The 72,089-nt window shown below is 43.1% G+C and overlaps 1 protein-coding gene across 1 annotated transcript; it reads left to right on the top strand.

Annotated features, from left to right (window-relative positions):
* Window positions 1-47,862: 47,862 nt before the first annotated feature.
* LOC306910826 (CMP-N-acetylneuraminate-beta-galactosamide-alpha-2,3-sialyltransferase 1-like) lies at window positions 47,863-65,776 on the top strand (the record flags this gene model as incomplete). Its single annotated transcript, XM_079485677.1, has 6 exons — window positions 47,863-48,105; window positions 48,300-48,490; window positions 55,186-55,365; window positions 55,565-55,610; window positions 55,697-55,816; window positions 65,612-65,776. The coding sequence occupies 6 exons, from the start codon at window positions 47,863-47,865 to the stop codon at window positions 65,774-65,776; spliced, it is 945 nt and encodes a 314-aa protein (XP_079341803.1).
* Window positions 65,777-72,089: the final 6,313 nt, after the last annotated feature.

The following is a 72,089-nucleotide window of genomic DNA, read 5'->3' as shown; positions in this document are numbered from 1 at the left end:
GAGTTGCTAGCAGTCCATCTGGCACTGAGGAGGCTCCAGCCCCTAGTGCAGGACAAACACGTGCTAGTCCGGTCCGACAGCACGACTGCTGTGGCATACATCAATCACCAGGGCGGCATACGCTCACGGCAGTTGTCGCAACTCGCTCGACGCCTCCTCCTCTAGAGTCAGCAGGTGACGAAGTCCCTGCGGGCCACGTTTCTCCCGGGCTACCTGAACCAGACAGCCGATGCGCTCACGGTTTGGCACCCCAACCCAGGCCTCTGGAAACTCCATGCCTGGCCCCTGGACGGGACGAGGAGACCCTAAGGGGCTTGTCGGTAGCGGTCCGGGAGACTGTTCTGCAGGCTAGAGCCCCTGCCACTAGGCGGTTGTACGCCTATAAGTGGCGCCTCTTTTCGTCCTGGTGTTCTCCCCGGGAGGAGAACCCACGGAATTGCCCGATCGGGTCGGTCCTGGCCTTTTTACAGCAGAGACTTGAGAGTAATATCTCCCCTTCCACACTGAGAGTGTATGTTGCGGCCATTGCCGCACATCACAATCTCGTGGAGGGTAAGTCTCTCGGTCAGCACGACCTGGTCACCAGGTTCCTCAAGGGCGCGAGAAGGGTGAATCCACCTCGACCGCGCTCTGTACCCTCTTGGGACCTTAACGTGGTCCTACAGGGCCTTGGTACGGCCCCGTTTGAGCCCCTCGGAGTTGCCAGTCTCCTTCATCTGTCGATGAAAGCTGCACTCCTGACGGCGCTCGCCTCTATCAAGAGGGTGGGGGACCTACAGGCATTTTCCGTGTCCCAAGGGTGCCTAGAGTTCGGGCCCGGCGATTCTCACGTTGTCTTGAGACCCCGGCCCGGCTACGTGCCCAAGGTTCCCACCACTCCCTTCCGGGACCAGGTGGTGAACCTGCAGGCGCTCCCCGCAGGGGAGGAAGACCCAACCTCTAATGTGTTGTGTCCAGTACGCGCGCTGCGCCTCTATCTGGACCGCACACGGAGCCTAAGAAGCTCCGAGCATCTCTTTGTCTGTTACGGAGGACAGCACCCGGGGGGGGCTGTCTCCAAACAGAGATTGGCGCACTGGATTGTGGATGCCATCACGGTGGCATACCAGTCCCAAGATCGCCCGTGCCCGCTTGCAGTGAGGGCCCACTCCACTCGGAGTGTGGCCTCCTCGTGGGCACTGGCACAAGGCGCCTCTCTGGCAGACATCTGCAGTGCTGCGGGTTGGGCTACGCCCAGTACCTTCGTAAGGTTTTACAATCTTCGCGTGGAACCAGTAGCAGCCCATGTCCTCAACGCCCCCGGCGTGTAGGACGGACTCCTGTTCTGGGCGTACGCCTGCGAAATCGCCTTTTCCCCTGTCCAGGTGAGACTAGTGCGTTATTTAGCCTCCCTACTTTCCCCTCTCGGGCGAAGTATAGGCATTCCATCCATCACTAAGCATTGCACTTGGTAACAGACTGAGCGGAGCCGTCTGTTAGAACCAGGTCCATTATAGGTAGAGTCTTCCCTGCTCAGGCAGACCCCTGTATTAGGACTAGTGCCCCATACGTAGTGACTCCCCTCTGGGTCGTCCCGTGTGTTGAATTCCTCACTCAGGATTTCCCGATTGGTGAATCTGTGACCTCCCCGCCGGTGGTATCCCACCTGGATTGTCCCCCTATTCGGGCTAACACCTTTCCGCATGATGTTCTCCCCGCCGGGGAGACCATGTTAGTATCTCCACATGTAACCTCCCCTCCAGGTAGGATGTGGCCTCCGTAACACACTCTTCTGAGAGGAGAGCAGTGTTTCCCCAGTGTTCGGCTCCGGACAGCTCCTCGCTACTAGAGGCGTACGCCACTGTCCGTGAGGCCGGCAGTAGAGGCTTCTCAGTATGACCAATACTATGTGGCTGGAAGATTACGTCTCGCGGTAGCACTCTTGTGACTCGCTAGCCCAGTCAGGGTCGCTCCGCTAGAGGTTGTGATGTCGGTGTAAGCGCTGTGGCGTTTAAGATTGATCCCCAGTCAGTCTCTCACAACGTCGAGAGACCGACTGAAGGGGAACGTCTCGGTTACGTCTGTAACCTCGGTTCCCTGATGGAGGGAACGAGACGTTGTAACTTCATGCCACAACGCTGCACCGAATCACTGCAGTGAACGTTCCAGGTTCCTCAGTACAAAGGGTAAGTGAATGACCGCCGCCATCTTCCTTTATACCCGTATGCACGGGGCGGAGACTGGCGTGCGCGTGCCATTCGCCAAGCCCATTGGCGTTTTATAATTAATTATCTCGGAGAAGGTAGGTTCTCAAGATCAAACCCCAGTCAGTCTCTCACAACGTCTCTCACTCACTATATGAAGATACATTTATGGACACATGAATGAAACAGTTAAGTTTTAAGTTCCTTTTAAAAGCTTTTCCTGAGGCTCAGTGGTTCGAGCTACAAAAAACTGATCAAGTTTCTAGTCTGAATGCACCGTAAGTCACTTTGGATGTAAATGCATAAATGTAAATAATAGATAATATGATAAGGAAAGATTTATTGTTATACGTTAACATTTATTTTCTAGAAAAGTTGTTGGTATGTTGTTTAAATTGTGTGTGAAGCCATGAGCGATACATTTCTGTCTGCTGTATGCATGTGACTTAAAGCTGCTCTCTGATTGGGCCCAGCTTTCTGTGTTCAGACACCCCCACTGGCATGTTGATCTGATGATGATGTGATGGTTATGTAGCCTTTGAACTTCTCAGACAGCAGAGCTCATTGCACACACACACACACACACACACACACACACACACACACACGCGAATTAGCAAAGGGTAAAAATGTAGACATTCACACAGATAGTAGATATGCATTTGGTGTAACTCATGATTTTTGCACACTGTGGAAACACATAAACTTTTTAAAAGCTGATGGGTAAAAACATTCTTAATCACACATAGGTTGCTGATATGCTATCTGCCATTCTTCTCCCATCAGCCATTGTTGTGACTGTGACACACACACTTTTTTATCAGAAACAATTTCTACAGGAAGCCGACGAGCTGACCTTGCAGCAAAGCAAGCAACATCAGAGCCACAGACAGATTTTCTCCAGAAATCACTAACAAAACTCTTTCTCTTACAGAGATACAAACATTTTGCAGAACCAGCTGAGCGTGCACTCTGGAAGGAGTGCTCATGTAAATACACAGACAATACACAAGGGGGGGGGGGGGGCAAATGGCCTCACCTGTTTGCCAAAACATCTTTTCCCTGCTTTTGCATTTTTACGGAGCCCGTAACCTGTCGCACAAAATTTTTCATATATATCGTGGCCACGAATTAAGAATTCGTTCCCACGAATTAAGAATTCGTTCCCACGAATAATTGATTTGTGTGAACGTTTTGCTTATTCGTTACCTCGATTTAGGTAAATCGCGTGCACGTTTTATTAATTCGTTCCCTCGATTAACGTAAATCGTGCCCACGTTTTATTAATTCGTTCCCTCGATTTACGTTAATCGTGCCCACGTTTTATTCATTTGTTCCCACAATTTAATGAAACAATCGGTATTTTACTAATTTGGACGTTGCTACTGTTATGGACAGAGAAACGTTAATTGATATATATTTTGAGCTGGGATTGAGTTATAAAGATATTCTCCGAAGCCTTGCATTGCAAGGAATCGTTTTATCAGAGAGGCACCTGCATCGCAAATTGAGGGCAAGGGGGCTATACCGGCGTCGATATGATGATTTGGATGCTGGTATTGATTTTATTGTTCATCAACTAGAAGGTTCAGGAAGAGATCATGGGTATCGTTGGATGTATTCGAAGTGTTTTCAGCAAGGAAATAGAATCAGAAAAGAAGATGTAAGGATCATTATTTCTTTGCTTGATCCCGTTAATTCCGAGGCTCGCCAGAGCCGACGCTTGAGAAGGCGACAGTATTTTGCTCAAGGACCTAACTTCATATGGCACATAGACTCATACAACAAACTGAAGCCCTATGGAATTTGTAGTAATGGCTGCATAGATGGGTTTGGGGGTTTGGCTAAAGGCTGCTTTTACCAACAGCGACCCACGAGTTATGGGGGCTACTTTGTTGAAACACTCGAGCGCTTAGGAGGGTGTCCCAGGCTCGTTTGAACTGACATGGGCACTGAGAATGTGATGGTGAGAGATATTCAGCGGTATTTACGTAGCAACGACGATGATGAGAGAGCAGCAGAACTCAGTTACATTACAGGAACAAGTACTGCAAACCAGCGAATTGAAAGTTGGTGGGGAGTGATGAGGAAGGAGGGAATTGAACACTGGATCAGACTTTACGGAGAACTCAAGGACGAAGGACTTTTCACGGGTGATGTTTTGGACAAAGCTTTATCACAGTTCTCAATCATGTCAACCATTCAGGTAATAGGCTTTTTGTCTTTGAACGAACTTAAATACTATCACTTTCAAATACTATCATACTATAAAAGGCACATGCAAAAAATAATTATTGTATGGTCAAACGTCTAACAAACACTCAGCGCCTATTTTGACTCGATTTCTATGAATTGTCATTATTGATCTCGTTATGTTGTGGCTATCGTCTATTGATTGACATTGTGCATTCGTGGCCCAATTTGGCAGTAGCCTATACATTCTGATTTACAATAACAAAGCAGCAAAACACAAAAATGTATGTCACTGCCAATCCTTTTTGCCAGGATGGTATATTATGTCAAACTCGTATCAAAAACTATGCAATAAGTCATGTATCAAGTACATTCTTTGTGACCGCTGTAAACAGTAAACATTTTTAATTAGTTATTCGTATTAAACATCACTGGTCCCTACCCTGGTTAAACGTTATTTAATCAGTGTGTAAAATATGTACAATATTCAGACAAATTATGTGTTAATGACTTTTATAGGAGGAGTTAAATGAGTTACAAGACGTTTGGAATGCTCACCGCATAAGGCCGTCGAAAAACACCAATGTGCCTTGCGGAATTCCTGATGTCATGTTCATGGCACCTCACCTGTGGGGTGTGGAGGACCTCATTGTTCCACTGACAGAAGACCTTACTACTTGCAAAGAAAACTGCAAGTTCTTTAGTTCTGTCCCATGTGACGAGGACGTATTTGATTTGTGCACCATCCTAATGGAGGAATCAGGTTTGCAGTTTCCCACTACAAGGACACAAGCACTTGACCTATATTTACATCTTAGAGATACTGTGCGTCTAAATGTAAGTAGACAAGCAAATTAAATTGCCTATACAACACATTGAGTGCATTTTGCTTGAGTAATGATTAAAAGACAATTTAGTATAATAATGTGCATTATTGAGTAAATCGTGATTTGAAATGTGTATATTTCTAGCCTGTAATCAGGAATTTTTCTTTATTTTATATTCATAAATTACATATCTTACTTTTTGTGTTATATCAATAAATGTTTTTGTTACATATTCTTAACATAAATGTACACATTACTGAACTGTTAGGGGTGCAATGGTGAAATATCAGTCAGTTAATTGTGTTTAATTGCATAGTTGTAATTAAATATACTTTAAATAAAGACACATGATCTGGATTTACCAGAATATATCAAATCAAAGCCTAAAATGTTTGTTTCCACACAAAAAAATTACTAAATCAGAACACAACTTTATTTTAACATTTTAGTGTGTTATAAAATGTAACACTTCCTTCAAATAAAACTTCCATAAAAAATCAGAAAAAAAGAAACATGCACATTTCCTACACTTTACATTATGTACAGAAAAGTAAAATTTCTTGTATAAAGTTCTTTAAACAGAAACAAAAAATATATAAAGCAACTGTATTTATGCTATAATTATGTTAAAGACTGAACAAAATTCACTTTTTTACTCAAAATGCCCATGAAGATGAACAAATTTCCATTTAACTCGATCAATGTGATGTCAAAATCTCAACTGATTAATAAACTGACCAACGTAAAACACTCTAAAACAGTAACAACCCTGGCAACACTGCTGTTTACCTAGAACTTTTGTGTGCCAAATTTCTTCTTGATTGCTTTACATTGGGTCACTGTGCACTTAAATTTTGGGGTTTAAATAATATCCATGACCCACATGGAGCTTGAGAGGATCTTATTGAATTCACTGCGGAGATCTGGATAACTGTGATAGCCTACTGGCAACTTCAAAATGCATCCGCATGTGTGTGTTTGTGGTCTGCGAAGAAAATCAGTGGTTTCAATGAACTCGATTGTAATTGGATTCTCCATTAAATCTGATCCAGTACAGAAGCGAAGGAAAAGCTGAAGAGTGTTCAGATCAATTTCACCAATTTACCTTTTTATATAGCGTGCAACTGCTGTCTGGGATGCCGTCATGCCACCTGGGAAGTGTAACAGCTCCTTCACTCTTTTTGCAGTTGGTTTCTTCTGTGAAATTGCTTGATGCAGATCATCTGGTGCTAGCACACTTGCTACATGCACCATAATGGGACGCCAGCACTCAATCACATACATTGAGGCCTGTCTTGTGTCCTATTTGTGCTAGCAGAGGGACCAGAGTGTCCTTGGTGGGGACCTGTTTACACTCATGTGTATCAAGAACATCAAAAAGTTCTTCAGAGTCAACAGCGTCAAAGTCTTTCAAAGCATTCGTAAGGACAGCTCTTTCTTGTACAGACACAAGCAAAAATGAATCCTTTAAGCTACTGGTTGTATAGCCATACAGTACTTCTTCAAGGAAAGGTGTTGCCAGTTTCACTGGTAAATAGCTAGCTTGCTTCCATCCTACAACAAACACTCTAGCTACTGCTTGCCACTCTACACACTGATAATCATGTCTAATAAAGGGCACTTTCACATCTACCCCCATAGTGCAGCTGTCATCAAAATCACTCCAAATTTCAGTCAGGCTGTCTCGAAATAAACCAATTGCTTCACCTTCTTCAAGGTCTCCATTGGGTAAACGCATCTTAATGTGAACTTCAGAATTAATAATATCTGGATTCTTAAAAGCACCGATTAGATCCGTGAGACAGGGCCTCTCCTTACAATCAGTGTCACAACAGCACGTTGTGGTTCCTGACCTATTTGAGCTGGAATATCATTAGACACCAAATTGATTTCTGTCGTAGAGGCAGACTGCATTTCATTTCTGACTGGAGAAGATGGAATATCTTCCATTGTTTCCGGATTTGGATCATCAAGTGCTGGATCTTCGATGCCACTGTCACTTACAAAAATCACAGTTTCAGAAGCAAGAATTGCTTCTTCAACTATTTGATGTTCATAACCATCCCATGGCAATGTGTCATCCATTTGCACAACTTCTCTTTGGGAAGATCCACGAGTAATATCAGAGTCGATCACTGACTGCAAATCTTTGAATCCTTGCTTTTCACTGTCAGTGAGATCTATAATAGCAGTAATATCTTCTTCCTCTTCTGATGACTGCTCTTCTGGTTTCATTCTGGTACACAGATACAGTCTCAGCATTTTTACTTTGCTTTCAGTATACAACTGCTCTATTGTTTTAGACATTTCAACATCCATCTGAGAGCACTCAATATGAGTTGTATAGAGTGAAAGTTTGTTTTGTTTCTTTGAATAACCATTTGGGAAAAAAAGACTTTCAGCTTCATTTTTCAAATCTTTTACAGTTTTGATTTTGTCAACACAGAGATGTCTTGTTCCTCCACCATTTGCTGCCTTCACTTGTTTGTACCGCTGCTCTTTCTCATCAAAATCCATCCATCCTAGCTCAATGCGTCTCTGTTTCTTTTTAGCACTTGAGTTTCCTACCCACGAAGCACTCTTCTTTGCAGGAATACTGTTATCCCCAGAAGACAGTCTATGTCGCAATCTTGAAAGTATTGAACCTTTCCTGGACGACTGTGCCTGATGTGATGTACTAGTTTGTCTGCAGAAAGCCACGGTAGAGATTCTATCTCCAGCTCTGGGTATGTACTTTGGCAGGTCACTGTCCGTCATCATGAGGATCACAGCTTCGTCAATCTAAAGAAAAAAATTATTAGGTAACAAAATTATAATCCTTGATATTGTTAGGGTCAGTATACTCCTTTGCTATAATGCACTGTTCCTGATAGCATTTACTTTAAACCTTTATCACTGTAAGGCCCTCGGGGATGGCGGCCAGCGGGGGGGGGGAAGAACTGGGCTGGACTGAGACCCTGGGCTCTGGCCGATTCATGGCATACCTGATAAGGTCGGTGAAGCCCAGCGGTCTCAGCATTTGCATCTCCCACCCCGCTAGAAGTTGGTTGAGGCCGCCATTGAACAGGACCATTTGTTCCTGCTTACTGTGGACCATCTCCCCTGCCACCTCAAAGAAGCGGTCCGCAAACTCTAATACGTCAGAGTGCCCCTGACGTAAACACAGGAGGCGACGAGCCTGGGTCGCTCGCCTTGCCTCCAATCTGCCTGCTGGGTTCTGTTTTGGCTCGTTCATTCTGTCATGAATTGTGAGGGGAAGAACCCAAGTGCAGGCAGACAAGGGGATGAAGGGGTTAACAAACGTTTATTTAACAATAAACACAAAACAAAAACCCACGAGGGAGTAAACAAGACTAGATAAATAACAATGACAACAGCACACGGACTAACTAGACTGAATAAAATAGACAAGACGAGACGAGACGAGACGAGACGAGACGAGACAAGACAAACTCACCAAAACACGACGCAACAAGAGCTACAGACAGGATTCACGGATAAGCAATAGAACGATACAGACAAGGCACGCATACAAGGTACAAAATATAATGAACGAGCACAGGACAATGAACACGAGGATGTTTTAAAGGGAGACAGACAAAGGATAATTAACAAGGGCAGGTGCGGGTACTGAAACACTCAGGGAAGGTTAACGAGACAAAAGGGCGGGAAACACTGACGAGACACGAGAAAGCACATGGCAAGTCAGAATCAAAACAAAGCCATGTCTTTCTCACACAAAACCTAAGGCTATGCCATGACTCCGCTGCAAGACCAAGAATAAACATGACATGATAGCGGAATCAAGACAACCTATTTGTATTTTAAAGTGGCACATTTTTACCTCCATTTCTTTATGATAAAATATGACGAAGGAATGAAAAGATGGCAGATTTATTTATCATTTTTAGCTGGCTGGCAGGAGTTGTCAGCAATTAGTATAGTGACTGATTTACCAGTTTGGAAATGATATATTATTCCGCATGTGGACATTAAATTCTGTTTCTGTAACCAAATTTTAAAAAGTGTACTTTGAATGAATCAAGTTGTTACACGTTTTTATTTATAGTGATAAAGCTCATACAGTGCCTCTCTTTTCATTTTTACTTTAATGAACTACATTTGTTTACATGGAAATAGGGTGTATTCTTATGCTTGATGAACGTTTTGTGCAGATCTGTCACTCAAAATAATGGTAGGTGCCTGTGTATAGGCAGCTACACACAAGCATTCACGTGCCTTCCAATATTGCTCGAGTATATTAGCACTGTTTCTAGTCACACCAAGGTGACTAACATGACGTTGTCCAGTCATGACTTCTTGTTGCACGGGATAATAAATATTAAGTAACATATAGCCCAAATCCCCATAATCATTCATCACAATAGGTTAAGCCAAAGAATATTGTTCTGATGTGCAACAAGATATTGTACACTGTAAAAACAAACAAGTTAATTCAACTTGAAATAATATGTAACCTGTCTGCCTTAAAATATTGAGTTCAGTATGCTAAAACTTTAGTTGTTGACACATATTAAAAGTTCTTTGAATTAAGAATCAATAGTTGGGGTTAAAATGGTTAAGTGTTATCAACTTCATATTTTTTTGACCAACAATTGTGGCAACTGGACCAACAAGAAAAGAAAGTTGCGCAAACCTAAATTGGAGTAAAAAGAACATAGAATTTGTAAGACCAACAAATGCTTAGTTGTTAAAACTAAGTATCTGGTTGAATACACTTATAATTATTAGTTGTGCAAACTAGATAAAAGAAACAGCTTGTTGAATTAACTTATCTTTTTAAGGCAGCCAGGTTACTTTTTCCAAAATTAGTTTATCTTACTTGGAATGTTAAGTTAATTCAACAGGTTGAACAGTACTGCATAAAAATGACTTCCGGACTGATGAACATTAAAACAATGTTCTGCGTGTTCAAAATTGGAGAGAGGCCAGTTAAGAAAAAGTTGAAATGTATTGATCAGAAGATTCAAAAATACAACAGCTGGGTACAGCAGCTGCTGGGTGGGTTGTCTCAGACATAACGTCTCACACAGAGGACCAACCGACGCCCAGAAAAACATCTCCACAGCTTTTATAATATTTCACGACGGGTCTGTTCTCCAGTTGGGGTCAGGACTCATCCAATCAGCTTTCTCTTCTTTGTTTTTGTCTCAACCAACCAGGTCACACTGCTTTGCTCTCGAATCATCTGCAACGCATTATATAGAGGCCACCACATTCCACCACATTCCATGGGGCTCCGTGTGTAATCTTTACACACATACATACCATTTCCTGTGGAAAAATACACTCAAAATCACACTCAATGTCCTGGACTCTTGGTTATCCCAACTCACAGACTGGTTATATTTTCAACATATTATATGGTTAGTTATCAATAATAAAATCATAAAGCATATTAAATGTAAAATCACGTTTAAACCATAATGAAAATCACAATAAAAGTCCTACAGGACATGGAATAACAAGCAGAATGTTATTTTATTTCATTTAAATTTCCTTTATAAGGTATATTTTAACATTGACATTTCATATTAGCATGCTATGCAAACTAGTGCATACATAAAGAAATATAAAAGCTTACTGCCTTTAATTGCTGCTAAATTTGAACAAATACATTAAACAAAAACATGTCTCTCGTTACAGAAGTTAAGTGTTCGAACAATGAAGACAGTATAAATATTACTATAAATCTAACTAACCAACCAAAGCTAGAAAGTGCAAGAAAAACACTAACTGACATTACACTTGAAGCAGCCTGTTGCGCAGTCCATGAACCTTTGCAGAACAACTACCACTGCCAATGCCCATGAAAACTTTTTGTATCACCTCAAATGTATACTTAAGTGTCTTGGGATAGTCTATGTCTAGACAGTAAAGAAGACCCATGAGTGTAGCAAAGGCATTTGCAACATCTTCCAGGTCATGTTGGATGATCTGCTCCTCCAGAACCACGGCAACATTCACCATTTCCTTTGCCAGCAACGCTTGGCTGCCTCCCTCAGTAATAATGAGAATGCCAACGTCAACTCCTTTTGTTGCATCTTTTTCTGAAATGGCATCATAAGAACAAATGAACAGAAATATTTGTATTTAAAGATGTATAATACCAAATTGAATCTGCTACCCTATTGGAAGAGAAGGGACAAATGCAAAACTGAGGATTTCCTGTGCATTTTAAATTAATCCACAATTTGAAATTCATTTCAAACTGCCCAATCTAAGTTAAAAAAAGAGGTCTCCCATCGCAGAGTTTTGCTGTGAGCAGCAGGTAAAAACGGCACATTCAATTAAATGTATGGCAGCCAACATGCGAATAATACAGTTTCCAAAGAAACATTGTTATCCACGGTTTTGATAAATAAACATGAACACATTTCGTCTGTATAAGCACATGGTAACCCTCTTAATAAGCACATGGTTACCCAGACAGAGGCAGTACCCTATGTGAAATAAGGTCAGTGGTGACAAGCACTTCAAAATATATTTTTTAATCGAAAGAAAGCACTGTATGAGGGAGAGTAATCATTGAAATAATTTTAATAGTTTAGTGAACTTTCCCTATAGATATTCCTAAGCCACATAAAAACCAACATGCAACTGTACATAAGTAAAGTATGGCTTTGGCTCTTTTAGACCATTAAGATAAATAATTTCTCATCTGGGCAAAACTAAACTAGTAATACAATTTAAAAAATATTGACAAGCACTCAGAATATTCATGCATGTAAGACTTGGATTTATATTTGAAAAATGAATAACCATATAACCTGTTTTTTCATAAACACCGCTGGCCACCTGTCTTTGATTTCGGACACAGGAGGCTCACCATTAACAATCTCTTTCCTCCGCAAGGCAAATGTGCTTTCCATCAGAGAATCTATCATTTTCTTATCCTTTTTCATTTTCTTCATCTCTTGCATCAGAATTATTCTCTCACTTTCAAGGCAGTCTGGAGACTTCCCTTCAGGAAAATCTGGCAAAAAGTTGAGCTCTGACCTTTTTGCTTTCTTCATTGTCTTGTTCTGTAATCTCAGGGCACCCAGCAATACGGTACTTTTGACGGAGGTTACCCATCTTAAAAGCAAAGCTGAACTTCCAGCAGAACCACCCTTGTGAGGAGCCTGGCTCTCTGAAAGGCGTGCTTTCCAACAAGGGCTTTGGCAACATCCTCAATCTGTTTTGATGTCGGATATGCATTGATTTTATACATAGCACATCCAACTTTGTCAAGTATGTCTCTCTTCATAGCAGCATTAACAGCAAGTAGGGACCCATCTGTTTTAAAAGCCTCATTACCTTTTTTGAGCTTAAGTTCAATGTCATAAGAGAAGGTAGGTATGACAAAAGGGTCAGGCCAGTGCCTAGAGCAAGAGGTTGATGTAGGACATGAAGAGGATGCTGAGGTCCCAATTGTTTCAGTACAACTATCATCACACGAAAATGCAGAAGGGAGCACACTGGATTGTTCCTTTACTATCACCTTCAGCCGTGGTCTCTCTGTTGGTAGCACAGACATTTTCGTCAAGTTGCAAAGCTCATTGTTGAACTCTGGATCTTGAAACTGGATAATGATATCACCCTCGAGATCAAGCTTGACCTTTAGTGTAGTCTTCAATTCATCCACTGTCTCTGGAAGATATTCAACCTGGACTCTAGGAATGTCAACATCCGCAAGAATGACGTGAAGCAGCATGCTGGAAGCTTAGCAGATTAGGAGAACCACTGGGCTCAAATTCTGTTTAAAGAAAATAAGAGATTGCGGAGAATTATTCATTCATTCATTCATTTTCTACCGCTTATCCGGGGCCGGGTCGCGGGGGCAGCAGTCTAAGCAGAGATGCCCAGACATCCCTCACCCTAGACACTTCCTCCAGCTCTTCCGGGGGGACACCGAGGCGTTCCCAGGCCAGCCGGGAGACATAGTCCCACCAGCGTGTCCTAGGTCGTCCCCGGGGTCTCCTCCCGGTAGGACGGGCCCGGAGCACCTTCCGGGGAAGGCGTCCAGTAGGCATCCGTAACAGATGCCCAAGCCACCTCAGCTGACCCCTCTCGATGTGGAGGAGCAGCGGCTCTACTCCGAGCTCCTCCCGGGTGGCCGAGCTTCTCACCCTATCTCTAAGGGATCGCCCAGCCACCCTGCGGAGGAAGCTCATTTCAGCCGCCTGTATCCGGGATCTTGTCCTTTCGGTCATGACCCATACATTTACATTTACATTTAGTCATTTAGCAGACGCTTTTATCCAAAGCGACTTACAGAAGAGGAAACATTGGAAGCAATTATAACAACATAGGCAACGAAAATACATAAGTGCATCAAACTAGTCCATTAAAGCCTAGCACAGTATAAAAGCTAAGAATAGTGAGGTTAGTAATGTTTTTTTTTTTTTTTTTTTTTTTTTTTTTTTTTTAAGAAGGAAAGGGAAGAGAATTAGGAAAAACTCAATCAGCAATGTGTAGACAGAAGAGATGCGTTTTTAGGTGTTTTTTAAAGATGGCAACCGAGTCTGCTGATCTTGTAGCAGCTGGTAGATCATTCCACCAATGTGGAACAGATCCAGTTAAGGTACGGGAGAGTGACTTTTTTTCCTTTATTGGGATGGTACCACTAGTCGTTGTTCCTTTGCAGACCGCAGTGATCTGGCAGGAACATAGATCTGCATTAGCGAGTGGAGATACGATGGTGCAGATCCGGTGTTGGTCTTGTAGGCCAGGAGCAAAGCCTTGAACTTTATGCGGGCGGCAACAGGGAGCCAGTGTAACCTGATGAAGAGAAAGCTCATGACCATCGGTGAGAGTAGGAACGTAGATTGACCGGTAAATTGAGAGCTTCGCCTTGTGGCTCAGCTCTTTCTTCACCACGACGGACCGGTACATCGACCGCATTACTGCAGAAGCTGCACCGATCCGTCTGTCAATCTCCCGTTCCATCCTTCCCTCACTCGTGAACAAGACCCCGAGATACTTAAACTCCTCCACTTGAGGAAGGAACTCTCCACCAACCTGAAGTGGGCAAGCCACCCTTTTCCGACTGAGGACCATGGCCTCGGATTTGGAGGTACTGATTTTCATTCCAGCCGCTTCACACTCTGCTGTAAACCGTCCCAGTGCATGCTGAAGGTCCTGGTTTGAAGGGGCCAACACGACAACATCATCCGCAAATAGCAGAGACGAGATCATGTGGTCCCCAAGCCTGACACCCTCCGGCCCCTGGCTGCGCCTAGAAATTCTGTCCATAAAAATTACGAACAGAACCGGCGACAAAGGGCAGCCCTGCCGGAGTCCGACATGCACTGGGAACAAGTCCGACTTACTGCCGGCAATGCGAACCAAGCTCCTGCTCCGGCCGTACAGGGACCTGACAGCCCTTAGTAAAGGACCACAGACCCCATACTCCCGAAGCACCCTCCACAGGATGCCACGAGGGACACAGTCGAATGCCTTCTCCAAATCCACAAAACACATGTGGATTGGTTGAGCAAACTCCCATGAACCCTCCAGCACCCTGTAGAGGGTGTAGAGCTGGTCCAGTGTTCCACGGCCTGGACGGAAACCACACTGTTCCTCCTGAATCCGAGGTTCTACTATCGGCCGTATTCTCCTCTCCAGTACCCTGGCATAGACTTTCCCAGGAAGGCTGAGAAGTGTGATCCCCCTGTAGTTGGAACACACCCTCCGGTCCCCCTTCTTAAAAAGAGGGACCACCACCCCGGTCTGCCATCCCAGAGGCACTTTCCCCAACCGCCACGCGATGCTGCAGAGGCGTGTCAGCCAAGACAGCCCCACACCATCCAGAGACTTGAGGTACTCAGGGCGAATCTCATCCACCCCTGGTGCCTTGCCACTGAGGAGTTTCTTGACTACCTCAGTGACTTCGGCTTGGGTGATGGACGAGTCCACCTCTGAGCCCTCAACCTCTGCTTCCTCAACGGAGGACGTGGCGGTGGGATTGAGGAGATCCTCGAAGTACTCCTTCCACCGTCCGACGACATCCCCAGTTGAGGTCAACAGCCTCCCACCTCCACTGTAAACAGCGTTGGTAGGGCACTGTTTCCCTCTCCTGAGGCGCCGGACGGTTTGCCAGAATCTCTTCGAGGCCAGTCGATAGTCCTTCTCCATGGCCTCACCAAACTCCTCCCAGGCCCGAGTTTTTGCCTCCACAACCACCCGGGCAGCAGTCCGCTTGGCCTGCCGGTACCTGTCAGCTGCCTCAGGAGTCCCACAAGCCAACCAGGCCCAATAAGACTCCTTCTTCAGCTTGACGGTTTCCCTTACTTCCGGTGTCCACCACCGGGTTCGGGGATTCCCGCCTCGACAGGCACCGGAGACCTTACGGCCAAAGCTCCGAGTGGCCGCTTCGACAATGGTGGCGGAGAACATGGTCCACTCGGACTCAATGTCTCCAGCCTCCCTCGGGATCTGGTTGAAGCTCTGTCGGAGGTGGGAGTTGAAGATCTCTCTGACAGGAGACTCGGCCAGGCGTTCCCAGCAGACCCTTACAGTACGTTTGGGTCTGCCGAGTCTGTCCAGCTTCCTCTCCTGCCATCGGATCCAACTCACCACCAGGTGGTGATCAGTTGACAGCTCCGCCCCTCTCTTAACCCGAGTGTCCAAAACATATGGTCGCAGGTCAGATGAAACGACCACAAAGTCGATCATCGACCTGCGGCCTAGGGTGTCCTGGTGCCACGTGCACTGATGGACAACCTTATGTTTGAACATGGTGTTCGTTATAGACAAATTGTGGCTAGCACAGAAGTCGGCTCAGATCAGGGGGGCCGTTCCTCCCAATCACGCCCCTCCAGGTGTCACTGTCGTTGCCGACATGGGCGTTGAAGTCCCCCAGTAGGACGACGGAGTCCCCAGTCGGAGTACTTTCCAGCACCCCTCCCAGAGACTCCAAGAAGGTCGGGTACTCTGCACTGCCATTCGGCCCGTAGGCACAAACAACAGTGAGAGACCTAACCCCAACCCGTAGGCACAGGGAAACGACCCTCTCGTTCACCGGAGTAAACTCCAACACATGGCGGAAGAGCTGGGGGGCTATAAGCAGACCCACATCAGCCCGCCGCCTCTCCCCATGGGCAACTCCAGAGTGATGAAGTGTCCATCCTCTCTCGAGGAGTGTGGTTCCAGAGCCCAAGCCATGCGTAGAGGTGATCCCGACTATCTCTAGTCGGAACCTATCAACCTCACGCACCATCTCAGGCTCCTTCCCCGCCAGCGAGGTGACGTTCCACGTCCCTAGAGCTAGCTTCCGTGTCCAGGGATCGGGCTGTCGAGGCACTCTCCTCCGACTTCCGCCCGATCCACTACGCACCGACCCCTATGGTCCCTCCCGCACGTGGTGAGCCCACGGGAAGGTGGCCCCACGTCGCTTCTTCGGGCTGAGCCCGGCCGGACCCCGTGGGGAAAGGCCCGGCCACCAGACGCTCGCATACGAGCACCGACCCCGGGCCTGGCTCCAGGGTGGTGCCCCGGTTGCGCCATACCGGGCGACGTCACGGTCCTTGTAATTTTAAACATCATAAAGGGCTTTTGAACCACTCTTAGTCTGACCCGTCGCCTAGGACCTGTTTGCCTTGGGAGACCCTACCAGGGGCATATAGCCCCCGACAACATAGCTCCTAGGGTCACTCGGGTACTCATACCCCTCCACCACGTTAAGGTGGCGGTTCAAGGAGGGGCGGAGAATTAGTCAATAAAAATAAAAATGGAAAAATACATGGTATTATTGCAATTTGTACAGAGGTACAATGATGAAAATGAACTGAAATAAATACTATGTAGCATTGTCAACAAAAAACTATTGAGTCTTTGATTGCTATTCACACAATATCATAATCTGTAAGATCATGGTCACTTTCACAGGGTTATTTACATTATTATAATGTGCAAAGTATCAACACAATATAAGTCATCACAGTTAATAATATAAATAGTTAAAATAAGGAATTTATTATGGCATTTGGTAACAATAACCTCCAAAAAATATGGCATCATTTAATTAACACCAGTTATCCTTTTATTTAAAAAGCAAAATATAATTAAATAAAATCTGAAATGTAGAAATACCTTTTTGCCCTAACTATGCAAGATTTTACTATAAAATACCTTAATGAAGTAAAAACACCTTGGGTGACACCATCAGTTTTCCTTGCACCATGTAAGAAGCCAGTGGGTGGAAGGAATTCAGTTGTTCAGGGTCAGCAATTTGAAGTCCTGTAGAGGATTTTCTTGTCAATACATAACATCTGAAGTGCTCCAAGTACCACGCTGAAAAACATTCAATAATGAATGATGCCGTGTTCCCCACGATCAGTATTTTGAGGATTTTGCCAAAATCAGGCAGTCCGCTTGTGCTCCCAAAAGAAACAAACATCCCCTCAGAGTTTTTGGTTCCATGCAGAATCACACTGGTAGCAAGAGAAACACTCTTAACATCCGTGTACTTAGGTCTGATTGCCTTTTTTACAAAGTCATCCAAAACGTCCAGAGAAACCAGTGACACTCTTTCAACCTCCACTGGTGGCTTAAAAAGGCAGGGCATGTCAAGAAAGTAAGCTAACATAAGCTGGTGTCTTTTAGCTAATGTTAGCAAAATGTTTTTAAAATCGTTCATGTCACGCACAACTTTTTAAAAAAAGCTGTGTTTTGCTTCGAATCGAATTGTCCAACAGTCCAGCAATGGTCCAAAGCAACTGATGAGGTAGGGATAATGTTCTATGTAATGGTGTTTGGGCCTGAGTTTACAGTCAGGAAAGGCCTCCTGTAGCAATTGCCTATGCACCGCAATGTTTTCTTTCAAATAGCTGTCATGAACTGCTCCGAGACTTAGGGTGAGATCCAGATGCAGCTTTATTAGAAGGGTAATCCAAAGGCGTAATCCAGATAACGGGCAAGGGTCATACACAGGTAGGCAGTTCAAACAAACAAAACAGGCAGGGACCAGAGGCAAAAGCGTAAACGGGAAGCAAGGCAAGAAATACAAAAACCAGAAAACCATAAACCAGGAACACGCTCAGAAATGCAGTATAAAACAAACAAGACTTCGCAGTGAGTGAATAAGTGCACATGGTATATATAGAGTGAATGTGAATGATATGCAGGTGTGTGTGAAATCAGTGCTGATGAGTCCGGGTAGTGAGTTATGGGAAATGTAGTCTGTGAGTGAATGATAACTTTGATGTGGAGTGCCCTCTGGTGGTTTTCAAGGGCACTCCAGCTGGTGACCGTTACATAGCCCCCCCTTTAAGGAGCGGATTCCAGACGCTCCTAACACTGTCCAGGAGGGAGGAGGAGCGGAGGCGGACCCGGGGGCGGGATGGAGGGCCAGGACCGTGGAGCGGAAGAGAACCCGGAGACTGAGGCTGAGCAGGCGACCAGGGCGGAGCAGGCGGCCAGGGCGGAGCAGGCTGAGCAGGCGGCCAGGGCGGAGCAGGCTGAGCAGGCGGCCAGGGCGGAGCAGGCTGTGCAGGCGGCCAGGGCGGAGCAGGCTGTGCAGGCGGCCAGGCCGGAGCAGACTGTGCAGGAGGAGACCGTCCCTTCAAGGAGACCAGGCCGACTTATCGGTTCAGGGGTATAACGCGGGTCCGACGGTTCAGGAACCGGCACAGGCGTGGATTCGGCCATCTTGTCCCAAGACACAGGCGTGGAGGAGGCCGTCTTGTCCGAAGACACAGGCGTGGAGGAGGCCGTCCTGTCCGAAGACCCAGGCGTGGAGGCGGCCGTCTTGTCCGAAGACACAGGCGTGGAGAAGGCCATCTTGGGATGAGGCTCAGATATGGCAGACGTGACGTGAACAGTCTCTGGCTCCGGCTGGGCTTTCCTGAACAACATAAATCTGAAGAATCTCTCCAAAGTCAGGGAGTCCACTTGTAGAACAACCATAAGCAACTATCATCCCATTTCTGAAATGTAAACCTTTGCTTGACACACACTTGGAAAGGTGAACTTCAGTTGTACCAGGGAATTTCTTTTCAATAGTCTGAGCTACTTCTGGTTTCAAAACATCCAGAGGGACTGTTGAGACGTTTTTAACCTCGAGGGATGTTTTTTCAAAACTGGATGATCAAGTAATATGAAATCATGAGCTGATGCTTAGTGGCAAGCGAGAGGGGCACATTTTTAAAGCAATTGGTGTGTCGCACAACCTACTTAAAAAAACTGTATTTGGCCTCAAAACACATTGTCCAGAGGCACACAAGAGGCCCAAACATCCTTATGAGTTGAGGATAGTGCTCCAAATAATGATGTTTTGGGAGCAGTTGCACACCAGGGAAGAGTTCCAGGTACTTTAGTCTGTGCTTAGAAATTTTGCCCTCAAGATAGGCAATGGACTCATCTGTGTGTGTTGGAGCAACCACAAGCTCTACAATGTCTTTTAAGTCCAACAGTATTTGCCATGCCATTTCACCCTCAGGCACCAGGTGCCCAATTATGAATGGGAGTAGTCTTATTAGAGCCCAATTTTCATGGGCGTTTCCACCTATTGTTGCCCTAGTTGAAAAGGTGTGTGGGATCACATGTGGCCTAATTGTCTTGTCTGCCCACTTGTAAGGGAAGTGCAGGATGGATTTGTTGAAGGTTTGAAGACTGAAATACTTCTTGGATATAAGCAATACCAAACACCGTGCAATCACCACTGGAAATATGCCCTCAAACAGATCATGCATAATATCTGGAGGATAGCCTGTCTGAACGCTGAAGTGGGCAAGCGTTTTGGTGATAACACAATGTCTTTTCACCCCAAAACAGCTTGTACCATTCTCCTGAGCTGAAGTCACATGAGAGTCATTAAGTTCTTTTGTCCTAAGGGTGAATGCACCTGATTTTACCTCTTTTGTTTGGATGTCTGTTTTTGTTCCAATGCAAAATCGGCAGATATACCCACTCATTAAAACCTGCAATACTGTGAGCCCCAAAGTTATCTGCCGTAACAACCTGAATCGTACCTTTAACAAATCTGCCAAGTAATGGAATGAAAACTCTGTCTTGCTTCAGAGTTTTCATGTCTTGAAGAAGAGGATGTAAGATACGGTCATAACCATACTTACTTACATCATCAGTTTTACACAACAATGCCAAGTAAATTGATGATAGTGAAGAATATGAGCCTGGAGGCAAATTACCCAGAGTCCAGTAGATTCCACAAAGCTTGTGTTTCCTGCGAGAAGTACCCAGAGGATTGCAAACTTCAAAATCATCTATGTATAAACGTAACAATATCCTCATCTCATCCCCTGACAGCAAAGTGTTTTGATGGAAGTGTGAATCATCCTGAGGAGATTTGTAAGTGTGGTGGTCACCACTCGCCATATTACTCTGCTGTGCTCTGTGGTTTTCATCTACCCTGTCCACAACATCTTTCTTAAAGAGTTGATGCAAAGACTTCAGTACAGGAACATACTGAAAACTTCTGTTCCCCTTCAGTCGGTCTCTCGACGTTGTGAGAGACTGACTGGGGTTTGATCTTGAGAACCTACCTTCTCCGAGATAATTAATTAATAAAACGCCAATGGGCTTGGCGAATGGCACGCGCACGCCAGTCTCCGCCCCGTGCATACGGGTATAAAGGAAGATGGCGGCGGTCATTCACTCATCCTTTGTTCTTCGGAACCTGTGTGTTTGCTGATGCTACACGCGATATTCGACTTCGAGAAAAACCTGCTGGATTTATGACGCGGAGCAGCGGACTTCTCCTTTCGGTGGACTTCCCCTGGGCGTTTCGGCAGAAGGCTACAGACCTTAAGAGGTAAGTCCCTCCGGCTACGAGCATGTTTCGTAGCTGTATCCTTGGGTGCGACAGACTCATCCCGGAGTCTGACGGCCATGATTCCTGTGTCACTTGCTTGGGGCTCAAGCATGCTGAGGCAGGTTTTCACTGATGCAATGTCCCGTGTGTGCGGACATAGCAATCAGGGTGTTGCGGTCACGGTTGGCTACGTTCTTTCGAGCGCTGCCACCACCCCGTCTGTTTCCCAGGCGTGTTCAGCTGCCGTTTCGGCGAGGTTGACCGCTTTGGCGAGCGGCGGGGGTGATTTAGGGACGCGATAGATGTCGCTCCGTCAGCTTCACGCTCGCGGACCATCCATAACCCTTTCAAGCTCACCTGGTTCGTCCCCTACGAGCGGCAGACGGCCGTCTCATAGTGGTAAGACTTCGCACACGGATGATGACGCTATCTCTGTCGCTGCGTCGGACAGCTGCCTGCTGGCATCGGATGCGGAAGAGAGCTCCGGAGGAGACTCAGGCTAAGATGTCGGCCATGCTTTCCCGGGCAGCCGCGTGCATCGGGTTGCAGGGTGTAACAACATCCTCGCCGGAACGCTCGCGGCTAGATGCGCGGTTTCGGGGGCGTGGTCAAAAGCCACGCCCCGCTCCGTAACCATTTTTCCCGGAGGTGCATGACGAGCTCGCCAAGTCCTGGAATGCGCTCCTTTTGGCGCGTTTCAGGCCGGAGGGCTCTGTGGCTGTGACTTCCCTGGTTGGTGGGGCGGCTAGAGTCTATGTTGACGTTCCCCGCGTGGAGCGTGCAGTCGCGGGCCACTTGTGCCCGCAGACAGCTGCCACTTGGGGGGGCTCGACCTAGACTCCCGTCCAGAGCACGTAAGCTCTTCGACACTCGTCGAAGACTTGCAGTGCTGCTGGACGAACCGCCTCCGCTCTCCACGCCATGGCGGTCCTCCGGGTTTTTCAGGTAAGTCCTGAAGGATTTGGACGGCGGGAAGTTCGACCCAACTCGTATGAGAGCTACGTACTGCCACAGACCGCGCGCTACGAGCGACGAAGGCCACGGCACGTGCACTGGGTCGGTCGATGTCCACAATGGTGGTCCAAGAGAGGCATCTGTGGCTTAGTCTTGCGCAGGTGAGCGGCGCCCAGAACGTCGGTTCTGGATGCGCCCATCTCGCAAGCAGGGCTGCTTGGTGATACCGTGGAGGACGGCAGTTCTCCGCGGTCTGGCAGACTGAGGCGATCGAACAGATCCTGCCACGCGCCAACGTGCCCGCCAACAGGTCGGCATGGTCTCGGGCACAGTCTGGTTCCCAGCAGCCCTGCCCTCCCGCGGCGGCCCTCCGGTTAAGGAACCTCCCAGAGGACGACCCACCAGAGGTGGACCCCCGCGGAAGAGGGCATCTGTTCCCCGTCAGCAGCCCGCCAAGAGGTTCTTTAAGCGGCCCTGACGGGACGAACCAGGGGGAGATTTTACTGGGCCCGAATCCCGGCCTTTCCAATGCCGGATCGGAAAAGGACGCTGCCTGCCGCGTTCCATCGAGTCTGGGCCCTTTTCAGGGTCCGGCGCCCACATACTCTCAAAGAGACAAATCTCCCCTGGGTTTTCCTCCACAACACTCTCGTCCAGACGGTGTATGGGATGGATCGGGCCGCCGACCGCAATCTCCTCCGGACATTGCGTTGGGCCGCCTGAAGCAGGTAAACATACAGAGCCGTCAACCTCCCTGGGGGTCCCCCCTGTGCGAGGTGACCGTACTGTCAGCCACCGAACCAGCCTCCCCCGGCACGGTGAGGCAGATTGTCCTTCTGGTCCCGTTGTCACGGTTCTTGGGCGCTTGGTAGCGCACCAGCCCGTCACACTGGATAGAGAGGACGGTCCGTCTCGGTTACTCGATCCAATTCGCCAGGCGCCCCCCCCAAGTTTCGTGGCATTCTGTACACCTCGGGGCGAGGAGAGAATGCTTCCGTACTTCGGCAGGAGGTCGCCGCCCTTCTGGCGAAGGGTGCGGTCGAACCCGTCCCTATAACCGAGATGTCGTACGAGTTTTACATACTTCATCGTGCCCAAAAAAAGGGCGGGGGGCTGCGGCCCATTTTTGGATCTGCGGCACCTGAACAAGCACCTGCACAAGCTGCCGTTCAGAGTGCTGACGCAGAGGCGCATCCTGGTCTCGGTACGTCACCAGGATTGGTTCGTGGCGATCGACCTGAAGGACGGGTACTTTCACGTCTCTATTCTCCCCCGACACCGGCCGTTTCTACGGTTCGCGTTCGAGGGAAGGGCGTATCAGTACAGGGTCCTGCCATTCGGTCTGGCCCTGTCTCCACGTGTTTTTTCAAACAAGTGGAGGCTGCCTTAGCTCCTGTCAGGGAGCAAGGCGTGCGAGTGCTAAACTATCTTGACGACTGGCTTATCTTGGCACACTCGCGAGATGTGTTGTGCACGCACAGGGACCTTGTGCTTCGGCACCTAGACCGTCTAGGCCTCCGGGTCAACCAGGAGAAGAGCAAGCTCTCCCCCGCGCAGAGCACCTCTTACCTCGGTATGGAACTAGACTCTGTCCGTATGTCAGCACGTCTCACCAACGAGCGTGCACAGTCAGTGCTGCGTTGTCTGAGGTTGATCAGTCAGAATCCCTCGACGCCGCTGAAGAATTTTCAGAGGCTCCTGGGGCACATGCCGTCCTCGACGGGGGTAAACCCTCTCGGGTTGATGCACATGCGGCCGCTTCAGCACTGGCTACAGAGTCGGGTTCCCTGGACGGCGTGGCACGCCGGCACCAGGCGGATTACGGTAACGCCTCAGTGCCTTCGCACTGTCTTACCCTGGTCAGACTTGACCTTTTCTCCGAGCGGGGGTCCGGATGCGACAGGTTTCGAGGCGTGTCGTGGGAACGACAGACGCCTCCCTGCAAGGGTGGGGTGCGGTGTGCAAGTGGGCACGCAGTATCGGGTCGGTGGACAGGTCCCCGACTGCGTTGGCATATCAACTGCCTAGAGTTGTTGGCAGTCCTTCTGGCACTGAGGAGGCTCCAGCCCCTCGTGCAGGACAAACACGTGCTAGTCCGGTTGGACAGCACGACTGCCGTAGCGTACATCAATCGCAAGGCGGCATACGCTCACCGCAGTTATCACAACTCGCCCGACGCCTCCTCCTTGGGAGTCAGCAGGTGAATCCCTGCGGGCCACGTTTCTTCTGGGCAACCTGAACCAGACAGCCGATGCGCTCTCTCGACAGTGTACTCCCCACGGAGAGTGGCGACTCCATCCCCGTGCAGCCCGGCTCATGTGGGAAGCGGTTCGGCAGGCACAGGTGGACCTGTTGCCTCCCCGGACTCCACCCATTACCCGCTATGGTATTCCCAGACCGAGGGTCCCCTCGGCACGGATGCCCTAGCACACAGCTGGCCGCGGGACAAACGGAAGTACGCCTTCCCCCCAGTGAGCCTCCTTGCACAGGTCCTGTGCAAGGTCAGAGAAAGGGGCATCAGGTTCTGGTGAGTGGTGCCATACTGGCCCAACCAGACCTGGCTCTCGGATCTGGTAGATCTGACGACAGCCCCCCCTGGCCCATTCCCCTGACGAAGGACCTTCCGTTGCAGGGGAAGGGCACGTTGTGGCACCCCAACGCAGGCCTCTGGAACCTCCATGCCTGGCCCCTGGACGGGACGAGGGCTTGCCCGTTAGCGGTCCGGGAGACTGTCTTACAGGCTAGAGCCCCGCCTCTAGGCGGTCATACGCTTATAAGTGGCGCCAATTGTCCTGGTGTTCTCCCCGGGAGGAGAACCCGCGGAGTTGCCTGACCGGATCAGTGCTGACCCGCAGGTAAGTATCCCCGTCAGCACAACCTGGTCACCAGGTTCCTCAGGAGCGCGAGAGGGGTGTGTCCACCCTGGCCGCGCTCCGTACCCTCTTGGGACCCTAATGTGGTCCTACAGGGCCTTGGTACGGCCCTGGTGAGCCCCTAAGAATTTCCAATCTTCCTCAGTCGGATGAAAGATGCACTCTTTGTGGCGCTCACCTCCATCAAGAGGGTGGGGGACCTACAGGCATTCTCTGTGTCCCAAAGGTGCCTGGAACTCGGGATCGGTAATTCTCACGTGGTCCTGAGATCCTATCCCGACGACGTGCCCAAGCTTCCCACTACTCCCTTCCGGGACCAGGTGGTGAACCTGCAGGCGCTCCCCTCCGGAGAGGAAGACCCAACCTTTCTATGTGTTGTGTCCAGTACGCGCGCTGCGCCTCGGTCTGGACCGCACACAGAGCCTCAGAAGCTCTGAGCAGCTCTTTGTCTGTTCTGGGAGACGGCACCCGGGGGGGGCTGTCTCCAAACAGAAGTGGCGCACTGGGTACCAATCCCAGGATCGCCGTGCCCGCTGGCAGTGAGAGCCCACTCCACTCGTGGGCACTGGCACAGGGCGCCTCTCTGGCAGACATTTGTAGAACTGCGGGTTGGGCTACGCCCAGTACCTTCACGAGATTTTACCACGTGGAACCAGTTGCAGCACATCCCTTAAACGCTGCCAACGTTTGGGGTGGGCTCCTGGTTTGGGCGTACGCCTGCGAAAGCGCCTTCTCCCCTCACCAGGTGAGACTAGTGCGCTATTGTAGCCTACCTACTTTCCCCTCTCGGGCGAAGTATAGGCATTCCATCCATCACTAAGCATTGCACTTGGTAACAGACTGGGCGGAGCCGTCTGTTAGAACCAGGTCCGTTACAGGTAGAGTCATCCCTGCTCAGGCAGACCCCTGTATTAGGACTAGTGCCCCATACGTAGTGACTCCCCTTTGGGTCGTCCCGTGTGTTGAATTCCTCACTCAGGATTTCCCGATTGGTGAATCTGTGACCTCCCCGCCGGTGGTAATCCCACCTGGATTGTCCCCCTATTCGGGCTAACACCGTTCCGCATGTTGTTCTCCCCGCCGGGGAGACCATGTCATGTCTCCACATGTACCTCCCCTCCGGGTAGGATGTGGCCTCCGTAGCACACTCTTCTAAGAGGAGAGCAATGTTTCCCCAGTGTTCGGCTCCGGACAGCTCCTCGCTACTAGAGGCGTACGCCACTGTCCGTGAGGCCGTCAGTAGAGGCTTCTCGGTATGACCAATACTATATGACTGGAAGATTACGTCTCGCGGTAGCACTCTGGGACTCGCTAGCCCAGTCAGGGTCGCTCCGCTAGAGGTCGTGATATCGGTGCAAGCGCTGTGGCGTTTAAGATTGATCCCCAGTCAGTCTCTCACAACGTCGAGAGACCGACTGAAGGGGAACGTCTCGGTTACGTCTGTAACCTCGGTTCCCTGATGGAGGGAACGAGACGTTGTGACTTCATGCCACAACGCTGCACCGAATCACTGCAGTGAACGGGAGTGCCCTCTCAGGTTCCTCAGTACAAAGGGTGAGTGAATGACCGCCGCCATCTTCCTTTATACCCGTATGCACGGGGCGGAGACTGGCGTGCGCGTGCCATTCGCCAAGCCCATTGGCGTTTTATTAATTAATTATCTCGGAGAAGGTAGGTTCTCAAGATCAAACCCCAGTCAGTCTCTCACAACGTCTCGTTCCCTCCATCAGGGAACCGAGGTTACAGACGTAACCGAGACGTTTTCTTTGGCATCAAGAACATATTCAATGGGTTCTACAACGTTAAAGCTTTCTAGATAATACTTGTTGCGGCGATAAATTGAGCTTAGGGGACCCCCATTCTCTATGGCTTTGAGCAATGGATTAGAAGTGCAGAGAACAGTTGTTACTTCTTTTACCACAGACATATCAGTTGTGGGACTATGTTTCTGAAATACCCCTTCAAGAATGTCAATGGAGAGGGGTAATGTTGCTGAACTTAAGTAGTGCAGTTCCTCTAACAACTCATCAATTTTTTTGCCAGGGACATGTGCAAAGTGCTCTAACTTGAGCAACGCTGCTGCAAAATTATTCTCAATTACTCGGGCAAGTTATTGGTTACACCTACATCACTATTTGAACATGCAGTGTTTGCTTCAACTGCAGAGTCATCTTGATTGCCTGCATCTTCCTCAGGACTATAAGAGGATTGTTGTGAAACTCGAGTGTTTCTAACTACGTCTGGCTTGAAATCTTTCAATGCATGTCCACTGTGTTTCCTGTTCTTGTGAGAGTGAAATGTTCCGTATACATTTGTTTGAAAATTAAAACCCTCAAACATACAAGGAACAGTTTCATTACTCTTCAAAGGAGTGCCTGTGTGAAAAATAATCATTCTCTGTAGGAAGATCACTACAAGTGCACAAATGACAACTATATGTTGATAATTCCTGTAGCTCCTGGGTCTTTTGTTTAGTATGGACTCTACTTAAATGAATGTGCAAAGCATTCCATGTCTTAAAAGTACATGGGTAGTTTATGTGTGGGCATGGATAACGTTGCAAATGCCGGTGCTGAAGTCTGAAATGTTTTAGTAGGTCATATCTACCAGACAGAGATAGACTACACGCCTTACACTTCCACATCCCTCCCACATCCCAAAAAAAAAAAAAAGATTTTTAGATTTAAAAATCTAAACAAACTGGGCAAATACAGGTGTGGACCCTAGCATCATAAGCATGTCAACATTGGAATCAGTCAGTAAGACAAATTCACTGTTTTAGGAAAAAAATATTCAGGTCTGGCAAAACTTACAAATAACCATTGAAATCAGAAACTTGATGATGGCCGATAACCCTAACCCTAACCCCTTCACCAGTATTGGTTGGATGGCAGACAAGTGACGTTCTGAAAGAGATCCAATAAATTTACAACCATTTAAATATGAAATGTACAACCATTCAAATATGTATGTATCTGTAGTGTACATGAATACGTAGCTTATAAAAAGACATTTTATTTCAACATTTTCCTGTAGATTTTTATTCATGTCAGTATAGCATTATAGTTTGGTAAAAGCTGTTCATTTATCACACACAGACGCGACGTCATGATTCCGCTAGGTTTTGTGTGAGAAAGAGATGGCTTTGTTTTGATTCTGACTTGCCATGTGCTTTCTCGTATCTCGTCAGTGTTTCCCGCCCTTTTGTCTCGTTAACCTTCCCTGAGTGTTTCAGTACCTGCACCTGCCCCTTGTTAATTATCAAATTAGTGTTTGTTCCCCTATAAGACATCCTCGTGTTCATTGTCCTATGCTCGTTCATTGTATGCTGTACATGTTTCCTGCCATGTTCCCTGGTAAAGTTCATGCTCTTGTACCCTGTTTGTATAGTTCTTAGTGTTATTCCTAGTTGTTTCTTTTTGCCCCCCCTTGTGGGAAGTCTTTGTTTTCAGTTTTGGATTTTAGTTTGGTCTGTGTTTTCCCCATCGTGTTTTTGTTCTTGTGTTATTATTAAAGTCTTGTGTTAACCCCTTCATCCCAGTGTCTGCCTGCACTTGGGTTCTTCCCCACACAGTTCATGACAGAATGAACGAGCCAAAGCAGAACCCAGCAGGCAGATTGGAAGCAAGGCGAGCGACCCAGGCTCATCGCCTCCTGTTTTTATGTCTATTGTGGAATTTTCTTATTCCTTAATCAAGGTTAGTCAATTTTGACAAACGCAACACACAGAGACATCAGGTACTTTGCAAAGTATTTTATTGTCGTTTAATCTGCATCATAAGCAATGAGCATGGTTCAGAGCAAAGGCGCTCTTTCCTCCTACACCCAGAGTTTATATATTAAAACGTGAAACCCCCTCCCTTTGCCCCCTAGCAAGAATCCCGAGCTGGTTTACGAGAAGTGATGGCCGTTATTCCAAACAGAACATCTTGGCCTCTGCTCGAGGGCAAAGGCAGAGTGGTATGACGCATATAGAGAAAAACATGATAACATAGAAAAGATAACATAGATAAAAACTTCATAAACATATAGATAGACACATCAAGAAGCTAGACTAGAAAATTTCCATTACATTCCCCCCTTTTACCATTACCTTTAACCAAAATCTTTATACTTTGACCTGTAAGATGAGCAACGCCCTTTCTCTTACAGGTTCCATTCTTCTATCTAAACAGTTCTTAAAATCCCACTAGAATTGGTAACACCACCTGCTTCAGCCCCACTCCCCAACTTTAGCAATTCCACCACTTCAACAGGCTGTTTAGTCATATCATCCGGCTTCCTGAATGTAGAAACAACAACTGACCCTGAGCATTTTACACACACAACGCTTTTCTCTGCGGTGATCACATCTAAAACTAACCTACCCTGCAATCCTAATTCTCTACTTCCAAACGGTTCAATTCTGTACTTTACTCTCATTTGTGAAATTGCTCCCGTTCCCTCATAATTAAAATTTTCTGAGTTAGAGCTAGTCTTAAACTTTCTCCTTTGCCTTTTTATTTGGCCGTCCCAGGGGACATAATGGCCCACATTTTCAAATTTTGTTGCCTTATCCAGAACATCAACTGAGGTACACGTACCTCTACACAAATACATATTTGTTCCCCAGTACCTAGCAGAATTAGGGTAACACTGTCACTCCCCATACCATTTTATTAAACTTGGAATATAGTGTTGCACAGAAACAAATGCTTTTCCCTTCTTCCCCTCTAATTTCCAATGGCTCGATGCGTCCTGACTCGAACAGTTGATTCCCCTTTGCGAGCTCCAACAGCGCCGCTCCTCCTGTCGCTTGAGTCAGCATGACTACTGCGAAGAGCCATTTGGATTCCATGGTGATGGGCCTATGGTTGGGGTTGCCACTCCTTGGACACCTTTTTGCAGTGGGAGGCGTGTATCCACGTAGCTCTCTCCGCTACTTTCACCGCGGTGTGTGTGATCAACAACACCTGGTAGGGTCCTCTCCAATGTCGGCTTTTCCACGACTTTCTCCTGAAATCCTTAACCACCACGAAGTCTCCCGGCTGGAGACTGTGTAATGGTTTGTCCGCTCCGTCTGCTACTGCCCCTTTGACCTGCACAGAAATTTGCGAGAGCAGAACACACATTTGTTTACAGTACGTTAGCAAACTGTTTTCGGCATGGGTGGTGACTCCGGCCATTGCCTCAGGGTTCCACCCCACTCTCCCTGGCCTTCCATATAGGATTTCAAAAGGAGACATATTACATCGTGTTCTTACTCGCATCCTCATATACATGAGTGCAATAGGCAAGGCCTGAACCCAGTCTAGGCCTGTTTCTTCCCCTATTTTTCTCAATTTTGCTTTAAACGTACCGTTTTCGCGCTCGACGGCGCCCCCTGATTGTGGATGATAGGAACAGTGTTGGGTAATGTTTATTTTTAGGAGTTTCCCTACAGAGGCCAATGCCTCATTCACGAAGTGTCTCCCGTTATCGCTCGAGATTTTCTGTGGAATTCCCCATCTTGGCAAAATTTCTCTTAGCAGGAGTTTTACCACCCCACTGCTGTCTGCCTGTTTGGTGGGCATTGCCTGCACCCATTTGGAGAACATGTCCACCAACACTATGCAGTGTTTTTGTCCCCTACACGGGCTGAGCTCAATGTAGTCAATCATAACATGTGTGAATGGCCCTTCAGGAGTGGGGTGTGCAGCCCTTGGCATAGTTATGGCTCTGCCTGTGTTGCTGGTTATGCAGATTGTGCATGTGCTGCAATGTTTCTCTGCTGCTGCTGTAAACCCTTTTGTGTACCATATTTTTTGTACTGCTTGTAACATTCCCCCTTTGGACGCGTGGTCGAGACCATGCATCAAAATTGCAAAAGCAGGAAAAAAATGTTTTGGCAAGCAAGGGAGGCCAGTCGGCCCCCACCACACGTTGTCTTTATAGTTACATGAGCATTTTTTCCAAAGTGCTCGCTCAGCTGGTTCCGCAAATGTTTGCATCTCTGCAAGAGAAAGAATTTTGTTAGTGATTTCTGGAGAAAATCTGTCTGTGGCTCTGATGTTTCTTGCTTTGCTGCAAGGTCAGCTTGTCGGCTTCCTGTAGAAATTGTTTCTGATAAAAAGTGTGTGTGTCACCGTCACACACAACAATGGCTGATGGGAGAAGAATGGCAGATAGCATATCAGCAACCTGTGTGTGATTAAGAATGTTTTTACCATCAGCTTTTAAAAAGTTTCTGTGTTTCCAGAGTGTGCCAAAATCATGAGTTACACCAACTGCATATCTACTATCTGTGTGAATGTCTACATTTTTACCCTCTGCCAATTCGCATGCGCGTGTGAGTGCAATGAGCTTTGCTGTTTGAGCAGAGAAATGGTCAGGCAGGCGGTCTGACTGTACTGTTTCAAAATCAGACACAACAGCAAACCCCACGTGATTCTTTCCCGCCTCATCTTTTCGTGCACTGCCATCTACATAGAAAGTCAAGTCTGCATTTAGCAGAGGTTCGTCTCTGAGATCAACACGTGGCGAGCAGACTTGCTCTAAAGTGGCAACACAGTTGTGTGGGTCACCATTGTCAGGAAGTGGCAGCAACGTGGCCGGGTTTAGTGTGTTACATCTCTTTACCGTGATGTTTGGCAATTCCAACAACGTCAGATTATATCTCAGCCACCTCGCTGTAGATAAATGTGACACTCGTTGTTCTAACAGAATCATGGCCACTGCATGGGGAACAAACACAGTAAGGGGAGAATAACCAACAAACTCCCTAGAGGCCAGCACTGCTTTCTCTGCCGCTGCTACTGCGCGCAGGCATGGTGGGAGACCTTGTGCCACACTATCTAATCTGGATGAAAGATAAGCAACGGGGCGCAGCTGGTCTCCGTGTTTTTGGAGCAGCACAGAGAGCATTGTGCCGTCTTTTTCGTCTACCATTTGTGTGAATGGTTTGTCTGGGTTTGGGATACCTAGCCCAGGCGCAGATTGCAGAGCTCGCTTGAGATCACCAAAAGCCTCAACCACTGCATCAGTCCATTCAATCTGCGCATTTGCAGTCATGGGCTTCCCGTGAATCAATACCGTGAGATGTTTTTCCATCTCTGTGTACCTCAAAATGAAATTCCTACAGTAAGAGGTCATCCCTAAAAATGTCATTAGTTGCTTCTTTGTTTTTGGGCGTGCGATGTCTGAAATTGCAGACACGCGCTTTGCGGACAGCTGTCTGCCACGGTCAGTAATTTCGTGACCCAAAAAACGAACAAATTGTTTTGCCAGCTGGACTTTGGAGATATTCACTTTGTGTCCTTCGTGTGCCAAATGAGTGAGCAGTCGTACAGTGTGTTCTTCACATTGCGCTTTGGTGGGTGCACATAAAAGAATGTCATCCACATACTGAAGCAATGCCACCCCCTTCGGGAGATGGAATGGCTCCAGTGATTGTCGCAGTGCCTCTTTGTAAATGGTCGGTGATTCGCAGTACCCTTGGCATAAACGTGTGAATGTATATGGCTTGCCATCAAATGAAAAGGCGAACCAGTATTGTGAGTCTGGGTGTACTGGCACACTGAAAAACGCGTTTGACAAATCAATCACCGTATACCATTTCGTCTCAGGCGGAATTTGGCTGAGAATGGTATACGGGTTGGGTACGTTTGGTGCTCGTGGCTGTACTGCGGCATTAACTGCTTGCAAATCTTGTACGAACCGCCATTCAACGGGTGCTCCCTTTTCTCTGATCTTTTTAACTGGAAACAAAGGTGTGCGCACAGGTGAATTTGGGCATGGCACAACTATGCCTTTTTTGAGAAACTCGTTGAATATTGGCCTTATGCCATTGAGGGCTTCTGGTTTTAGGGGGTATTGCTGCTTGCATGGGCGGAAATTACTCTTGGGCGTTATCACAACAGGCTCACAGTTCTTTATTAAACCAACATCATATTTCCCTGTTGCCCACAGCTGTATGGGCACCTTTCCCAGAATTTCTGGTATGTCAACATGCATCATCAAACTATCCGTGTGTGAAAACACTTCAAGTCCCCTTGTTGCTGACAGACAGGCATGATTCTCAACACGATATGCATGCAATGAGTTTGAATATTGCACGTCATCCTTTGTAACCCAATCTGTGGCATGCACACATTTGGTAGCAAACACACCCACATCTGACCACAGCGCTGCATTTGGCTTGGTGAGCGAGATGTGGGGCTCTATATTATCTACATCATAGAGAGAACACTGATGTGTGGTGAGCTTTACGATCGCCGCACACCATTGGCCTGTCCACACGATGTGTGTGTGGCGGATACATTCGGGTCGTGTTGGTATCATGCTCCATCTGTCATCATACTCTTGGTCGGGTCCCTCAGACACGTGTGTTGTACAATGCAAATGACCTTGTTCCATAAACTTGCCTCCGAACACTAAAGCCACTGCTTCTCTGAGTAATGCGTCAGATTGTATCTGCCACTCATACACATACAGGGGTTCGGGGCGAACATCTTTTTGGGTCATAAACATTGTCCAACATTTCACTTCAATGTCCGAGGGATCACAGTTTAGTGACATCTTAGTTTTACACATTATGTCTCTGCCCAGCAAATTAATCGGGCAGCAATCAGACATTAGAAACCTATGGTGAAATTTGACACCCCCCAACTCGCATTGCACCCTTTCAGACATAAATTCTTTTACAGTAGAGCCACTAGCATTTAAGGAGTACACGGCTAGTGTTGATTCTGGCAAATTTAAACATTTCTTGTGAATCACAGTATTTGTTGTCCCTGAATCTATCAAAAATTCAAGCGGTTTGTTGCACACGAGCATTGTGCATTTTGGCAAAGTTCGGAAAGCGGTTTCATTCATCATAGAATGTGAGCTAAGCAGATCTTCGTTGCATACAGTAGGAAAAAGCATTTCTTCATTGCATATGCTAGGGAAATCATACTCACCGCCCTCGGAATGATGCCTCACCTCCTCACTTCAATCCCCCTTTTGTTTTGACCTCAGTGGTCTCAGAGGCTCAGGACAATCATTGCGCCAGTGCCCCAATCTTTTGCAGTTAAAACATTTTTCTGGATCATAATCAACAGAGGGTTTAAAACCTCCTTTTCCTCTTCCACGTCCACGCAATTGTCCTCCTCTTCTCCAGTTTCCTCTTCCTCCATGCTCTACTCCGATATTCATTAGAGCCATGTGGAGTTCTTTATCTTGTGTGTTTTTCTTCTGAAACTGTTTCTTGTCTGTTTGTCTTTCCGCATGCACCGCGTGACGGACGATCTCGCTCATTCTCGCTCGATGCATGATTTTTCCACTTCTCGTCTCAGCTCTCCCCTTAGGTTTCGCAGAAAAGTGGATCTGAGATGTCCTTCGAACGGACCAATGTCCGGTCCGTCTGAATCAGGTTGAAGTCCAGAATGTTCTTTAAATACTTCCTCTAGTCTAGCCAAGAAAAAAAGCCACTCTTTCATCAGTCTTTTGCACACAAGCAGCGATCTTATCCAGATTCAGAGCTTTGGGAAAAGTAGATTTTAGTCCTTCTAAGAATTCTTCCAGAATCCTCCTGTACTCAGCATTGCTTGCGTGCGACCAATCGACATGTTCCCTTCTCTTATCCTCCACAGGACATTTACCCTGTAGCTTTCTTAAGTCAGATGGTTTTAGTTTGACTTTCAACAGTCTCTCTAATTCTCTCGTTGAGGGGGAGAATTCCTTGCAAAATGTCAAAAGTTCGTCAGCCATCAAAAGTCCCCCTTTCTCTGCTGAACTGAGATGTTCCGCTGCCTCTTTCATTTCGGCTTTGGTCCAGGGTCTAAAAACCAGTTCGGGTCCCTCTGGACCTGCCACCTTCGACCATAGGGAACTGCTGGCCATCTTCATCGAAAGATTCTTTGCGATAAAGGTCGTTAGACGTATTCTGCCATGCGGTTGAAGTATCCGTCTGTGTCTGTCTTTTTACCGCTCCTCTTGTCACGGGAACTCTGGCGACCGGAGGGGCTGGATGGTCTTTATCCTGCTTTGGGGTTACCACGGGCTGTGGCATGTGCGGCACTGGTGCTGGTGGGGGCACTGGAGCTGCCTCGATCGGGTTCAGATGTCGGTGAGGAGGGACACAATCATCCTCCGGTTGGTGTTTGTAACAAGTCATAGATGGGGGTAAAGGAGACAGAGGGGTTAAATCAATATACTCAGGCAAAAAAGGGTACAATGGAGCATGCGGCGGTGGGGGTGTATGACACGGTGTATGACACGGAAGTTCTTCCAAAGCCTTTTCTTTAAAAACATGGTCACGTCTATTTGCTTCCTTTTCCCATAATTCTAAACATTTTCACGCTTCGTCATATTTTTCCCTTTCTTTTGTAGACATTTTAAATATGTTTTTTTTCCCCATGTGTTCTCTTATTTTCTCCAATTTTGTGGTACTAAATGTACCGTTTTCAGGAAAGTTTGCTTTTTCTTTCAGATAGGGTACACCTTGTAAACTTCCCGTTCCCCACCTTTTCCTCATTTCTCTGTATGTTGGTTTATCCATATTCATATGGGATCTTCCTTGTCCCATTTTTCACGATTCAGAGTAGTACCCCTCTACAGACTGTTTAGAAATGTTCTTTCTATTTCAGAGTAGTCCCTGCTCTACAGACTTTTTAGAATTCTATTTTATTTCAGAGTAATCCCTGCTCTACAGACTGTTTAGAAATCTATTAATTCAGAGTAGTCCCTGCTCTACAGATTTTTTTTTTAAATTTACTATTTCAGAGTAGTCCCTGCTCTACAGACTTCTGAGAAATCTACTATTTCAGAGTAGTCCCTGCTCTACAGACTTTTTAGAAATCTATCTGACTCACTACTTTTCCTTTTTGTGCCTTGCTCAGAGTTCTTTTGGGATCACGTCAGCTTGGGGTCCGGAGTAGAGTTCTCTCGTCCCTGTATGGGGTTAGAGCTGGATTTGCTATGTCCAGGATGATCAGTCAACTCTAGTCCGTTCTCCGTCAGCCTTGTGATCCCAGCCTCGTCGCCAAATTGTTGTGGAATTTTCTTATTCCTTAATCAAGGTGAGTCAATTTTGACAAACGCAACACACAGAGACATCAGGTACTTTGCAAAGTATTTTATTGTTGTTTAATCTGCATCATAAGCAATGAGCATGGTGCAGAGCAAAGGCGCTCTTTCCTCCTACACCCAGAGTTTATATATTAAAACGTGAAACCCCCTCCCTTTGCCCCCTAGCAAGAATCCCGAGCTGGTTTACGAGAAGTGATGCCTGTTCCTCAGCCGGCCTTCCAGCCGGCGTCAGGTCCTGTTCCTCAGCCGGCCTTCCAGCCGGCGTCTCCCAGAACCTCTGGGACTCCGCGCTCTCGATTGCCGCCCCCCAGGGTGTCCCCTAAGTCCCCTGGGACTCCGCGCTCTCGAGCGCCGCCCCCCAGGGTGTCCCCTAAGTCCCCTGGGACTCCGCACTTATGAGCGCCAGGGACAAAGACTGCTCCCCCTTGTCCCAACCCTTTAGGACTTCCCCCCTTTGACTCATTTGTTCCCCCAATGAACTTTGTTGTTCCTCCTCCCCCCCTCCCTTGTTTGTTATTTTTATTATGTCACCCCAACCCTGTTGTTATGTATTCTTGTCTGCCCCTAATCTTGTTTAGTATGTTTTGCCTTGTCTTGTGGTGTTCATCCTGGAGGTGTTCATTTAAGGGGGGGCTTATGTCATGATTCCGCTATCATGTCATGTTTATTCTTGGTCTTGCAGCGGAGTCATGGCATAGCCTTAGGTTTTGTGTGAGAAAGACATGGCTTTGTTTTGATTCTGACTTGCCATGTGCTTTCTTGTGTCTCGTCAGTGTTTCCCGCCCTTTTGTCTCGTTAACCTTCCCTGAGTGTTTCAGTACCTGCACCTGCCCCCTTGTTAATTATCCTGTGTTTGTTCCCCTATAAGACATCCTCGTGTTCATTGTCCTATGCTCGTTCATTGTATGCTGTACATGTTTCCTGCCATGTTCCCTGGTAAAGTTCATGTTCTTGTACCCTGTTTGTATAGTTCTTAGTCTTATTCATAGTTGTTTCTTTTTGCCCCCCCCCTTGCAGGAAGTCTTTGTTTTCAATTTTGGATTTTAGTTTGGTCAGTGTTTTCCCCATCGTGGGTGTTTTTGTTCTTGTGTTAACCCCTTCATCCCCGTGTCTGCCTGCACTTGGGTTCTTCCCCACACAGTTCATGACACGCGATTCATGAAACAGTATTTTTGCGGTTTGCATACACTATTCCATATCGCGATTAGAACAAGGCACTTAATATAAAATAACTTACTATTCGGCTGCTCCTCGAAATCAATTTAAAAAAGACCTTCGGAGGTACATTTCCCAGGATAAATCTTCACAGCCTCGCAAAACGACGTAAAGTACTGTAATCTGATTAAACTTGCTGTGTTTATCGAGTTGATGTGGGGGCTTTGACACGTTAAAATGGATCGCCTCAGATCAGTGTTTGAATAGCTAGCGCGCGCTCACCATGGGCGTGGTCACATTAAAAGAAAATCATCTATAATGAGCTGAAATGCGAATCTCTCTTTCCAAAAAGATTACATGGAAAAAAGAATGTTTTCATGAATCATTTAATTTAAAGAACACACTTAAATAATGTAATAAGGTTCAATGAAAGGAAGGCAGGAAGGAGACGGGAACCGGCGAGCATAAAATAACTTTTAATTGATAAAATCAAACGTAAATACACAACATAAAATCGAGGCCTGGTCCTCTCTCAATAAGGGTCCGGTCGTTCGTCCTTTTATATGCTCAACAATCTCCTCCGTGATACGAGACCAGTGCGCGTACAACTGACGCTCGTTAACACGTTAATTACTCGTTAACTCGTTAATTTTGCTGCTATGTGAAGAAAATCGAGCAAATAGTGGGTTTTAAACCATATGGGTTTAAGCCATCACTGCCATAAAGAAATGTGTTTGACATTTACAAGCATTATGGCAGGTAAAACGTGGCACAAATGGTAGAGAAACACATTGATTAACGTTAACTGTGAACCAACTATCACGTTAGCTAACATGAATATGCCAGCACGACATAAACGGCCTGAAATATTGCTGAAAAGGATGGACATTCTGCTGATGACATTATACACATCGTTTTGTTTGCATTTAGATGGATGAAAACAGATTTGATCTTACCTTTTCCCAATTAACTCCAGGCACGATAGCCAAGTTCTTCACGTGCAATCTCGTTATTTTCCCGGGCACGCGGTTTGTTGTCATCTCGCGTGATTTCCTGTGATCTGTCTAGTCCATCTTCGGTTCAAGATCAGTCCGACTTTATTAAATCACGTTAGCTCAACATGGCTGAATTTAACAAATGTTAATTTGTTAAATTTCATGCTTATACTACATGATTTTATCACGTTCATCTTTGGAACATGAAATTATTTTGTTAAAATTACACGTTACCCTTTTTTTAATGTAACAACTAGCTAAGTTCATTTTTGATGAAAAATTTTGATTATGAAAAATTTATCAATACTCAATATCACACTTATCAATAATCTTGCAATTTTTTTTTTATTTACTCTCCCATTCAAGTGCCATCAGCAAAGCATGCTGGGAAATAGACATCACCACCGTTTCAGTTAAACTTATGAAATGATTTATTTTAATTTAAACAAACTTAAGACTCAAAACAATGAAACATTTCAGTTTACTTAAAATATACCGGTTCTGTGAACTTGAAAGAAAAAGAAAGTGCTAAATATTCATAAAAGTTAATTTGACTGAACTAATTAGTTTAATTTAAGTTTGTCCTACTCAAACCAATTGATTTTGTTAAGCGTTTGGGTTTACAGTAAGTTTCCACAGTGGTGCATCATGGTTAGCTGGAGGCTGTAAGCAATACAGTTCTCCCCATCCATGTCAGTGCACAAAATAAAATTTAAGCAAGTGTAATACATTTTTTATAAAGATTAAATCATAATTTTGGTAGTGTTTTTACTATGAAGAGACTAACCATGCACTCTTGAAAGATAATTTTGACTGAATTTAAGAAGACTTTGACTTATTTGAAGGAGTCTTATCAAGACCAACTTGCTCCAAATTTACTTGTTTTCAGGATGAGATGTCTTTAGTGAAACTCTTCTTAAATTAAGTCAAATGATTTTACGAGAAATAGTTGGTAGGTCTGAAAACAATACCAACTACTTTTTTGATCTTGATATAATTTTAATGTCACTTGGTTACATTTTTATTACATAAGCAGTTTTTGCAGTGTCTCAAAGAAATTTAGGAATTAATCTAGTTTTTTGCCTGCAAACATTACAGGTTGTAATCCATGCAATGTCATAATCATAAAACAATACTTTACATAATCATATATGCTATCTTACTTCTCTGTCATGACGTCCTAAAATTATGTCAGGGACTTCAACACCAGTGGTGCAAAGGTACTGCTTGTTCTGTTTATGTCTTCTGCCTTTTCCCTGAAACAAAAGATAATTTCAAGACAGTATAGCTTTATCCTATTATTACCATTATTATTTATTATTAATATTAGTACTGCTATACTAGGGCCTTCTTCTTTTTATCATTATTAGTATTATTGTAGAAGTAGTAGGCAGACTACTACCATAATTATAAGAACAAGAAAAACATATTAACAATTTAAAATAATGATACAATTTATAATTACCTTCCTGTGTCTGTATTCTGTTGTTCTTGGTATTTTCTTATTAGTGACCAATAAGTAGAACTTGTACTTTGATTGTACAGGTGGCATATTTGAATAACTATTGTTGAGCACTGCAACAGATCAAGATTCAAAAATCAAGACTAAGCAGTAGATGGCTACGTATGGACCCAGGAATTGGACCTACCCACCAGTCGGTTCCCACATCCAATCAGTGTGTGCAGCATCATCGACATCCAATCACTATGTAGAAGTTTGGGCGGCAATTAGCTACCATAGCCAATTAGTAACGGTTAATGTTTGAAATCCATCACTGATACTCAGGCGGTAAAAGGGTAAAGTTAGCACAATGTATGGATTGTTTTATTTCGTAGACGATTATAGAGGCTGCATATATAAATGCTGGTGTTACAGTCAACTGGAAGTCAGACATCTAGTCCAAGGAAGGCTGGATAGAGGTGATTTTGCCAGCTAAACGCAGGCGAGATCCGAAACCGGTTGCAGCCAAACTGATGTCCATGGCGGGTAAGTTCTAAAACATTTGAAACACTGTTTGTAACATTAACTAACCGACTACCTGTCATGTAATTTAACGTTACTGATGATGAAGTGCTTGAAACATATGGCGCTTTTTCATTACATGGTACATGCTCGACTCGCCTGCTAACAAGTACTTTTTTTAGTACCACCTCGGCTAGGTTCCAAGCTAGCTGAGCCGATACTAAAAGGTGACATGAAAGTGGCGGGTGGCCTGATGTACTAAAACATCAGGCCACTTACATAGGCTACAGCGAAAGCTCTTCGTGGAGCCACCGCAGAACTGTAAAAAATCTCAGCGGCCAGGGACAGTGTTTGTTGAAATGGATGAGGACAGTTTGAAGGCTCTGAAAGGTGGGTGGGTGTATGTGTATGCTAGTGATGCCAGGGTTATCTCTGCCACCACCTGAACCCTCCCATACACCTGCAGACATTGAGGTCATGAAGTCAACTTTATGAATTCAAGACATCCATCCCACTGCTAATTTGAAGAACATGCATGTTACGTGTTATGTCTTAAAATACAGACCTGACTTCCCTCATTACAAATTTGATATTTTTGCCGTCATTGACTACTGTTAATACTCCTTGTTTGAATTTCACTGATTAAGCAATATGGCAAATCAATACAAATATATTTCCACACAAAATTGGTGTGTATCTGGTTATTAGCTTTACTGCTTACTTGAGCAGTTGTGGTTAACCCAACTTCAATTCGAATTCAATGACCATATTCATCTCAAAGTAAAAGATGTTTGAACGCTACGAGGGTGCTTTGAAATCTTTGGTCAGTTTCATAGTCACCATTCATAGTTGGTCATGGAAGTTCAATTCTTTTTGTCTGGGAAAGTCATGCAATTTTAAATTTGACTTAACTTGGGAACCCTGTGCTTCTCTATACTTCACGAGCTAAACTGAACATTCACCCTAATCCTCACACTCATTAATGGAATTACTGCTCTGTGCCTTTATGTGAGTGGAACATCATGTCAGACATGCATGCTAGCTGTGAAAAGTATGAGTAAGGATCCTCATCCAATCAGAAACAAATCAGATAAAGTTAAGTTAAACCAGATGTAGCTGTTGTAAAATGACAATATGATACTTATTCTTTGTGTCATAATGTGATACTGACCCCTTTTATACTATATCCTTTTTTTAGAGCTGCCGTGACTGGTGTCTTCACTCAAAACAGTCCTAAACAAAATGGAAGATTCACCATTGTCTTCCATGATTTCCAGCCAAAGCGAATCACCTCGCACTGGTAGTCACACTGGCAGTGAAGAAGACATGCTATGACTGAAGGACCTTAAACCAATCCTTGTTATGTCTTTGTTATGATTGGGTGCAAAAAGCATATACAAAAAAAATCTTAAAAGATTGTGGAGGTACTGTGTGTTAAAACACTTGAAGCTAAGACATGTGCCAACCTGCCCTATAGAGAACTGTTTGTAATCCTCCAGGAGTTCTTCAAGATCACACTAAACATGACAAGACTGACAGACAGGAGGACAGACACCATAAACACAGAACAGAACACACTAGGGGCAGGGCTAACATGACTAAAAAGGGATTGGGGTTGGACAATAAAATAAACATCAATCGGAAGGGGGGAGGTGGAATGGGTGGGACAAACTTGGGAACATGATAACTGGGTGGGGACTTAGGAGGGACAGGACCCTGCTTCCTAGAGCTGGGCGGAGGGGTGGGGTAGGAAGGCCTGGGCATGGTAGGGATACCTCTCTTGGAGTGGGAGGAACTAGAAGGGGTAGGACATGACAGGAAGACCAGCTGAGAGGCCGGCTGGACAGGACTGGGTGCCGGACTTGTGACCACCGGACTTGAGGGGACCAGCGGACTTGAGGGGAGCACCGGACTTGACGCCTGGGCAGGGCTGGATACCGGCTGCTGGGCAGGACAGGATGGTGCCACTCTCCTCTGCTTCTTCCTCTTTGACCGGCTCACAGGACGTGTGGCCGGTTGCAGAGTAGCGGTGGGGGACCCCACTATCTCCGTGCTGGAAGAGTCGGACGGGGAGTCCCACGACTCCCGCCGTCCACGCCTACCACGGAGGCTAGCTGGTGGTGGAGCAGAGGGTGAGGGCGCGGTGGTTGTCAACACCCCGAACTTCAGGGCAAGACCCTCAGGGATGGGGCCCAACGGAGATGCAAAACACGGATGTGTCGAGACCCTGGGCTCCGGTCGGCTCATGACAAACCTGAGCACACCCTCGAAGTCCAGCGGTCTCAGCCTCCTCGTCTCCGCTGAGGATAGGGGAACCCTGAGGCCGTGGATGAATGCTGCGGTCACCTCCTCCTCTCCGAGGACCACCTCTCCTGCAGCTTCCAGAAACCTATCAAGGTAGTCCGCCAGGTCGGAGTTATCCTGGCGAATGCTGCAGAGGGGACGAGGCTGGCGGGACCTTGCAGCAAACACTGCTGCCTGCTGGGTTCTTCTTGGTCGGTTCATTCTGTTAGGGTGTGTGGACAGAACCCAAGCGCAGGCAGACTTGATATAAATCACAAAACTTTATTAAAACAAAAGACCCTCGATGGGGAAAACATTAACTAAAACAAGACAGTAAACAAAAGCCTCCCTCAAGGGGACAAAACAAACCAAGTCCTTAGAATAATAAACCAATAATCCACAAACTTTGAACAGGAACAGGAGCACGGGTAATCAATAATCCACAAACTTTGAACAGGAACACGGGTAATCCAGACAGACTAGGGTAAATGTGCAAAAGTGTGCAAAATGCAAAATGAACCGACAAGAGACAGAGGGAAACTGGGGCTTGATAAGGGGAAACACTAACAAGGACTGATGACACAGGGAGAGTGGCGGCAGGTGACATGGATGAAACACTAAGGGAAAGCTAACAGGAGGATTGCACGAGGCAGGTGAGGGGACTGAAACACTAAGGGAAAGATGGATCAGGGCTGGAGACAAGACTTACACTAATGGACCGCTAACCGGGGAAACAAGGGGGCGGGACTAAAGGACGCGACACTGGAGAGAGAGCATGGCTTCTTAAACCAAAACAATGCTCTTTCTCCACACAAAACACATGGGACTGACATGATCCTGCCACAAGACACGAAAACCAAGACAATGAGAGGCAGGATCATGACAAATGTCATAGTTATGAATCCAAATCCATTGTCATGATTGATTCACAAATCCATTATCATCAATGACTGTATTTCAATGTTACAAATTGTCTATCCTGTTTTAATTAATGCCCATGTCTCTTTCCTGTTTTTACCGATGCAGTGAGGGAGCGATTCCCCAACACCGAGGTGGCAGAGATCCGGGGCCTTCTACGGAGGAAGTGCAACAATGAGAGCTATAAGGCCTTTAATTCAAGTCAGAGCTAGATATGCATGTTGTTCGCCATGCATTGTTCGATCTGTTCCCGGCATTTCAAAGAAAGTCGACTGTTCAAGGTTCCTCCTTTTGCCAATATCAGATTTTGTGTCAATAATTAAGATCATTTTCTGAAATGCAATTTGTAATGTGTTGATTTAATGCACTTGAACTGAATTGTAATACAATACACTTGTAGTGTAATAGCAACATTCATGCTTAAGTATAACAAAATGGGGATAAAAGTACAGATTAAATATACTTAAAACTATTTGTTTCTACCTTGCGCTATAATAACATTGCACTGGAAGTACGTGTCTATGATGTTAAGGTTGTAATTGAACTTTACTTAAAAAACATTATTATTGTCATAGTGGGACACTTTAAAAGCACTAAATATAGTTAGGAAGTGCATTTGTAGATCACTTGAAATATTACAGAGGCATACTAAATTAACATAGTTTATAGTAATTATACGTATGATAGCAGTATGCACAAAATGTACTTAAACACAACGATAATTTGTGCTGCAATGCCTTTTTAAGTGTATTTCCATTAGAATGGCGATACAATGCAACTTTAAGTGTGCTTAATTGCTCATGAATCTTGATTTTCATTAGTGTCTTTTAGTGCACTTGAAGTTTAAAAAAAGTAGTTCCCTTTTAGTATACTATTTACACTAAAAGTGTAGTCAAATAGATGTTAAACTGAAGTTAATACATAATTAAATACACTTAACTATACTTGCATTTGATGAAAATAGTACAAAATGTAGAAAATATACTTAGTACACTTTATTAAAGTATATTTTTAATAGAATACATTTTCACCTGGGTTGGAATACTCAAAGTTGAACTCAAGTCCAACTTTTAATGAACTCAGACTTGTCACTGACTTGGACATTTTGGACTCTGGATTTTTTCCAAGTACAGTCGAGTCCAGAGTAAAATAATGTCATACATTTTAGTTATTTTGTTTTTGAGTGGTCGCAGCATTGAGCATAAGCAATCGAAGACATTTATGGTAAACGTATGGGCGTTTCAATCAGAGGTGTGTGGCATCAGGTCGGTGTGATAGAACGAACGTCAAGGTAAGTAATCCACAAGCTCAAATCATAGACGCTTGATAATTTATTTCTTCATCAAAGAAGACAAGGCATAAATACAGATAACGTCGACCTTACAAAAAGGAACTGGACAAGAAACAGGCTCAATCAGACAATGGAGACCTCTTTTCAACAACATCTACCCCTTTCCTTATAAAGGTGTTAGATGAGACCATTTAACACACCGGGGGGAACAATTATACAATTCTCAATGTTAACAATCAACAATACAACTTTACCATGGGTTTACTAAAACATCAGGCCACCCGCCGCTTTCATATCACCTTTTAGTATCGGCTCAGCTCGCTTGGAACCTAGCCGAGGTGGTACTAAAAAAAGTACCTGTTAGCAGGTACCAGGTACTTTTTTTCGTAGGAGGCGAGTCGAGCATGTACCATGTAATGGAAAATCGCCATATGTTTCAAGCACTTCATCATCAGTAACGTTAACATCTGTTGAGACATTGTTCTTAAAACACTCCCCCGGCTCATCAGTAGATGGCACGTCCCGGCGGAACCAAAATCCCATAAGTTCCTTGCATCCGCCCGGACACCAATCTCTGTCACCCCGGAACTCTCTCTAGCATCCACACCCGAGGACTCCAACGCATTACACCATTAACTCAATAAGAAATATGTATTTTTAAAAAGGTATATGGGAAAAGGATTGCAACCAATCTGCGGGCCCTACAAATCAGTAATGATGTGAACCTGTTAAACAAATGAATAAAACAAAACATAACTAACATTGTCCCGTGTGGTTCTTACAACACATATTCCCCCATGTTACATACATGTGTGTATATATATATATATATATATATAAAGGATAACGAATTATTTAATGTAATTTATGTGGGGTCTGGATCTATGAATGAGATGTGTGTATCTGAGCTTACAAGCGCGCGCTGCTGTAAATAATTCTTTATGCATGCATGCTCAAATACCCACACTTGTGCGGCCATCTTCTCAGGCCGTCACAGTCGGCATGAACAAAATTAGCTCTAAACAGGTGTTCAGCAGCAGCAGAGTTATTTCCCCTTATAACCAGCAAAGTCAAATAAGAGATTCACTGTGTAGTGGAGACAGCTTGCAAAAGTAAGAGTGCAGAAGGGAGTGCTAGCCTACTGACAACTTGAATAGTTTTCATGCTACTTATAACCTCCGAGTCCTTCACGGGCCTTGTTTGGTGAACCCACACCTGACCAACTATCACAACATCCATTAAAAGGTTTGAGCTTTTGAATAGGATGATCGGTGTAAATTGTTTGTATTTTGTTTCATTAATTAATTTAGTAGAGGCTAAATAAGATATTAAATTTCAAAGCATTAAGAAAAAGCTACACATCGCCATCATCTTGACCTTTTGACCATACAGGTCAACGTATGATTGCACTGTACATTGCAAATGATGTTTAAAGATTAAAAAAGATTATTTAAGAGCTCAGTGTTGAGTTTACAATTGACCTTTCACCACAGTTTGATTGACAGCCAATCTGACCATTCATAATGCAGATATATGCCATTTTTAGTCAACAAACAAACCAGCCAGGTGAGTCATTAGATTACCTTTAGTAGATGCTGTATGTGCATTGACATATTTCCACATTTCTGATGTTCTTTCAATTTTGATTTCATGCAACAAGAAGAGATGATCATTTAACACACTTATACTGAGACTCTAAAGATTAAAGCACCACAAACAGTATTTATTGTTTGAATTTATTACAAAGATGAGACTTAATTTAATACCAAAAGATCTTCTCTGTCCGCGCATTGCGAGTATCCTTTTCACTCTAATTTCAAATCATATAAAAACTTGACTCGGATGATTAGGACTTGGACTTGACTCGGACCCTACATTATGACTAGGACTTATAGTTTATATATACAAACATTTTAACTTTCAAACGAATGTCAATGTTTTTCACACTATAAAGGGAAAGCAAAGGATTAGAAGTCGTGTTGAAAGTGGTGAAGGTGTTCAGAAATTCAGCCAGGCCCATTTGGAGTTATTCAAATATTCTCAGTGCAGCGTACAAAGAAACACCACAGACACACACACACACGTCTGGCCATTTACCAGCGGATCTACAGGACTTCATTTTGACTGACGCTCTATAATCTGCTCCTGAAACAGCATTCATGATGAAACATGTGCAATGTGAATGCGTCTTTCTTCTCTCTACACCGGCACAGGTGAGTTCACATCGTTCAATGACATCACATCAGCTTTTCAGTCTCACTGCTTGGATCTTGTGTCTTTTCATTGGGTAACTGACAGTTTATCGTGTTTGCGATCTGTCAAGATATCTGTTGTTTTACCCAAGCTGAGATACGCTTATTATTGATGTAAATGCAACTAGAGAGAACTAATGAGTAGGCACAAGCATTATAGCTCAGTAACTGTAATGGTTGGAGTCAATGGGATACGTGTGATTTAGCAATTTGTTCGTACATATCCAATATGATCATATTTGTGCTGTAGCTGTTGAGTAAACATGAAAACACAATAAAGCTAGGCAAATATTACTTTATAAATCAACTTTTACCGTTTTACTTCAATGGAGGCTCAGAGATGACGTGTTTTGTAGGCTAACCTGGAAGTTAGCACTGCAGTGGTTCACTCAACTGAAAGCCATTTACTTTTGGATGATCGCAAAACATAAGGTTTATGATGTGTACATGTTTTGTCTATCAAGATAATCGTTACAAATTAACAGCTGAAATACAATCGTCAGAAGTAAAAAGCTAACACGATGCTATAAACAGACTACACTTAAGGTCGCTCGATATCAACATCACCACCACCAACCTTCCAAAAAAACTATATTTAAAATGAGTTCCCTGGTAAGTAATTACTCCGTCAATGAATCCCCATCTACGTTTAAAGAGATCTGTGCCCATGTTGCATTACTTGTGAGCTTTATGTGCGCGATGATGTCCCCGCCAAAGGAAGTAATCGCTTTTAGCAACTTGTCAGCAACCGCTGTTTTTAAGACACAATAAGGCTTTAAAAATCACAAGCGGGTTATAACTGGTGTGTTTTATGTCATAGAATAAAACATGAAAATATTTAGAGGTTTGTCTACCACAGACCAAAAACCCATTAAAAAAACCCATTTTTGGCTTTGGAGCGTTGGAACCGGAAGTCCTAAAATGCCAACTCGCTTCTGGGGTTTGCATACAAAAATATGTCATCTCTGCGGCTCCCTATTTTTCCATGACTCATTTTATGTTTAAATTTAGTCCATTTTGACCACTTACCCCACATATTGTCAAAAATGATGGTCCACACATTTTGAATGAACTGAACCTTTTTCTGAATAAAGGTGGAAGTGTTCACTGAATATAAGACGACCTAAAGATCCAGAGCTTTAAGGGCTTAAAGGAGGGAGGAAGAGTAAAAGATGTCAGGCTGTGTCACCAAGAGAGTCAGAAACATCATGCTTTGCGTCAGCGCGGTTGTCTCCCTGTTTATATTCTCTCGACCGACCACGCATCGGCTGATGTTCGGAGAGTGTGCATGCGGTCATTGCGTCATGGACCTCAGACATGACCCCTGGTTTAAACAGCGCTTCAACCCCCATGCCCAACTATTATTGACCAAGAAAAACGGTGTACTCAGCAAAGCCCTCTATCTGTGGTGGCAGGTACGTGTGGAATAGACTCTGTCTGTCTGCAAAAACACCTGTTCATTCACAGCACCTTTTTACAACGTCTGTTTGGTGCCGCTGGGTGTAGAAATCTATACGACATCCGAATGGTAGCCAATGAGTTTAATGTGGAGTCCATTAGGTAAACACTTAACCTGTTCTTCACGAGTTCTTCCAAAATATTTCAACAGAAACTCCAATATAAGAGTAAAGTAAACTACACAATGGTGGCAGAGATGTTATTTGCCATTTTCCCAAATGAAGAAGATAATTCGGATGCTGGACCGGGACGCTGCAGGACTTGTGCTGTGGTGGGGAATTCTGGGAACCTGAAAAAGTCGCACTACGGTCCTCTCATCGACGCCCATGATCTTGTCATTAGGTGAGTCTTCGTACCTTTAAAGAGTCGTTGTATACCATAAAGATGACGATTTTTTTCATTAAGATCACAACTATAATGATTCGGAGGACCAATATAGTTGGGATCACCTTTTTTCAGCTGATGAATTATTAAACAAACGATCAAAATCTATTCACATTGAAAATGTGAAACTGCGGAGCGACAGAGTTTAGATAAACATAATATTATGATCCGATGGTGTGGACGCTCGTAAAGATATCATTGTAGTTATCAGTCTTGTTTTAAATCGCTCGGATTATTGTTTTTACATTTACATAAAAACTAGTCACAAATGGCAAGAAAAGAGTTTATGTTGGTGAAGCAGTAGTCAGTGGTATGAGTTGTTTTTATATGGTCTATATGTTTCACTGTAAAGCATACAGTACGTCAGCTGACAGTTTGAACTTTGCATAGGTTTTGGATAGTAAATGATGTATGGTGGGGTTCTGAAGTCAGAAAATCTGGTAGTCAGCAAACAGAAAGAAACATTATGACTTCAAACACATGAGCTTAGTTGACCACATTATTCCAAACCTTACTTCAGGGTGTCATATTGATGAATGTTTTGCATCATACCAACTTATTTTCTCCATACAATAAAAGTAAATAGAAACTTGTGTGAAAACATTATGTATTTATATTGAATACTGTATTTCCTTTTAATTAGGTTTATTTAAACCTCTTCAAATATCACTGGAGGAATATGCACACCTTCCTTACAATTTCCAACAGTTAAGAATGTTAATAGTGAACTGCAGAGCGATTGCATGTCATTACTCTTGTCCGCAATATTTCATGTGCTGAGTGAAAGATAGTTGTAGCCTAATGGTTAAAGAGCTAGACTAAAAACTCAAAGGTTGCAAGTTTGATTCCCAGGCTGGCAGATTTATTACAGCAAACTGTTCACATATTTAAATTCATATTCTTATAACTTTAAAGCCATTTCCATAAAAAATACATAAAAAATTAGACTTAAGGTTTTTCATACTGACCCTCAGCCTTCTCTTACAGTTTAGTATTGAAATAATTTTCTCCAAATTACAATGAGCCTTTCAGGATAGACTGTTTCCAACTCTATGAACATTTGGAAAGCTACGGCCTTTAGCTAACAAAGTCAAACCAAAAAGTGAAAATGGATATTTTTGAAATACATTCATTTAAAAAGGATATATATTACATGACATATTGGACATGTAACTGTGGGCCTATTCTACATTAGGACTACATGACTACATCAGCAACCATTCAAAATAAAACTGATTTATTAAAAAGGCAGTTTTCATAAAACCAAATAAAAGTATATATTTTAACGTAAAAATTAGAGGTTTAATATACAGCCTACACCTGTAAAATACACTGGTAGAAAACTATACGCATGTTAAATTAATTGTTACAAACATATCAACAAATCTAACAAAGATAGCCATGATGAATGTATATTTTAAATGTCTTGGTATAAAAATTCTTATAAATAGTAGACTCCCTCTACTATTCCTCACTGAGGAAACAAGCTACGGAGACCACTTCCTACCACAGGGTGGAGTTTAGGGGATACCCTCACACGGTCTTGCTGATAGGGGAGAACTCATGGGAGAATGTGCGGACTGCAGTGGGAACAGAACACAGACGAGGCAGATTCAGGTCGTGCTGTCCCAGAACTTACCAGCAACTGGTTTGTGATGAGTGGCAATGGCGGCTACATACACTTTCAGTGTGGAAGGGAAGAGATTACGATTGAGCAGCTCCGCGGGTCCCTCGTCAGGGGAATTGGCTAGGGGGGAGTTGTGGTCAACAGCATTAGCTCAGAGAACATCACCGGTGCAACTAGTAGCACTTGATGCTCCTCTTCCCCTACCTGTGCAATGAGGCTCACTGGGGGGAAGGCGTACTTTCGCTTGCCACACGGCCAGCTTTGCGCTAGGGGATCCGTGCCGAGGGGGGCCTTAGACAGGGAGAACAAAGTGGACACTGGGTGTTTCGAGGGAGGCGAACAGGTCTACCTGTGCCCGTCTGACCTGCACCCAAATGAACTGGACTGAGTGGGGGTGGAGTCGGCACTCTTCACGAGGCGTTGACTGTCGAGACAGCGTGTCAGGCAAGTGGTGTTAACTTTCGTGAGCGAATGCCACCCTGGTGGTTGATATACGCCACGGCAGCAAATGCTAATCCTGCATGAGAGGTTGCAGCCTCTTCAGTGCAAGAAGCACAGCCAACAACTCCAGGTAGTTGTTATGACAACGCAGGACAGTTCATGCCCATTGCACACAGCACCCCAACCCTGCATGGAGGTGTCTGTTGTTACCACGACGCGCCTTGAGACCTGCCCAAGAGGGAACCCGGTCCGTTAAAAATTAATTGAAGACCAAGGGATTAGGGTGTGTAGGCAGAGAAGCGTTATGACGATACGCCTGCTGCCGGTGTGCCATGCTCTCCAGGGAACTCGATTCAGTGTCTCAGGGTCTCATGTGCATCAACCCAAGGACGCCATGTGCCCCAGGAGCCTGTGAAATAGTTTCAGGGGGACCGCTGGCTGCTGCCTGAAAAGGTTTAAGCAGTTCAGCACTGACTGTAGATGCCCCACTGAATTGATGTTCAATACTCGTAAACTGATGTTTCCAAAAAGTTTAATACGTTGACATTCTTAAAAACACTGTAAGAGCTAAGGAAACATAGCAAACAAAAAACATCCATAAACACAATATCGACAGCCAGACAATATTGTGACCAACATAAAACGATAAGACACTTAACCTCAGTTGCATTTAAGATAATATAAAAACACACGATTTACCTTAAAACTTTTTCAGTGAGAAAATATAACACCGGCTCCGCCGACCACGCCCCCTACAACAGAGCTCTCTCACACTCCGCACCGATCACGCTCTCCGGAATTCTAATTACACCCGCACCTGCTGCTCGTCATCTCATTGTTTTGGACTCTATTTAGTTTGGGGATTTTACTTCAGTCTTTGTTCGGTGTTGATGTCGTTATGTTTTACACGACTTATCCATTGTGGAATTTACCCGTTGTGGAATTTACCTGTGTTTTGAAAGCAAGATAGCCGTGTTTTTGAAGGAATTTATCCGTTGGTTGTTGTTTTGGAGTTTACCCGTTTACTTTGGTACCTGTTATTAATTTTGTTACCTCCTTTTTTGAAGTAACTTCCGTGGGTTTTTGTACGCTCTGGACATCTTTGTGTTCTTGGATAACTCCTTTAATAAAATCCCTAGTGTTACCTCCTATTCACCTGTGGTGTGTACATCGGTCCGAGTCTGGCGTGACAGTAACACAATAATAAAGAGGGAAGGAAATCCACACTGCAGTCTACATTCCTTGCAAACCATGCACAAACATTTCTAGTGACAACAGAAGAAGCGTTTTATACAGGCCATTGTTAGTGTAGCTCTCACAAATAAATGTCCCTAAACTTAAGCAAAACATCAAAGGAATCAACAAGTAAAAAACAGAGTCATTTACTGTTTGCGTTCGGAATTGATCCGGGCCATCAGGGAGACAGAGTCCAGTTCCATACAGAGAAAAAAGATGCCGGAGCACCAGGTCCCTGTGTGTACACAACAGATCCAAGATTGGAGTGTGCCAAGATAAGCCAGTCGTCGAGATCGCTGAGTACGCGCATGCCCTTCTCCCTGAGAGGGACAGACCGAATGGGATGACCCTGTACTGATATGCTCGTCCCTCGAAAGCGAACAGCTGGAACGGTTAATGACGAGGGAGAATCAAGACATGAAAGTACATGTCCTTCAGATCGATTGCCATGAACCAGTCCTGACATCGGATAGACGCCCTGAACGGCAGGTTGTGTTGGTACTTGTTTGAGAAACAATCATCTTCGAAATGACGGTCACAAATAAAAAATTAGCCGCAACTCCGTTGCTGTCCGGGAAGAAATACATTTACACACTGGTTCATTCATGGGCGTGCTCTTCCAGGAGAATGGCCGATAAAACCTTAGGATTCTTGTTTCGAAACATGGATCCAGACTTATAAAAAACCTTCCAAAACAGGTTGTAGTGCTGGCGGACAGTATCGAGCACTGAAACATTACGACATGCGTCCAAATAGTTTTTTAACAAGTTGACCATGTTAAGCTTCAGCACCCAGCACATTTAAAAGTATAACGAAGGCACAATGGATATGTAATAGCATGCTCCTTTAAAATTTTATATCAAATTAATATAATAACAGATGTATAACAACAGACAAGTACATTATTTATTATCGTGGTCTATAATTTATCTAATTGATTTATTTACATCTTTATTTATAATGTTCAATAAAGTGATATAATATTACATCATGACAGAGAATCAGTGGTATTACGGTGGGTCAGTGTTAACTGACCTCAAGTTAAGCAACAACTAAGGCTTAGCCTGACAGTTAGCCTGCCCCAGACCAGGCAAGTTTCCCGGCATAAGTTGCCATAGTATCTGAGTTTGACCTATTCTAAGTTTGCTTTATTAAACTGAATCGATTTACCAAAATTAGCCTGGCTTATTTTGTAATCTTGGTTTATGGAACACCCCTCATATACACTCTGTGTTGATTTAACACAAGTAAAATTGTGGAATTACTGTACACGACAAAATGGCCAAAGTACCAGACCAGTACTCAATATCGGCCGATACTGAATCTCAGGTATCTGCATTGGAAGCATAAATGGTGGATAGGATCATCCCTAATTGATCTACAGTTTGTACTGATATTGTTATGAATCTGGTTCTTGGACTTCCATCTGCTAGCCACCGGAGATCGCTCTTCCATTACTTTGATTTAACACCACACAGATTGCTACACATCACCCTGGACTGCATTTCCCATCATCCATTGCACAGTACACACAGCTGTCTCTAGTCACACGCTCAAAAGCTATAACACCCACTCAGATCTTGCTTAAGTGGACAAGTATTGTTCTGCATATATCACTCTCCTAGCGTTTAGTCAATCCCGCTGGATTTTGTTTGCCGACAGTGGCATACGCAAAATTACATATCAGTTTTCTGATGCTTGACCCTGCCTGTTAATAAAGCTTGTTCTCTATACTCCAAAATAGCTTTTGTTTTTTATTTACAATTTTTATTTAAGATGGCTATCATTTTTCATGAAGAGGAACGTTTCGTTCAAATTGCACCTTCTGCGTAGTCTTTTTCTGCATTTATAAATAATAAAACATGTGTTTCCTTGAAAACAGCCATCTTTGTCATTTAAAGAGATCTATAATATAATAGTCAGCATTTCTTTCATTTCTCCTGTCTGTTCACCGTTTCTTGTGCATCCATAATGTAATTTGCAGGTGGCAATCGTAAATATAAAACATGTTTATATTATTTTACACGCTGTATAGAGTAAAATCAGTCATATATAAATGCACAATGTTCGCTTTGGTTTTTTTTGGGACTTCTTGTTTTAGATGTAATGTTTGCAAAGGTTAAATAATGTATACAATTATAAAATAATGTGGACACAGCCACATCTCAGTGGTAAGAGCATTGCATTAACAACGCAAGGTTGTAGGTTGGATCTAGGGGATTGCACATACCTATGTATAAATGTATAGGATAATACAATGTAAGTCACTTTGGATAAAAGCGTCTGCCAAATCCCTAAATGTAATGTAAACTCACATGTTGGCAAATGTAATCTTATACATGTTGTATTTATATATGATGTTCGTGTGAACTCTGCTGGTCAAGGTGACTCAAAGAACCAGAATTATGTTGTATTATAGTTTTGAGCAGCAGTAGCGAATGTCTAGCTCATTTTCATGGGCTAAGCGGGCAAACGTGGGGGGTTTTGTTGGCGAACGGATGCAGTTCTGAAAATCCTGCCACTCCCACCGGCACGGCTCCCAAGTCTTTTTGTGAGTGGCACCCATGCTGGCTTTAACCTATCCACTATCCACAAAACACAAAGAACAGTTTTAATAATCAAATTCTCAGAGTGTTATGACCTAACAAAAAGAAGACAAATATAGAGATTTACATATAGAATACAGGGTCGGTTGATTTGCAAGTTAAAATACACGATATGTGCAAAATGTCATAGTAAACTATGCCTTACATGAGTTTCATTAATATTAGTCATTACCAAAAACATGTACTGCATATTTAAAATATACATAAACTTCAGGCAGGTTAGTGAGCTTGAACGTTTGCCCAGAGACAAAATATTTCCACGATGAGAGACAGCAGCAGGGCAGCAACTCCACAGCTTGCCAAGTCTGGTCTAACATTAGAATGTCATGACTAGCCAATCAAAATCAAGCATTCAAAAGCGCTGTGTATCAAGTCTCTAATTTGCTCATATGAGATTTTTTGCAATTGACATTCAGTTTTCCCATAGCGGAGCACACCTTACTTTTAAATGCTTTACACAAACAAAACAGGCTACCAATAATGACTAAAACAACAACCAGAAAGCCACTGCCTTTGTTATATCGCATTTAATTTGGGGGAAATACAATTCTTCAGATTATGAGAAGTATTTTTTATCTTTTGTGATGATCACTGACAGTTTTCTCAACCTTGTCAATTAATTTAAAACCAACAAAAACATCCATACTCTCATCTGGAAACCGGTGTACTTACATGAATAATGCTTATTGCCTAGAGATTCATGAAGACATATGTTTGTCAGCCTGTAGTCTGTGTTTGTTTAGGATTAATAAAGGTCCGACAGTGGGATACGAGCGGGACGTGGGCTCAAAAACCACTCACCGTATCATCTACCCTGAGAGCGCTATGGACATGGACAACTCCACTCACATGGTGCTCATTCCATTCAAAACTGTGGACCTGCAGTGGCTCATCAGCGTCTTCACCACCAAACACATAGAGCGGTGAGAAACACACACACACACGTTCACTCATGTTTGCATCGTCAGGAAAAAGTCAACATTGTATAGTACTTTTTACTATTTGAATTGTATCAGAGCAGCTGTAAAAGTACACATGCGCACACACTTCTATGTCTTCTACTGCGTCTGTCTTCACACAATATATCCACGATGACTGTTTTAACACATTGTTCCTCTTTAGAACCTATATTCCAGTAAAACCCACAATAAAGGCAAACAGGGATAAGGTGAGCACTAGTTTAGTGTCTCTAAAAATCAGATATTCAATCTTTCTGAGTTATTTCAATCACTTGATTTGTTTCTGTTATGACAGGTGATGATTCTCCATCCCGCTTTTCTCAAGTATATTCAAGAGCGTTGGCTGCTGAAGCATGGCCGATATCCATCCACGGGCTTCATTACGCTCGTATTCGCTCTTCACATCTGTGATCAGGTAAAACTCACACACAGACAGTTTATAAAGTGTTTCTGTGATGACGGGAAACACTCACAAACTTATTCTTTACACGTTCAAAACATGCATACATACTGCACATTGTGATGTTAAACCATAACCTGAGCCCATTCATGTTGAGTAGGAATAGACTTTAGAAATGTTCAACTTTAGAAATGTTACGTTTTGGTTAGACATTGGGGTCATAATACATTCATTGAATTCATCAGGGGTGTGTGTTCTGAAGCCCTCTTTAATGCGGCAGTGTTCGTGAGTTATATCTCAAGCTGTAGGTCTACTTTGTCACGCTGTCAAACCAGTAAAGATGGTTGTGATGGTGAGTTTAAACAAACTTTGGCAGGGATACAGCTGGGGGGGATTAAGGTGGTCAGGGGCCCCTAGGCTGCTCTTTGGGCGAGGCCCCCTTAGGTGGCTTTCAGGTGCCTTTCACGCTTGCAGTTTAGTTCGGAATGGAGCACGGTTTGCATGAAATATCTCTAATGTTAAAGCTGTCACACAAACTCAGGTGCTGACCAGCATGTGCTTTAGCGGATTACAATGTATTTACTTCAATAAAACACATGTAAGAGATGATAGCGTTGGTAATTTACCTTGGATTTGAACAGTTGTTTTGACCTTTGTGAGTGGAATCAGAGCCGCAAATGAATGGTAATAATAACATGTTTCCAGATTTAAAAATAGTCTGTTTACATGCAGCAGAAAGCTCTGTAAGCGAACATATCGTGAGACCAAAGCTGTGTCTGAATTCGCTCTCTTCTCCTATACAGGGCACTAAATTCTGAGTGAACAACTCATTCCCTACATTCGTTCACTACTTTTTAGGATACACTCAGCTCATGAGTCGGTAAATATCTAGATGTTGGGTTCATGGTACGATACACATCACAGTATTTTGAACAAAATAAAAAATGATTGTTTATAATTGTATACTTTTCTTTTCAAAATATGAACAATTTCAGTAACTTTTTTGCACAATGAACTCAATAAAGATTTTTTACATTTTAAGGCTTAACTAAACCTTCTGTACTACAGGTTTGTCACTGAAAAAATTTGCAATTCAACATGAAATTCAAATTCAAATTTTGACAGTAAACTTTGATTTAGTTTTAGCCATAGTCTTTTGACTAACTTGCAATTTAGTTTTAGTCATATTTTAGTCATCACCATTATTTTAGTTTTAGTCTGCAAAATTTACATTATATTTAGTCTAAAATCTAACTGGTTTAACTAATTTAATTGGTGTAATTAAATGTCCCATACAACAATTTAACTGTTTTTAACATTTACTTGACCTTAGAATTATAAGCAAAACACACACAAACATAAATATATATACATATATATATATATATATATATATATATATATATATTATATAACATATAATATATAAGGTTATACATGTAAAAACAAAAAAAAGGTGAGACACACAGATTCGGACACACACACAGACACGCACATCCACAGCGGCCATCACCGAGAACCACACACCTAAGATAAGGAGAGAGAAACACAGGTCAAATATTAAACAGACTATAAATTCCTATATGCAGTGTTAAATAAATAAAATGTAAAAAATTCTAGCAGCCCCCAGGCCAGGCAAACAGTGTAAAACAGTATGCAAACGGTGGCGAGGAACACAAAACTCCATTGGAGGAGAAAAAAAAACAGTTCCCCTCTGGCAAAAGCTGCAGCCTCTGCACAAGCTCGACAGGCAAAATAAAAAATAATTAATTTAACATTATCATTAATAATCTAATAGCAGTTTAAATTCTGTAGTGAAGATGTGTCAATTCACCACGTCCTGCTTTATCCAGCTCTATAATCTCAGCTCTTGTCAGGTCTGTGCATGAACTGCATTCTGCCCGCTCTGGTAACCTTGGAACAATGAGACAAGACTGGCTGAGAGTAGAGTACTGTTCTGCACTCTTTGATGCAACAAATACATCCGTTTTTATTGGAAGTGTATAACATAGATTACATTTATTTTTAAGATGGAAAAACGCAACTTTACGGGTGTTAGTACTATCGGATAAAACGAAAAAAAAGATTTTTTACTGACGACAAGGGTTTTATGGAACATCCGCCAACAGTATTCCTGGTTGTTACATATGGCTGTTTTTGGTCCAATAAGTAACACTTTGTCGCTAACACGCCAAGCTCCACCCACTCCCAAGCATCACGAGCAACCTCTTCCGATTACTGATCACACTCACCTGCAACTCACCAGCACCTCATCACTGCCTGCATTTAAGCACCACGCATTCACACAGTCACTGTACAGTGTAGTTAACACTACACTTAATGCAAGGACTCTACCAAGCGACAAACCTGCTTCCACGACTCAAGTGTGTCTCCATTTCCAGTCTCCATTTCCAGTCTCCATTTCCAGTCTCCATCATCTTCCCTGGCTCCAGAATTCCAGTGTCCTAATCCTCCTCCCTGAGGTCCTAAATTTATTGTAAAAAAACCTGAGTCTTATTTTAACTCCTCTTCTCCGTGTCTCTGTATTGTAACACACTTCTGTATTTAATTGAATTTTTCAAGGGAACAACAGTAGGAAGTACACATGAACATGGTTGTAGAGGTATAGTTAGATATTAGAAGAAATATATTTATATATTTTTTTATTTAAAAAAAGAATGAGTAAAAAATTAAAAACAAACAAACAAATTAAGTAGAAGAAAATAACTGACTCAACAGCATCGTAGACTATCACAAAGGTCTAGTGTCAACTTATTGTTACAGTATTATTTAAGGATACATATTGTGCTTGCAATCAATACCAAGACATACCAAAGGTCTAGCCCACAATTTACAAAAAGATTCAGATTTACCTTTTAACATGTAGATGATTAAATCGATGAGTGGGTCCTTTGATGTGTTGTATTACTCCAAAAGATTGTAGTAGTTCTGTAAACACCACAGCTAATGCATTGTTAGCGCTATCTACGTGGATATTAAAATCTCAGACAATTAGTATTTTATCAACGTTTACCTATAGGTCCGATATGAAGTCAGCAAACTCTTTCAGAAAATCAGTATAGGGACCAAGGGGTCTATACACCGTAGCCAATGTAAAAGAAAGCAATGTTTTTTTACTTTTATTAGGAATAATTATGTTTAACGCAAGCACTTCAAATTATTTAAATTTACGTTACAGTTAGAAAGTCTCTAAAGATTGTTGCGACACCACCACCTCGACCGACCGGATGTGGCTCATGCATATAACAGTAGCTTGGTGGGGAACACGCATTTAGAACAAAATAATAATTTGGTTTAAGCAAGATTTCAGTTGACAAAGTAAATAAAAGCTGTTGTCCGTGATCATTTCATTTACAATAACTGCCTTTGAATTTAGTGATCTAATATTAAATATAGGCCGAAATTTATGAACTGGTTTTGTTTGTTTATTACATTGTCTTCAGGTTTAATCACGATCAGATTTTTTCTCTGACTTTTGTCAAAATTATTATTTTGTAGTATTATTCGGGGGACAGATATGGACTCTATATATTTGGGGGAGGAACACATACTGTCACGGGTGTGTTGGGGTGGAAGAACCCAATTGCAGGCAGCGACGATGAGGTTAAACAAAGACTTTAATAAAAGACAAATTACAAATAATACACCCACGATGGGGGGAAAACTGAACTGAGGCACGATACAAAAACAGAAAACAAAGACTTTCCACGAGGGGGCATAAGACAAATACTTACAGCTATAATAAATAAGACTTACTAAAAAATTATCAAAACAAGGCGCAAGGTAATATCCAGGAGCACGACATGGAAACAGGTACAAGCCAGGAAACATGTAAAACGAACGAGCACAAGAGGGCATTATATAGGGAGACTTACAAAGGAGATAACAATGGGCAGGTGTGGGTAATGAGACACAGGAGGAAAGCTATACTAGGAACGAGAGGTGCGGGGCAAAATGACGAGACTGGAGAGAACGCATATTATGTCCTGATTGACAATAATATGTTTCTTTCCACATAAAACACGTCGGTCATGACAACATACTATGGTTAAAGTTTTGACTTACCGGTGGGAGACCAAACGGTGCGTAGCGCCTTCGAGATGTTGTCAGACAGGAGATCCACTCCGATGCTGCTGGGGTGCAGGCCCTCGGGGCGGAAGAGCCTAGATCGCTCGAGGAACATATTAATTTTATTAACAAAGAGCAGCTTCTGTTCAATACACCATGACATCGACCATTGATTAAGCAAAAATATATAAGACATATAAGAATGGAGCCGCGAGGTGCTTGTTACAGAAATATAGTTTAACAAATGGAAACATTTCGTTTATAGTATAATTATTGACAAAGTCTGCCCTGTTATTCATAGAAAAATGTATATGTTTATAAGATATATTTGAGAATTACACGTTAGAATATTACTAAGAACGGCCTATAATGTATCTTAATAAGGTTCTTAAATTTTCTCTTAAGAACTGTTTTGTCAATCGGGCATGTTTGTCTGTGAATTATAGAAGAATCTGATTGAACTGAATGAACAGGTTGAGGTGAAGAAGTGTGTGCTTGCATATGTCAGTGAGTTAAAGTATGCAGGGAAATGTCTTGATATTGTTGTTGCTTGTCAAGAAAAGCATTGTTGTGGTGTAAATCATGTATGATGGAGGATGTGTACAAGTGTTGATATTGTCCTTCAGGATGTAATCATAGTTTGTAACTTGTAAATGTAATCCTGTATAAGATAGAGGTGTTTCCTACACATAGTACCCTGTAGTAGAGGTCTTCACGGAAGACCTGGGACCCGAGGACCCTAAAACAGGACCGGTACAGGTATGGGTCTATATTTTAACTGGTTAGTCGAGTCCAAAGTCTATTTCTTCGGGTGTTGTAAATGTTGTAAATGTTCAGGTCTATTGAATATTTTTATAATACAGAATCGATTAAAATTCAGCACTGTTTAGTTTCAATTGGTAAAATTAGGTGAAACCCTACACCCGAACCGTCGGGGAAGGCAGGCAGCAAACGCACATGTGCATGTCATGTTTCTATGGCAACTGGAGCTTAAGCCAATGTGACTTTAACAATTGATGACTGGGTCTTTTATTTAGAAGGCGGGACTTATTCCACCATCGCGCGCATTGCAATTTATCCCATTCCATGTTTATATTGATACAAATGAAGCGTCTTGTTATATCTTGAATTGTTGTTCAGACTCGGCTCAAAAATGTTGTTTTGAGGGCACAGTGTGGGCAATACTAATGCACTTGAGTGGCAAAAGGTTGCAGATGCCGTAAATGCTGTAGCCTCTCAACCTCAAAAAAACCTAAAAAAAAGCGTCTAGCGCTCCATCCCCAGAGTGTGTCTGCAACGGGTGTGGGAAAAGCTGATGAAGACATTTTTTACTATGAAAACAACTTTCCCCAGTGGACAATTAATACATCTATATATTTCTCTATCTTTCTATCTAATGGCATCTATATCTGCTCCGCCAGACGGACACATTGACGAGAATATCAGTTTTGTACATTATTTCGTTCTGTTTACAGTATTATTTATGAGGATGAATTGCAGAACATATTTCACTTTTCTTTCTGCAAATATGAGTTAATTTGCATTTCTGTTGTAATTTTCGTTTGATTTTGTTTGTTTAACACTGCAGATCGATCAAACGGGTGTTCGTGTAGGCTGTTAACTGTAAGACTTGCTTTGTGAAGTCTTCATGTTATTTATGAGAGGTAGTATTGCCATTTCTTTTACACAACGGTCTGCAGTTTCACACACTTTCACATGTTTCTTCCATCTGCCGACGGTGTCGCCATTGCTCATTTCACCCGCGTTTGTGCGTACGCCTGGGTCAGACCTTGCGTGAAGGACCGCACATTTTCCCGTCAAGTTTGCTTTTTATAAATACCAATTATTGCGTAGAGAGCGGCGTACGCCTTCTTTTGTGCGTACGCAACGTTAATTAATGAGGCCCCAGATATTTTCCATTTGTGTGCCAATATTGTACATTCTTTCTGACATTTTGTCAAAAGCAATAGCAGTGACGTAAATGAAAATGATTGACTTGATTTCACCAGCAGCTGATTGGACAGATGTGACTGAAATGTTACATCTATCCAATCACCGTCTTATTTTGTTATATTTCTTATGGGCCAATGAGGGTCTGTGCGAGCTGAAGTAAATTTAATATAAATACAAATCTGGCCAATCAGAGGCCCCTGTGTGTGTTAATCTGTGGATACAGCGCATAGTTGAGCTAAATCAAACAGCCGTTTATTGTATGTGCACTATTTAATCTGTGGAAACTACCATGTCCAAGGCTGCAATTCTAAAATAAATGTATTGTATCTGCCACAGCTGCAAATATCACAGCTTTTACATCCGTGCAATGTGCTGAGGTGAGTTAATGTTTGTTGATATAATGCAACTGGTGGACTGCGGCCCTTTGGTGGGCCTTGGAGCACCATCTGGTGGGCCGTACTGGCAGTGGTAGTAAACCGCCAATTAATTTGTATTTATTTTTAAATTGACACATTTTGTAGCTTGGTGTTGGAGTGCCCCCACAGGTTTTGCCATGGTTGCGGATAGACATCTGTTCATACGCAAATATAATAATATAAATATTATTTATAATTAATATATATTTCCCAAACCACGCATTAACACTGCAGTGGTAAAAAACTGCCACCGTCACAGCCGTCGGCAGAATACATTAAGTTTGGTTTTATAAGGGCAGGTACTGAGACTAAGCCGAAGACACAGTGTGTTTTATGTGGAGAAATATTCTAGAACGAAGCCCTCAAACCATCAAAGCTACAAAGACATTTGAACACAAAACACCCAAGCTGGTCTGACCTGCCCTCTTATTGTTACAGGAATAAATGCCAAGACTTTTCTATGATTATACAACAGTTCTGATCTATATAGTTGACTTGACTAAGTCTGCTACTGTGGCATAAATGATTAACAGCAGAGTATATGTACTCTTTGAATATTCTGGGTTCATACTATCATATTTGGAAAGGTGGTCCTTAGAACAGACCTTGGTGGGCCAAAAGTTGCAAAAGGTTGAGAACCCCTGATATAATGGTTAGAAACCTTCTGATTTATGCCAGTATACAGTCTTCAGTAGAAATACTGTAATGTCTGATTGTGTCTACCGTTGGGTTTATGTGTGTTTTATATATACTGGATGTCTGATCTGATAAATACAGGCTTGTATGATTGGTTGCTTCAAGGAAACAGTGTTAGTCTGGCATTTAAAATAGCGTGACCTTACTTGCCATTTTTCCAGGGCAAATCCTGGCCTCCGGAGGTCGCACTTGTCGAATGCAGGTTTATTATTTTAGATTTTATTTCAGGAAAGCAACTTTCAAGGTAAGGATGAAACTACAGTGATTTCTTCTTAAGTGAATAACATGTTAATTGTGTACAGTATTGGGAATAAATAGTTACTAAGTGACGATCTACAGTAATTTCATTACTTTTCCCTTTAGAGAGCAAAGTAAGGGATTACTCTTATTTCTCTGTCATTTACAATTCACAATTACAGTTACTTCTGATGTAATCAAACTAAATACTGTGTAATATATTCAACAGTGGAAACAACCTAAAAATGACATGTTTAACTTTTAAATGTATTCTTTAATGTTATAACAGTAATCTAACTACAATATTGAATATGTCATTAGTAATTCATTACTTTTTCAGAGTAATTTACCCAACACTGATTGTTGAACAGGGTTAATGAATGACGTTCTTAAACAATTTAACAGCGTAACAGTAGTTAATAAGAATGTGGCACCTTTAAGAGTTGCCACAAGACACAGATATGACACATTTCCCATTTTTACAACTCTGTGCATTCATTGAGGAGTTTATTGAACATGTTGAAGAATGTGCTTATGAAAATACTAGATAAAATGGGCTTTATCTACGTTCATCCAGACACGAAAGAGAAGTTAATACTGATGCACTGTCTGACAGAGATTCACTGACACAGCCTTTAGCTGTTAGAATTATGATACTAAACAAAGATAAGACATGCCATCTGAGACTGGTAGTATAGTTCAAAAATACTACCTTTGAACATTCACCAGTCATCCATAACACAATACCGTTAATACCATTCGCAGTTTCTTTTAAATAGTTTAGACACTAAAGTGTTGTGTTTCTTTACAGCGCAATATTGTCATCCACTGGCCTGGCATGCATAATACAGCATTTTTATTCGTTTTCACAAGTCCCTTTAAATGCAGATCGTTTTGATAACACTCGTGTGTACGTGAAGTGTTATTTTATTGCATAAACATATTTTAAGGCCCACTCAGTGAAAACATTCGCTCATGGGGTAGTGACAAAAAAGGTTTGACAAGATAAGATATTTAAAAAGCTTTTAAAATCTTGTTTTAAACGCATGAATCAGATATTTTAGATGTACTTAGTGTATTTATGTTCATTTTAACAGAATTAAGACTGAAAGTGCCTGAAAATGTCAAATAGTGTAACTGGCAAAGAATGAGAAATACTATCTACCTAGATGGAGTGGGAACATATTTAAAAATAACCCTTTGTGTTCGGAAACAACACAAATTCTGCGACACCTTTATTGATAGCCTATATCTATCAGACAATGCCTATTTTATATGCCAAAAGAAACAACAGGCAGAAAAAAAATTATAAAAATAAATAAATAAATATCCTAATGAAGTAGGGATATAGCTATGTTTTTCAGAAAAAATTAATATGCCATCCCTCTTTGAACGAACATAAAGTCTGACCAGGCTAAATTGCCTGTATGGGGGGGTCAAACGGACTAGTCTATACCCCAATACTTTTCTGACCTTCTATTTCCTTTGTTTTTAATTCTCCTTTTTTTTTGTCACGTACCTCCTTCGCAGGTGTCACCATCTCTGATAATAACAAGCAGTCTGCATAGACTCGACTAGGCCAAATTACTGCCGGATGAAAGTTTTACTATTTCAAAGTGTGCTCGATTATTTATTTAATTTTTTTGGATGTAGGTGTAACAATATTTAACAATGTATACATATATTTTTTATTTGATTGGTTCAATCAAATTAAATTGCCCGCAACACACACAAATTGTATTAAAATATATTTTTTTGTCACGTCATCCGCCTGATCCGCGGAGTCCGCGGCTGTAACCTCCAACTGCGCATCTCTACCATGTAGACATCCCACGTATTATCTCCTTTGAGCAGATGTGGCCTCACTTGTGACTCGCCCAGGCCAGACAGTGTTGCTCCGCTTGAAGTTGTGACGCAGCTCAGCGTCTTGGTTACGGATGTAACCTCAGTTCCCCAATGTAGGGAAGGAGGCGTTGTGTCCATCATGAAATGTGCTGTCCCATTCTCCAAGTTCATTGGCCTTTTACAAGTACAATCAGAGATGATAGGTTCTCAAGTCAAACCCCACTCTGTGTGTCTCAACACGTCTCGTTCCCTCCATCAGGGAACAGAGGTTACATCCGTAACAAAGACGTATGTGCAAACGACAAAAATGTATTCACTTATCTTACACGTAAATTTAAGGCAGTCAGGTCACAGAATATTTTAAGAGGAATTAACTTTTTTTGTTGTTACAGTGTACATTTACATTTAGTCATTTAGCAGACACTTTTATCCAAAGCGACTTACAAAGAGTTCGGGGAGCGATATGTCATAAAAGAGTAATAGTACATTAGGTGCTAATACAAAGTTACCAGTGTGGGTGTCAGACTTGGCTCCAGATGTAACGTGATGACAATAGTGCCATGTTCTTTTGCAGGTGAGTGTATTTGGTTTTGGAGCTGATGAAACTGGAAACTGGCATCACTACTTTGAAGAAAATAAACACAATCATAATGCTGGCAATCATGGTGGAGCTTATGAGTACGGTCTCACACGTATCCTTCATGCAAAGAAAGGAATTCGGCTGTACAAAGGATGGTGATCCTTTCCATGATTTCTCTTTCTGGACAATGATTTTAAAGGTGTGACATGGATAGAATGGCTTAGGTCATGATGAAGAAAGACTGAGGAAATAAATAATGCATAGAAAGCACAATGTTCTTTGTGGATGTCTATTTTAGTGCAGAATTTAATTATATCTGAGGTATTGCATAGCGACTGGTTAATGTCACAAGCCCAGTCTGTGTTCCTCTGTCTTTTCTCCTTGTGCCTTGTCTTGTTAGTTCCCATGGCAACTAATTAGTCCCAGGTGTTTATTGTTACCCCTCTCTGTCCCATGTATATATACACGCCTGTGTTTGCCCTGTATCTTTGTCTGGTATTGTGTTGGCTGTTCTGATGTGTTTACCATGTTCTGGAGTTCATCAGCGCGTCTCTCGCAATCGTAACAGAATGACACCAAACATGGATCCAGCAGTCGCCCTGATCAGCCTCCAATAAGGTAACCCTACCCTCGAGGACCACACTGGAGACTTTTTGAATCTAACATATCTCACAAATTTTCTGTATTTTGCTCTTGGTTTAACCAATCACACAAAAATGAATCCGTGCTGGTTCTCCAGGGTCACTCAGGGACTTTATAGACTCACTCAGGGAATCAATAGACTTCCCTGTTGTATGTTGGGTCTCCTTTCAATGTTGGGGAGTCCGAGGAAGACATTCCCCCTGATAATATTTTGGTGGGCAGTGGGTCTCAAGCTCTGTTGGCCAAGGAGCCAGGCCTGTTGGGGCAGCCTGCATGCCCCACTTTAATGGAGGCCATCTCGGTCATCATAGCAACCGCTTCACTACAACAATCTGCTTGCAAGATCAGCTGTCAACAAACTCGCCAACAACAGTATAAGGGCTGCAAAGAACTTCACAGACTGTGGACTTCAACTACAAAACACCAAATAAAAAAGACATGAATACACGGTTACATACAGGTCACCTTACACATGTTGTTTGTTTTAATTATGTATTTTCTGCATGATTGCTGGCTTTGACCTGCTCATTAAGAACTAAACCCCTATTTCTGTGCGCATTTTTGGAATATCACATAAAAGAAATGCTAAGATGTGCATACTTTCAAAAAATGTGCATGCATATTTTTTTTTATCAGAGAAGCTATAACGAATAAAGTCCTCTATGAGCATTGTCAGTCGTGTCCCATTGCATGAACAAATGTCATTTAACTCTTATCTGACAGCATCTAGATTGTTGTCTTGTTCATTCTTGTGAAATGCTCTTTGCCGGAGCCAAAGAGCTCCAGTTTTACCTCCCAGAACATGAACGCATTGCTGAAAAGCAGATATCTGCCTACGAAAATAAGATAACATGACAGCATTTCGTTGTTTGATTTGTGCACAAGTCATATATTACATTTATAGTATTTATAAAAAGAGCTTCAGTGACTTATGTTGCACAAACTTAAACATTTGTGTTTAAGTAGCATTATTAGGATATTAAGTAAAGATCATGTTCCATAAAGATGTTTTGTACATTTTCAACCCAAAATATATAAACTTTATTTTTGTGAGTGGATGGCCTGCTACAGTGTTAAACCTACAGAAGGTTTAACAACTTCAAAGGCGATTTTCTCGCAGTATCTCCACCAGATATCAATAAAAAGCTTAACTATTCAGCTTTCAGTTGATGAAAAAATCTCAATTTCGAAAAATTTACCCATAAAACTGGTTTTGTTGTCCAGGGTCACATTTTATTTTGCAGCAATTTTCATAATTAAGTTATGATGTTTTCTATAACTCATTGGAAAGGAATAGTGCTTTATTCGCAAATGTTTTATCCAACATTGCATTGTGGTGCATTCATTTAATTTGTAACTTTGGATAGAAACGTACATTAACTCGTAACAGAATGCATTAACACTTTGAAAAACATTTGGAAAAGAACAGTTCTGCACAAATACAAACTTGACAGGTCAATTTGTATGAGATTCAGAAAAGCACCCTGCACAGCTGTGTTTTTGATATTTGGTAGTGATTATTCAATCTAGGCAGTTTCGGACGCCGTTACTATGATTACAATCATGGATGATGATACAGCACAGTGAGCAAGGCCAAAGGTTTGGCCACAGTTAAAGACGATAGAAGGAGGTCATGATAATTGTGGTGGATAAGGAAATGTAATATGTGACACATGTCCCTATATTGTAGTGATCTTGCCATATATGTTAAATATAAGGAAATATATTATTTCCTTTTGGATATGTGTATACATACACATTTATAATGTGGGAATTAAGATCAATATATGGATCGATATAAAAATGGATGATTGATTTTGTTTAAATCAGATGTATTTTCCTACATGACATGATTGTGAACAAAAGCTTGAAGCTGAGAGTTCTACAGTTGCTAGATTTTGCCAGAGATCGGAATGTGGTCAGTAAGTGGGGGGTGCATGTTCTGTTTATGTGTGTGTGTGTAACAAGAACCACATCTTCTTTTTGGGGAAGAAATGTGTACACTGAAGGATCTTATTGTGGTATTAAACGTGCCTTTACATTTAATATGCTTTAGGATTTCATTATTGTTAACCAACTGTGCATAATATGTTGAAAATATAACCAAGTGTGTGAGTTGAATTTAGCGCTGATACTGTGGGGCTTTTTCCACAGGAATTACTATGTATGTGTGTTAAGATCAGGTAACGCACAGAGCGTGTTGGGGCCTCTATATAATTTGTTACAGATGGTGATTTGAAAAACAAGGCAGTGAGCTGATTGGCTGGAGACCAGACAAAGGGAAGAAGAGCTGATTGGACCCCGGCTGAAGAAGGGACTCGACGAGAAATACATATAAATACCTGTGAGATTGTTTCTCGTGGTCGATTCTTTGTGAGACGTTTTTGTGTCTGAGAATCCACCGAAACAGCTGTTTGTTTGAGACTTCTGATCAATAAATTTCAACGTTTTCTGAACTGGCCTTTCTCCAATTTTTGAACGCGCAGAACATTGTTTTAATGTTCATCAATAACCAGCTAGAATTTTTTGGTTATAAAAATGTTTTTATTACCTTATCAGGCAGTGTTATAGTAATGTTTTCAGCGGGTAGTTTTATTTTTAACATTCTCTTATAGGGTAGGTTAACATTCTCTAAAAACATTCCTAAAATGTTTAGTGACAACATTGTTATAACATAATTCACTAACATTATTTTAATATTTTCAACGGGTAGTTCTATTTATGTTCCTAGAGTGTTCTTTTAAAAGGTAGAGCAACATTCAAAGTATGTGAAGTGAAATGATGGGTTAACATTTTTTTTTAACATTTTTTAAATGTTTAGTGAAAACTATGTTTACCTTTATTATTTATAACATTATTATTATATTGTTTTTGATGGTTAGTCTTATTTTTGTTCTTGCAATGTTCTTCCAAAAATTCAATGCCCCTTTGTATAGAGCAAGGTTCAGAAAGAAATGATTGATTCAGTCAGTGTGTGTGGTGAACAAGACACGAGGTAGGCACTTTTAAGGGTGAACAAAGCCCTGGAGGGTGGGTAATTAACAACATTAAACAGAAACAAACTACTCTAGTACGGTGCCACTGGGTAAATCCGGTGCCGTGAGGGTGCGTAGTGGTGTTCCGTTTCGGTGATCATGGTGTCTTTTTCGCGGGTCTGTGATTCTGCCGGTCATAAGGTGCTGGACTCTTTAAACAATTCAATTTCGTTTATATATCACTTTTCACAATTGTGACGAGCGGGCCAGTGGCCAATCAGCGTCGTCAAGGCAACGGGAAATCAAGCCGCCACACCTGCAGATCATCACCACCTGGTCCCTATCAAGCTCACCCTTTATAAACAAAGGGAGAAGAGGAAAGGGTGAGCTTGTTCTCAACTGAGATCTAAATGACTAACGTGTGTTTTGTCCCTTTAACAGAGACCAGCGAGTGACGATCTCCAGGCACTGCTCACCAGCCCACAGATACATCACCACTGTCAACACCGAGGCACGAGCACCACCTTCAATCCCGAGGACACACGAGGAGCTAACTTCCCCACAGCTGCACTCACCTTTCGTTGTGTCTCACATTAAATCACCCTCTGGGGCTAAAAAGTTTGAAGTACTGTGTCTGTCTCTTCTATGCTTGCCACACAATGTACATTGTTCCATAGCAGCTTTATAGGGGAAAATAGAAACTTTAACACATTATATAAAACACCATGCAGTGTGTTTTACCTTTTTTAAGTTAAATTATTCTAGTAAAAAATATCTAATGTCAGCAGTCTCCCGGTAGTTTATTTATCATATTTTGCATTAAGTGAATGCTTTGCTGTAAAGATGTGTCTTTAATCTAGATTTAAATTGGGAGAGTGTGTCTGACCCTGGAATAGTGTCGGGAAGGCTGCAGCATCGTAACCAATGGCCCCGCTGGAACACCCAGAAGCTGAAATAAAGATTGTTCTATATGAATAAACTGTAATCGTGTAGCCTACATACATGTGACTTGACTGCATTCATTTTACTTATTTCACTTACCTGTGTCATCCTGTGCATCTGGCGTGTCAGTGTCCACCTCAGTCACCACTCCACTTAATAGGAATTCCCAAATAATTGCCGCCAGTCTCTCATCAAGAGGGGTCAGCTCCGGTGTCCCCTTTCCCCCAACCGTGGCAGACACACTCTGGCGATGGAGCGCTAGACACTTTTTTGCCTCGACTTTGATGTCCGACCATTTCTTTTTAATTTCGTCCACGGTCCGAGGTTGTGAGGCTACAGCATTCACGGCGTCTGCAACCTTTTGCCACTCCATTAGTAATGCCCACACTGTGCCCCCAAAACAACATTTTTCTCCTCTTTTCCACCTTGCCAACGATAACTTCTACTTCACATTGAGTGAAGTTACGTTTTTTTTATTTCCTCACTTCCGACCCAAACCTACGCAAAGTTTTATGAGGCCCCTGGTCTTGATGAGATATATAGCTGGGTATCATCTGCATAGCAGTGGAAGCTAATTCCATGTTTTTAATAATGTTTCCAAGGGGCAGCATGTATATGGAGAATACCAAGGGTCCTATAACCGATCCCTGAGGTAATCCATAATTTACTTTAGATTTGATGATTCCCCATTTAAATGCACAAATTGATGTCCGTCTGACAAGTAAGATCTGAACCATTGTAGTCCCTCAATAGCGGTATAATCGTGCAAGCGATCTAGAAGTATGTTATGGTCTACGGTCTCGAACGCAGCACTAAGGTCAAGCAGGACTCGGAGTGAGATGTTGCCTTTATCTGATGCTATAAGCAGGTCGTTATGCTATAAGCCGGTCGTTTGTAATTTTAACAAGCCTAGTTTCAGTTTTATGATGCGGTCTAAAGCCTGACTAAAATGTTTAAATACATGAAATACGTCATTATTTTGTAGGAAAGAATATTTTCAGACATCAATTTGTGCATTTAAAGAGTATAACTGAGTGGACACTAGTATTTTTGACAGGTAAGGGAGATTTGAAATCGGTCTATAGTTTCCTAGTTTGTTGGGGTCCAAGTTTGCTTTCTTGATAAGAGGCTTAATGACGACCATTTTAAAGAGTCATGGCACATGGCCTAGATTAATTGACGATTTGATAATGTTATAAATGGGCTCAATTGCAACAGTAATTAACTATTTTAATAATTTAGTTGGAATGGGGTCTAATAGGCAAGTTGTAGGTTTAGATGGTGCAATAAGTTTAATTCAATCTTTCTGTTTTATAGGTAAAATACACTGGGTCGATGGTTGGTACTAATAAATAGGACAGACTTGGAGGTTGAGTTTTTACTATTTTGTCTCGTATGTTTTCGATTTTCTCTGTAAAGAATTTCCTGAATTAATGCTACCAAGATGCAGCGGAATAACCAGGTCAGGTAATGTCGGTTTATTTATTAATTAAGCAACTGTGCTACATAAAATCCTTGCATTGTTTTTGTTAGTTTCAATAAGGTTACGGAGGTGCTCAGCCTTTGCTGCTTTTAGTGCCTTTTTATAACAGTTTGCACTCTATTTCCACGCCATTTTAAAGACTTCTAATTGAGATTTTATCCATTTGCGCTCTAGTTTACGTGTTTCTCTTTTAAGAAAGCAATGTTTTTTTACTTTTGTTCGGAACAATTATGTTCAACGCAAGCACTTCAAATGATTTAAATGTATGTTCTGATCTCTGAGCTACAGTAAGAAAGTCTCTAAAGATTGTTGCGACACCACCCCGACCAACCGGACGTGGCTCATGCATATAACAGTAGCTTGGTGGGGTACACTCATTTACACCCAAGTAATGATTTGGTTTAAGCCAGGTTTCGGTAAGACAAAGTAT

Source organism: Barbatula barbatula (assembly GCF_947034865.1).
Source record: "Barbatula barbatula genome assembly, chromosome: 21".
NCBI classification, from domain to species: domain Eukaryota; kingdom Metazoa; phylum Chordata; class Actinopteri; order Cypriniformes; family Nemacheilidae; genus Barbatula; species Barbatula barbatula.
Note: the sequence above shows the minus strand (reverse complement) of the source record. Positions and strands in the feature narration are given on the sequence as shown.